We start from the raw sequence: 72,089 nt of genomic DNA, 5'->3' as shown, positions 1-72,089 counted from the left end.
ATTTCCTGAGCTCCCCTTTCCAGAGGCTTCTATTATCAGGGTCTTATGGATCCTGCCAAAGATATTTTTAAAAACAGCTATGTATCTATTTATATTTTCACACAAATGATACCATAGTGTACATGTTCTTTTGCACATTGCTTTTTACAAATTTTAACTTTTTAAATATATTTTGGAAATTATTCTTTATCAGTTTAGAGGACGGCCTTATTAACAGCCTGCCTTATTAAAAGCCTGTGTCTTTTTAACAGCCTCATTTTATGTTATAGATGTCTCATAATTTAACTAGTCTAATACGAATGGGAATTCAGGTTAATTTCTAGCCTTTTGCTATTACATACTGGACAGTAAACATCCTTGAACATACATGGAGTCAGGCAAAGTGCTGGCAATTCCAAAGCACCTGGACAATTTCTGATGATTCTCTCAGGCGCCCTAATATTGGGAAAGGTCACATCTCTCTGGATAAAGGATAAAGTTATCAGGTCTCTAGAAGTATGTGTCTTTTGTGATAAATAACCTAAATCAACTTTCTGGCCCAAATTGGTCTTGGGGATTGCCTGGGATCCCTTAGGGTCCACCCAGGGTCTGGCTCACCCTGAGCAGAGCTGAGAGAGCACACCTGGGCCTGCTCTCGGCCCACCAGGTTCTGCAATGTGCCGGGCCCTGAGAAGACTGGACAAGATAACCCCTACTTTCGGGTTCCCCCATGTTCTAGAGCAATTGAGTGTCTTCTCAGTGCCTAAATACCCACATCCAAACACAATAGGGTTTTCATTTCCAAAGACAGGGCCTTGGGGAGCCGGCCTGACCCACCTGAGTCCCTCCTCTGTGATGTGGGACGATCATGAGATATAAACCAGCCACGGCTCAGTGCATTACCCACTTGGCATTGGTTTAGCTTGGAACTGCCACAGGGTAGTCACACTTGGACCAGCAGCTCCTGTTTCACTTCCTCATTCCTCAGGAGCTTCGGCCCTTGGCTTGGCTCAAACCCCTTTCTCTCTTAGCTTTCTAGAATCTGAGAAAACAAAAGCTCCAACTGTTCCCCAAGTCTACCCCTCGGATAGAACGGTGGGGCCTATCGACCCCACACCGAGACTGTGGCTCCCCTGGATGCTTCCAGAACCGGTTTATCAAACTTCTTTCCCAGGATCCTTTCAGGCTGCCAAGACATACTCCTTTCTGGCACTGCCTCTGATTTTCAGACCTTTTCTGACTGACTTGCTTGGTCACTGGCCGGCGGACTGGTGGGTATAGAATCAGGTAGCTCGCAGGCCATGTGGTTCATGGTAAAGGGCTGATGGCAAAATGAAGGGTGTTGACTCAGTTAGCTATCAGTAGACAGTAAAAGGCAGAAAATGCTTCAGATACCATACCCTTTGTTTCTTTTTCTTAATTTAATGAAATTTATAGGACCTGCTGCTTAATGTTGAGTACAAGTGGTGATAGCAGACACCCCCATTCTCCATCCTAAAGAGAATGCATTTTCTCTCCTTCTCATGTGTGTATGCATATGCATGTCCACACGCGCGCACACACACACATGCGCGTACACGCACACGCAGGGCATTTTATTAATGAATATACTGGAAGATCGAGGGAAGGAGGTGTGGCTGTGTTCGGGGATTATAATTGTCATCAGGCTCCTAGTCTCTGCTTTCTTAGAGTGGCTTCTTTTTTAGACAGGATCTTCTCTCATTTTTAGGAAAATGGCCACAACCACTTCAAGCTTTCAGTCTTCTGACCTGGCTACCTTGCAAAGAAAAAGAACCTCTTTTCTAATATTTCCAGTGAAAATGTGGAGACCGACTCTCCTGCCTGGGTAACATGTCCATTCCTGCACTGAGTGCGAACAGAGCTGTGGTAGTCCCGCTGGTCAGACCTGAGTCACTGGTCTGCCTCTGAGGGAATGTGGGTACTGGGGTCAACCCTACTTAGACCACATGAAGTGATTAAAGGTGTTTATCCAAAGGAAAAGACAGATGGGCGTTGTTACTTAAGAAGGAGTGGGGGTTTGGTTACTCTGACAGCTATCTGCCATAGTGGCGTGTGAGCTGGGTGTGCAAGTTAGGCAGGACTTAGATCTGGAAAGACAAGCCAAAAGGGAATTCTGGGAGGAAGAAATGGTACAAGCCAAAGCCAGGAGGTGTTCTGGAGACAGTTTAACCAGCAGCCTGGTCTCCCTGGGAGGCCCCAGGATGGCAAAGGAGGAGGAGAGCCTCTTGCCTTCTTTGTTTTCTTTTTCAAAATAACATTTGTTGTTGTTACCACCATCATCATTATTGTCTTTTAAGTTATTATTACAGGGAGTTTCTAACAAAGACAAAGAGAGTAGACAATGTACCCACCATGTACCCATGTACCACCCATTACCCACTTTTATAATTATCAATGTTTGACCACTTGTTTTATTTGTCTTATCTCATGGCATATTTTAAATCAAATCCCAGACATCAAATCAGTTCAGCTCTAAATATTTCAAGGTAGGTATCTTGAACATATAGAGGTTTTTTTTTGTTTTTGTGTTTTAAAAGATTTTATGTATTTATTTGAAACAGAGAGAGAGAGAGCACGAGCAGGGGGAGCAGGAAACAAAGGGAGAGGGAGGCTCCCCGCTGAGCAAGGAGACCATGTTGGGCTCAATCATAGGACTCTGGGATCCTGGCCTGAGCTGAAGGCAGATGCTTAACCAACTGAGCCACCCAGGCAACCCCATATGGAGGTGTGTGTGTTTTTTTTTTTTAAGTAATCAGAGTACATTATTACACTTAATAATTTCTTAATATGGTCTAATAACAAATCTGTGTTCAAATTTCCATGATTTTCTCAAAAAAATATCTTTATAAAGCGATTTGTTTGAATTGTTTGAATTAAAATCTAAAGTCCAAACATTGCACTTTGTTGATATATTTAAGTCTCTCTCTTTAATAAACTTTTCCTTGAAGATTAATTTTAAGTTTCTTTTAATCTCAGCATCTCCTCTAGTCTGCTTTTCCCATGCCATTTATTTGTTGAAAAATGAGTCATTCTGGGTTGACAACTCATGATCATGAAGATGGCATTAAGGTGTTTCTTTGGAGCTGCCGTGGACTGGAAGATAGATCTAGAGGCTTGATTACAATTAGGGGTAAATTTCTTTTCTTTTCTTTCTTTGTTTTGGCAAGTCAACTTAATAGGTGGTGCTGTGTACTGTCTATTACATCATATCAGGAGGCATGTGATGTCTGGTTCTCTTAAAGGGAACAGCTTCCATTTTTCACCTTTATGAAGGGTTTTTGCTGTGAACTTTTTAAATTGATACTACATTTTAGGTTTAAAAGTTCCCAGTCTGGGGAGCCTGGGTGGCTCAGTCAGTTAAGCATCTCGGCCGCATGATCTCAGGGTCCTGCAATCGAGCCCTGCATCAGGCTCCCTGCTCAGCGGAGAGCCTGCTTCTCCCATCCCTCTGCCCCTCCCCCTGCTTGTGCTCTCTCTCTCTCTCAAGTAAACGAATAAAAAATCTTTAAAAAAAAAGTTCCATACTTTGATAAGATTTCTTTTTTTTTTTTTAAAGATTTTATTTATTTATTTGACAGACAAAGATCACAAGTAGGCAGAGAAGCAGGCAGAGAGAGAGGGGGAAGCAGGCTCCCTGCCAAGCAGAGAGCCCCATGCGGGGCTCGATCCCAGGACCCTGAGATCATGACCTGAGCCGAACGCAGAGGCTTTAACCCACTGAGCCATCCAGGCACCCCTTTGATAAGATTTCTTAAAAACCATGAGCAGATGCCTTGTTTATGAAATTTTTTCTGCCTCTATTCATCTATTTCCTTTTCTGATTCTGGTAACAAGCTTTTCTATCCTCATGGAATAGGATAAAATAACCCTATTTTATTTGTTCTCTGGAAGAGTTTGTGTTGGATTAGAATTGTCTTTGAATGTTTTGGTAGAACTTGCCTGTAAATCTTTCCCCATGGACCTGGTGTTTTCTTTGTGGGTTTTCTTTCTCACAGATTCAATGTCTCTAATGGCTTCAGAATATTCAGGTTTTCTATTTCCTGAGTCAGTTTTGATGAGTTACATTTTCCTATGAATTTGTTTGGTCCATTTAAGTTTTCAAAGGGACTGGCACTAAATGTTCATAACATTTCCTTTTAATGTTATCTTTTTTATTCTTAGTATCTTTTATTGATGCTTTCTCTCATTTATCTTGATCAGTATTGCCTACAGTTTATCAGTTGTGTTAGTCTTTTAAAAGAACCAAATTTTGGGGTCCCTGGGTGGCTCAATCGGTTGAATGTTCGACTCTTATACTTGGCTCAGGTCATGATCTCAGGGTGGCAAGATCGAGTCTTGTGTGGGGCTTGCACTCAGCCCAGAGTGCTGTTCTTTCACCCTCCCCATCTGCTCCACTGTGTTCTCTCTCTCTAAAAGAAATAAATAAAATCTTTAAGTAAAAATAAAGAACCAACTTTGGCTTGATCAATCCTCTCCATTCAAAACTTATTTTTCCCATTTCATTAATTTCAGGACTTTATTATTTTCTTCTTCCCTCTTGATGTGTGTTCTGGTGTACCTCAGACTTTTCAAGTGGAACATGTAGCTCATTTCTTTTAGCCTTTCTTCTTTTTCTAATATAAGTATTTAAGACCACCAATTTTCTCTTCAAACACTGCCTTGGCTCTATACTCAACTACTGAGATTTAGACATTTCATTATAAAATAGCTTTAAGATATTTTCTGTCTATTTCAACCTAATTTTTATTATAATTTTTTTTTTGTAAGTAGCCTCAACACCCAACATGAAGCTTGAATTCACGACCTCAAGATCAAGAGCTGTGAACTCTACTGACTGAGCCAGCCAGACATCCCTATAATTGACTCATGAATTTCTATTTTTTTTTCAATAATTTTTAAAAAACTCAGTGTTACTTTACATTCCTTCAGTGAAATGCACACCTCATGTGTATATTTTGATGAGTTTCCTCAAATGCATACCTCTCTGTACAAGTCCACAGCTCTCACCACACAGACCGTTTCCGTGACAGCAGAAATTTGTCTTACAGCCTCTTCATCAATCCCTGGGCTTCCCCTGCACACCTTGAGGCTGCAGGTGTTCTGATCTCTAGTATCATAGACTAGCTTTGCCTCTCCTGAAATGTAATAGAAATGGAACCATACCAAATGTACTCTTTTGTGTGTAGCTTTTCTTCAATACAGTGTTTTTGAGTATATTTTTTTATGTTGTTGCTTGAATTTTTTTTTTTCGTTGTTGCTTTCTTTCTTCTTCTTCAACCTCATCCTCCTCCCCTTCTTCTCTTTCTTCTTTTGAATAGTTCATCGTCCACTGCATGAACATACACAACAATTTACCCATTTCTCTGTTGATGGATATTTGGGTTAGTTCCAGTTTGGGACAGTTATGGTGAAAGCTGTTATGAATGTTTTTGTACAAGTCTTTTTGTGGAATATGTTTTTATGTCTCTTGGGTAAATACCTAGGGGTGGAAGTGTTGAGTCATAGGGTAAGTGCATGTTTACCTTTACAAGAAACTGCCAAACTAGTTTTCCAAAGAGGTTCTACCATTCACACTCCACTATTGCTGGATATTTCAGTCTTTTCAACTTTAAAGATTCTAGTGAGTAAAATATGGTATCCTTGTTGTTTTATATAAGTTTTATTGTATAATTTACATGCAATAAAATAACATTTTAAGTGTGTGATTTCTCAAGTCAAGACATAGAACAATTCCCTGGCTCTTTCTAGTCACCTCACTTCTGCCCCAGTAAACACTAATCTTATTTCTGTCATTTTTCATTTGTTTTGCCTGTTCTGGAATTTCATATAAATGGAATCACACACTACATACTCTTTTTTTGCATGGCTCCTTTCATTTAGCATAATTATTTTAGGATTCACTCATATTTTTGTGTCCAACATTAACATTTCCCTTTTCGTTGCTGAGTGACATTCCATTGTATGTCCTTATTATGCATAAATGTATTTTCTTATATGTGTTTTATTTCTTTTGGATAGATCCCTAGGAGTGGAATGGCTGAACCATATGAAAAGTGTATACCTAACTTTTTAGGAAACTACCAAACTATCTTCCAAAGTGGTTGTATTATTTTATATTCCTTCCAGCAGTGTATGAAAGTTTCATCCTCACCACATCCTCACCAACAGCTGGCCTGATCAGTCTTTTTAATGTTAGCTATTCTTATAGGTTTATGGTGGTATCTCATTGTGGTTTTAATTTCTATTTCCCTGATCACTAATGATGTTGACCATCTTTTTATGCAGAAATGTCTTTTGTGATGTCTGCTGAAACACTCCACCCATTTTTCTGGGTTATTTATCTTCTTATTACTGAATTGCAAGAGATATTTATATATTCTATTTGTAAATTATTTGTCAATTATTTTCTTCCAATGTGTAACATATTTGATCATTTACTTAACTGGATCTCTTAATTTGCAGATTTTAATTTTATGAAATTTAATTTATCAATGTTTTCTTTGATGGTTAATGTTTTTCCTTCTAGCCGAGAAATTTTTGTCACCCAGATATAATGAAGGTGTTTTTCTGTATTTTATTCTAGAAGTGCTATAATTTTAATATTTATATTTAGGTCTTCATCTTATCTTGAATTAATTTTTATGTGTAGTATGAGTTAGGGGTCAAGATATATTTTCTCCCTATGAATATCCAATTGTACCAGCACAATTTTTTAAGAATCTTTCTTTTTTTCATTGATTTCTTTTGGCTCCTTTGTAAAAAAAAAAATCAATTGACTAATATTGAGCTAATTTCTGATTTTGTTTTGTTCCATTTGTCTGTTCATCTTTGTGCCGATACCATACTTTCTTGAACACTAAATCTTCATAGTAATCACTGAAATCAGACTATGTAAGTCCTCCAAATTGGTTCTTTTCTCAAGAATTTTTTTTTTGCTATCCTATGTTATTTATATTGCTATATACATTTTATTTTATTATATTAAGATTTTATTTATTTATTTATTTGAGGTGGGGGGAAAGTGTGTACAAGTAAGGGAAGGGGCAGCAGGGAAGGGAGAGAGTCCCAAGTAGACTCTGCATTGAACGTGGAGCCTGATGCTGGGCTCCATCTCACCACCCTGAGATTATGACCTGAGATGAAACCAAGAGTCCAATGCAAGTCCAACCCAAGCATCCCACCATATACATTGTAGATTTGACTTCTCAATTTCTACAAAAAGACATGCAGGAATGTTGTTTGGGATTGCACTGATTATAGACCAATTGTGGAGAATGTTCAATATTAAGTCTTCCGATGTGTGAACATGTATATTTCTCTATTTATTCTGATCTTTTAAAATTTCAATATTTTATAATATTATATGTAGAGATTTAACACAAATTTTGTTAAAGTTATTCCCAATTATTTTATGTTCTTTGATGCATTGTGAAATTTTTAATGTTCATTTTTCAATTTTTTATACTTAGTATATAGAGACATAAGTGATTTCTACATATTGTTTTATATCCTTTGAACTTTATAAGCTGTGTTTTGGTAAAAGTAAGGGTTTGCTTGTTGTTTTTTTTTTTTCAGTAGATTCCTTAGGAATTTCTATATAATTTTTTTTTTGTAAATAGAGACAATTTTACTTCTTTACCGTTCTTTATACTTTCTCTGCTTGTCTTATTTCACTGACTACGACCTCCAGTACAATGCTGAATGCAAATGGTGAGTAAGTACCCTTGCCTTGCTCTTGATTTTAGAGAGAAAGCATTTGGTCTTTCACATTTAAGTATGAGGTTAATTGAAAGATTTTCATAAGACAACTTCATCAAAATTTGTGAATTTCCTTTGATTCCTAGTCTGCTGAGAGTTTTATTAGAAACCACGGAATTTTAACAATTAATTTTTTGCTTCTGTTGAGATGATCAAATGGTTTTTCTCCTTTATTCTGTGTATATGATGAACTATATTAATTGATTTTTAAAGTGTTAAACTAATCTAGCATTACTATGATGGAACCCACTCGGTCATGATGAATTATCTTTTTTTACATATGGTTAGATTTGCTTAGCTAATACTCTAATTCAATTTGCTAAGAATTTTTACATTTATATTAATGAAGATTATTGGTCTATAATTTTATCTTCTTGTACTTTACTGTTTCCCTCCTTATCTTTTTTCCCCCTCCTTATCTTTTGAAAGAGTTTTTGAAGATTGATATTTATTTTCTAGATGTTTAAAATAAATTGTCTTTAGAAAAACTTTTTAATGATGAATTCAATTTTTTAAATGTATATACAGATTGTAGAGATTTTGGCTCAGGTCGTGATCTCCGGGTCCTGGGATCGAGTCCCTGCGGAGCAGAGAGCCTGCTTCCCTCTCTCTCTCTCTGCCTGCTTCTCTGTCTACTTGTGATCTCTCTCTGTCAAAGAACTAAATAAAATCTTTAAAAAAAATAAAAATAAAAAAATAAAAATAAAGAAAGAAAAAAGAATTTTTTTCATTTCATCTAGATTGCTGTATTTCATAGTATAGCCTTGTTCACAATATTACTTTATTATCCTTCACTGTCTGTAGGATCCATAGTGATGTCCTCTCTTTCATTTCTGATATTGTTGATTTATTTCTTCTCCCTTTGTTTTTTCTGATCAATTTAGTTAAGAGTATATTAATTTTATTCATATCTTCAAAAAACTAACTTTTGGCCATGTTCATTTTCTTTATTGTTTGTCTGTTTTTATTGATTTTGGCTTTAATATTTATTCTTCTTCTTCATCTTATTTAGTGTTTACATTTGTTTTCTTTTTCTAGCTTCTCAAAGTAGAAACATAAATCAATGATTAAAAAATTGTTTTTCTTTTCTTAAATAGTCATTTGAAGCTCTAAATTTTTTTCTAAGCACTACTTTATCTGCATCCAACAGATTTTGTATGCTCTATTTACAGTATTGGTTAAAAATATTTTCTAATTGTCATTGTGATTTATTTTTTCTCTGACCTATAGTTTTTTTAGAAGTGTGGGGTTAGAAGTATCTCTTTCAAAGAGTATATCATTAGGTTTTACTTTTTAAAAAATCTAGTCTGACATTCTCTGCCTTTTAAGTGTTTCATTCACTCATAGCTAATGTAATTATTATATATATATTATATATAATATATATATTTTATTTGTCCTATTTTTTCATTAACTCCTCTTTCCCATTTATTTTTAGATTGATTAAGTATTTTTAGTATTTCATTTTACCTCTTCTATTTACTTTCCTGCTGTACCTTGGTTTTATTTTTTAGTGGATGCTATAGAGGTTACAATATACATCCTTACTCATCATAGCCTACCTTGAATTAATTTTTTTTTAAAGATTTTATTTAGTTCTTTGACACAGAGAGATCACAAGTAGACAGAGAAGCAGGCAGAAAGAGAGAGAGGGAAGCAGACTCCCTGCTGAGCAGAGAGCCCGATGCGGGACTTGATCCCAGGACCCTGAGATCATGACCTGAGCCGAAGGCAGCGGCTTAACACACTGAGCCACCCAGGCGCCCTGAATTAATTTTTTTTCACTTGCATATGATGTAAGAACTTTCCACTTATCTACCTCCCTTTCATTATCCCACTAATATCACTCCTTTTACTTCTTTGTTTGTAATAACTTCACAATGCTTTGTGATGATTTTCCCTTTAACAATACATTTTCTTTTAAAGAAATCAAGAAATAAAAAGAAAAAGTATTTTATATAGATAAACTTAGCACTTATGGTATCCTTCATAGTGTAAGGGAGTGTTGTGTGTGAAATTTAAGTTTCTAACTGGCGTAATCTCCTTTCAGCCTAAAGATCTTCCCTTAATATTTCTTTTTTGTGTACATCTACTGGTTATGAAATTGCTCAGCTTTGTTTATATGAAAATGTCTCTTATAGTCCATGTTTGTGTGCTTTTACATGATGACATGTTGATGTGCTTTTAATATCGTATTTAAGAAATTGTTACCTGTTACTAAGATTTTTCCATTTTTAAAAATATTTTGTATTTTTAGCTTTCACATTTAGGTCTATAATCCATTTTGGTCAATTTTTATGTATGTTATGAAATAAGGGTCAAGATTCAAATTTCACATATTATTATATTATTGTTCCAGGAGCATTTGTTGTAAAGATTATCCTTTCTCCATTGAATTGCTCTAATTTTAATTTTAAAATCAATAGGTAATATATAAGTTGATCTATTTCTGAACTCTATATTCTGTCTCACTGATCTATGAGTCTATCTCTATGCAAGTACTATATTATCTTGATTACTGTAGTTTTTCAAGTCTTGAAATCAGGCAGTATGAGTCTTTCAACTTTGTTATTTTAAAAAATAGTTTTGGCTCTTCTAGGTCCTTTGCATTTCTAAACAAATCTTTGAATAATTTTATCAATTTCCTTAAAAATTTATCATGGGTTTTTTTTTAGGATTACATTGATTCTATATAGCAATGTGGAGTAAATTCATATTGTAGCAATATTGAGTCTTCTGATACATGACATTGTATATATCTACATTCCTTTAGATTTTCCTTAAGTTCTCACAGGAATGTTATGCAATCTTCCATTTTCTAAATTTCAGGTCTTACATGTATTTATTACTGATATTTCAGATTTTTTTATACTATTGTGTTATTGTTTTTTATTTCAACTTCTAATTGTGCCTTGCTAGTATATAGAAGTACAATTGACATTTGTATATTGACCTTGTGTTCTGCAATTTTGTTTACTCATAATTGTTATGAATCAGTTTTTTTTTTTTTTTTCGGTAAATCCTTGGCATTCTTTACACAGACAATCAAACTGTCCTCAAATAAAGACAGTTTTATTTTTTCCTTTTCAGCCTGGACATCTTCTTTTTTCTTTTACTTCCTTTATTGCATTTGGGTAGGATAACCAATACATGGTTAACTCAAAGTAGTAAAAGCATATATCCTTGACTTTTTTCAGCTCTTAGGGGAATGTATTAAATCTTTTATCATTAAGTATGATGTTAACTGCAGGTTGTTTGTTTATTTGTTTCTTTGTCTTAGGATTTTTTTAATCAGATTGAGAAAGGGCCATTCAATTCATACTATGGTGTGAGGTTTTTTTTTTAATAAATGAATTTTGGATTTTTTCAAATGCTTTTCTGCATCTATAGAGATGATCATATTGGCTTATTTTCCATTAACATGGTGAATTATCTTAATTTTGAGAGTTAAAACAACTTTGTATTCTTGAGATAAAACATTCATGATATATTATCCTTTTTATATATTGTTGGATTCAATTTGGTAAAATTTTGTTAAGAAATTTTGCTTCCATATTCTAAAGATATTGATCTGCAGTTTTCTTTTCTTAAAATGTTTTCTTTTCCTGTAATATGCATTAGGTTTTGTTATCAAGGTGTTGCTGGATTCATAGAAGGAGTCAGCAAATGTTTCCTCCTCTTCTATTTTCCAAAAGAGTTTGTGCAGAATTTGTATTATTTTTTTCTTCTTTTTTTTTTTTTAAGATTTTATTTATTTACTTGACAGACAGAGATCAGAAGTAGGCAGAGAGGCAGGCAGAGAAAGAGGAACGGAAGCAGGCTCCCTGCCAAGCAGAAAGCCCGATGCGGGGCTCGATCCCAGGACCCTGGGATCATGACCTGAGCCGAAGGCAGAGGCTTTAACCCACTGAGCCACCCAGGCGCCCCAAATGTTTGGCAGAATTCATCATTTGGCCCAGCTGAGTCTAGTGTTTTCTTTGTGGGAATTTTTTTTTAACTAAAATTGTATTTATTTAATAGAGTTGTTCATATATATTATTATCAGTTTCTCCTTGAGTGAGCTGTAGTAGTTTATGAGTTTCAAGAGATTTGTTTATTTCATCTAAGATATTATTGGCTTAAGTTAGTTTAAAATTGTTCACAATATGTCCTTATTATTATTGTAATGTCTTTAGGATCTGTAGTGATGGCCCCACTATTGTTGCTGATATGAGTAACTTGTGTCTTCTCTTAGTTCTGATCCATATGACTAGAGGCTTATCCATTTCTTGATCTTCTTAAAGAAACAGTTTTTTTGTTTTATGAACTTTTCTTTGTATTTTTTCTTTTATTTTTTATCTTTATTATCTCTTTTCTTCTGTTTACTTAATTTTCTTTTCTTTTTCTAGTTTCTTAAGGTCAAAGTTTAGGTCATTGAATTGAGAGCTTGCTTCTTTTTTTTTTTTTTTTTTAATTTATTTATTTGACAGAGAGAAATCACAAGTAGGCAGAGAGGCAGGCAGAGAGAGAGGAGGAAGCAGGCTCCCTGCCAAGCAGAGCGCCCGATATGGGACTCGATCCCAGGACCCTGAGATCATGACCTGGGCCGAAGGCAGAGGCTTTAACCCACTGAGCCACTCAGGTGCCCCGAGAGCTTTCTTCTTTCTTTTCTTTTTTTAAGTAGGCTCCATGCCCAGCGTGGAACTCAACACAGGACCTGAACTGACGATTCTGAGACCAAGACCTGAGCTGAGATCAAGAGCTGAACATTTAAGGGACTGAGCCACCTACGCACCCAGAGAGCGTTCTTCTTTTCTAATGTAAGTATTTAATGCTATGAATTTCCCTAAAGTACTGCTTTCGTTATGTCCCACAAATTCCGTTATTTTATGGTTTCATTTTCATGAAGTTCAAATATTTTCTAATTTCTCTTGTGATATTTTTCTTTGACTCATGGGCAATTAAAAGTGTGTTGTTTAGTTTCCATTTGGAGACTTAGATACCTTTCTGTGTTCTTTTCTAATTGAATCCCATGTGGTCAGAGAATATACTCTGAGTGGTTTCAATTATTTTGACTTTGTTCATACTTGTTTTATGGGTTACGGTACGCTCTGTCCTGGTACATCTTTTATCTGCCTTTGAAAAAAATGGATATTCACCTGTTGTTGGGTGCAATGGTCTCTTATTATTAGGTCAAATTAGTTGGTAGTATTGTTTAAATTTTCTATATCCTTACTGCTTTTCTGTTTATTTAGTCTATCAGCTATTGAGAAAAGCTTTGTTACTGTGCGTCTGAAATCAGTTCCTGGTCAGCTCATAAACCCTGTGACTTTTGCCTTACACATTCAGGTCAACATTCAAGGAAAATCAGTGCACAGCTTCCTCCTGCCCAGTGTCCTGTTTCATACCCAATTCCAGCTACCTTGGCAGCCCCAAAGTCTGACTTCTACGACTTCCAGCGGGTGAGACCACAACTCTCTGTTTGGGCTCCACTTCTGTGTGAGGTGCTTTGGAAAGTGTTCTTGGGCAGGGAGCTAAAATGAATCTGGAGCTCACGGGTTTTTTTTTTGTTTGTTTTTGTTTTTTTTGTTTTGTTTTTTTGGTGGTGTTGTTTTTTAACAAAGCACAGTATATGGCAGTTACTTACAGCTCAAGAACTACTCGTTGAATGAGTGAACAACTTCAGTGGGATCTCCACACCACCTACTACGTTTTTAAAAATGTTTCCATGTCTGGAAGAAGGAGCTCCAGGAAGCTGAAATAAAGACAATGATGGATGATGGGGAGCAGGCAAATTTCAGGTTGAAAACTTAGGAATCAGACTTGTCTAGGGCACTTAGAAGTTCTTGAAGTTAAGAAGAAGGAACCGTCGGACTACAGATCCAAAATCATCACGTGGAGATTCTCTCTAAGTCAAGAGCTCAGCTTTATCACGAGGGAGAATGTCAGAAGCAACAGAGCTGACTTAGGGCAGTTGGGTTCAAATATTTTTATCACATCCCCTTTAGTGAAAAAAGTTTTTGAATTTTTGAAAATGTCCCAATATCTGTAAATATATTTATTTGTAAACTATTTTTTGTGTTTTATTCTTGGCTAATGTCTCAAGGCATAATTGCACTGAGAGCACTGTTTATTATTCAAGATAGTGAATATAAATTCATTTTCAGGTCATATTCTTGGTTATTCCAAACTTCCTGGCTGACTTCATGTCAGATCGGATTACACGGAAAAAAAGTGTGACTTAGAATGGATGAAACACAATTAGTAGACATTTTAATATTTAATAGTTTTTTCCTCACCCCAGAGGATTTAGTTGGGTTCCCATTTTGGACAACTTGGGCTTAGGGAAAAGGCCACAGGGAGGCTGGTGGCCTGGCTGAGGATGGGCACCTGGCTTCCTTAGCAAAGCTTCCACCTTTCATAGCAGAAAGCATGCGTCCATCTCTAATTCCTGCCCTGCTCTTCCTAATCCCTAGATGTGTTTAGTGACAAGGCAGCTGGGCCAGAGAGGCCTGGCAGCCCTGAGTTCTGGGGCCTTGTTACAGCTTTGTCAATAGCTTGCTCTGGGTCCTTGAACAAGTCTGTTTCTGCGGATCTCAGCTTTCTCAACTGCAAAGCACAGGCCCGACTAAATTCCCAATCCTACCATTCTGTAAGCATTCTGTAAGTAGCTCACTATAGCTGGCTTCTGTAAATTCTGGGTTCAAATCCATATAACGTCTGCATGGCCTTGAGTGAATGATTTGACTTTTCTGAGCCTTGTTTTCGGATGTATAAAATGAAAAATACTTTTGATTTGTGAGACTTAGATGAGATGTTATACATAAATCAAAAAAAAACAAACAAACCCATAGTTCACTTTCTGTATCTCTTACAGCCGTGGCTCTCAAATTTTATTTGGGGCATCGGAACTCCCTGGGGATTTCTTCCCATCATCCCTCATATGTCACCCCATCTGCGATTCTGAAGCGGGGGCGGAGGCCAGCAGTCTGCACTTTGGTGGCCTTCTGCGTGATGGCCCTTTCTAAGAGTGCTGCCCGAAACTTTGGGCATCTCCTACCACATCAAACACAGAGCCTTGCACTTTGAAGCATTCGAAAGAAAACAGAGGGACCGGACAGGTGATGGCAAGGGAAACAAACAAACAAACTGTGTTTCTGCAAGTCAAGCCATCCCTGGGAGGCTGCAGGTGGAGTGGCCTGCCTGTGTGTCCCACTCGTCCCTCCCCAGACTAGCCCAGTCCAGCCCTGCTGGAAAGCATGGCGGGGTCAGACGGTGTTTGTCAGCTCCCTGCTCGCCTCGCCTCCGGCTCTGTTTTGACAGGTGTGTCTGAAGCTGGCACAGCACACGTTGCCAGGGGAGAGGAGCCAGAGGAAAGTCTGGAAGCTCGGCCCAGGGCCATGTCCTACCCCAGCTGGAGGGGCAGTGAGGTGGCCCTCACTGGGGAATGGTGGGCAGGCCTGGGGGTTTAGACCTATCCCAGTCCTGTGGCCTCCAGGAAGCCCCTTAGAAGGGAGCCCAGGAGCCTTCCAGGCTTTGCAAATCCGATGGGGATTAAAACAACTGATGATGAAGGCCAGGTTTCTAACCCGGTGACTGAAACCTCGCAGGCTATCACCTCTCAGTCTGGCTTTAGACTTTAACGCCTTAGCCCTGGCAAGTTCTAGAAAAGCAACCAAGCAGGGCAAGAGGAACAATACTCGGTTAGAATGCAGGATGAAGGAATCGGGCACATTCTAGGAGCCTCCCTGATGGAGTCAAGACTGGGCCCCTCTCTTTGTTTCCCAGCAGAGAACCCGGAAGCCAGAGAGGGCCTTTGTCAGCCTGCGGTCACTCGGGAGGTGCTCAGTGGTCGTGACCAACAGCAAAGGGGCCCAAGAAGTAGAGCTGTAGCCCAACAGGAGAGGTGAGAAGTTGGGGGGCCAGGGCCCAAGAGACCTGAGTTCTGGTCCCAGCTGGTGACAAACTCCTCACCTCTTGCAGACTTGGCTTTCTGTCCCAGAAAGAAGAGAAGCTGGGCTTGGTGAGGCGCCGGCTCACTCTTGGGTCTAACGATGCAGAGAATGTGGGAGTGGGGCTTGCAGGGGTTGGAGTTCTGGCCCATGGCCTGCAGAGGACGGTGGGGAGTGCCACTGCCACTCAGAGGCTCTGGCTCTGTGTAATGACCCTCATGATAACGGCTGCTAATAGCATGGTCACCACTGCCACGTACTATGGACTGGATTGTGTCTACACAAAATCCATATGCTGCAGCCCTAACCCCAGTGCGACCGTTTTGTAGACAGGCTACTAGGGGGTAACTGACTTAAATGAGACCATAAGGGTGGGGCCCTAATCTGTTAGGGCTGTTGCTTTATAAGAGGAAAAGGAGGCTCTCTCTCACTCTCTTTCTCTCCTCCCAGACACTTCTCTTCCCACCCCCGACCCCGAAACCAGGTGAGGACACAGCAAGCCAGGAAGAGCTGACATCTTGCCCTTGGACTTCCTAACCTCCAGAGCCCTGGGAAAATTAATTTGTATTGGTTAAGCCACCTGGCCTGTGGTACTTTGTTATGGCAGCCTGAGCTGACTAATGTACCAGGCAATTCGCCAAGTGCATTGTTAAAAAGAAAACCACGGGTCCCAAACGGCAGTGCTTGGGCCAGGTCAGTCATGAAACCTGGGCTTAATACCCAACCTAACTGCAGTTTCTTTTCTTTTCTTTTCTTTTTTTTTAAAAGATTTTATGTAATTTATTTATTTGACAGACAGAGATCACAAGTAGGCGGAGAGGCAGGCAGAGAGAGAGGGGTAAGCAGGCTCCCTGCGGAGCAGAGAGCCCTATGCAGGACTCGATCCCAGGAGCCTGAGATCATGACCTGAGCCAAAGGCAGACGCTTAACTTACCACTGAGCCACTCAGGCGCCCCCTTACTGCAGTTTCAATCCCCCCCAGAAATGTATTTCTCAAGCTGTCAATCAGGAATTTTCTGATAAGCCCCAATGAAGTCATCTGCAGACAGGGACCTTCTTCCTTCCCCCAAGGAAGACGAGGTAACCTGCATAGTAAAACCCCTTGCCCTTCCCACCACGGGAAGGTGATTTTGCTTGAAATAATTCTTTCTTTTCTTTTGCTTATAATTTTTTGCCCCACACTCCTTCCTATAAAAACTCCCCATTTGGTACAACCCCTCTGGTTGCCCCTCTCTTTGCCAGGCGGGGTGCTGCCTGATTCTTGAATCATTTAATTAAGCCGATTAGATCTTCAAATTTAGTCAACTGAATTGTGTGTGTGTGTGTTTGTATGTTTGTTTGTTTGTTTACAGTATCCTCTTACTTGACCCCCTCATTGAACTCAGGTGGTGGGTACAATTATAACCAGCATTTTATGGGAAGGGAACAGAAGCACAGAGAAACTGCTTCTTGCCCAAGGCTGAGTTTCAATAGAGGTACATCTAAAAACTCATTATCTGTGTGACTTCGGGAAGTTAATCTCTCCAGACCTCAGTTTCCCCATCTGTAAAGTGGGAATAATAATGTTCATACAGACATAATAGCTACTTTATAAGCTGTGGTGAGGATCAGATGTGTTCTTATATGTAAAGTCCTTAGAATGGTCTTCTGTTGCATAGTAAATGCTCCACGGGTGTCTGCTCTGACTCTTGTCGTTATGAGTCTCTTATTCTGTTATTGCCAACCACAAAGTTCACGGCCAGCTTTGCTCAGAGTCAGTCTTGCTCTTGTGCCTCTAATTTTACCACATGACTCCCTCCCTGTGGGTCCTAGCCCAATGGATCTGGGTAGATCCTCCTCCTACACTGAACATAGCCCCCCCTCCCCCGGGATTAGCAATTCGATTGCTCTCCTAGGGCTGGGAATTAGAATTTGAAGGATAGTCCTTTGGTGGAGAGCAATAGCCCAGTTAAGCTGTGCTTTATGCAAGTGGAAGATGCTGACAGAAGGAAGGAGACAAAGGGGAGCAGAGAGGGGGTGTCAGTGGCCAGGGAGACAAAGTAAGAGACAGGTCACCCTCTGCAGTGAAGACGAAATATGGGATGCGGGCAGCTTCCCATGGGTAGTAAGCCTGAGGCCAGGCTCGTTTTGCCCTGATACAGGCCTGATTCAGCCCCAATTTTGCCTGCTGTGCCCATATCATAAATCCCTTCTCCTTTGCATCCTTGCTAGGGTTGAGAGGACTTCCGTGACCAGGGAAAAGTGCAGGTGTGGACCTGGGGGAGGGGATGCTGTGTGACTGCGCAGGTGGGCTCCAGGTGTCTGCCTCGCCCTTGCCTGTAAATCAAACTGGCCCCCCTCCAAACCACATGGCCAGGGATGCTGGTGGCAACTGTCCAGGACATGTGTTTTTCTTACGTGTTTGCTTCTGTGTTCTCGAATCGCTCGGTTTTTGATCCTTGCAGCCTCGTCTCTTGTTCTGGATCCCAATTCATCTCTTGGAATTGACTGCAGATCTAACCGGGATTTTGACTCCAGGACATTGTCTTGCCCCCAGGCTTGGACTCCTCCAGCTACCTGGGCCCCTGGCTTATGCTGGGGAGCATGGTTACCGCCAGCCATGCTGTCAGCCCCACCCCAGACAGCGATTGGCTGGAATTTCCCGGAGGCATTCCTGGGGACCCAGGCTGTAAAATGATACCACTGGATCGTCCCCACTGTCTCCTTCAAGGCCCACCATCTCTGTGCCATGGCCTGGGTAATGCCTTCCCTGGCCTACTCAGTTTCACCTGTCACACTTGCCCCCAGGGCCCCGTCCTCTCCCACCCTTGGCCTGCCTCACATGCTGCTTGAGGTGGAGAGCTGTCTGTTCACTCTGAGTCCCCCTCCCCTCCTAGAGGTGAGACCCACAGCACAAGGCCTCGGTGCTAAACATTATTTCTAGGTGTGCCTGTGAGGATGTTTCCAGAAGAGATTCGCATTCGAATGGGTCGATTGAGTAAAGATCACCTTCAGTAAAGTGGGTTGGTATCATCCCATCCGTTGAGGGTGAGAGAGTAGAACAAAAAGGTGAAGAAAGGGAAAATTCTATCTCTGCTTAACTGTGTGAGCTAAGTCGTCCCTTAGCTAAGTTAAGACAGGGTCTTCCCCTGCCTTGGACAGGAATTTACACTACAGACTCTCCTGGCTCCCTGGTCTTTGGACTCAGACTAGAACTACACCACTGATGTTCCCGCATCTACAGCCTGCAGACAGAAGATCATGGGACTTCTCTGTCTCTGCATCTGTCTCTGTGCCCCCCCCAATATGTACACACACGCGTGTATAATAGTCCGCCCTTATCTGCAATTTTGCTTCCCAAGGTTATAGTTACCGCTGTCAACCACAACCTAGAAGCTGATGATCCTCCTTCCGGTCAATAGTAGCCCAACACGTAGTTCATGATGCCTAGGTCCCTCACTTCATCCCATCACATGGGCATTTTACCATCTCACATCCCCACAAGAAGGGTGAGTACAGTATAATGGGATATTTCGAGAGAGAGAGAAAGAGATCACATTCATAGAACTTTTATTATAGCATATTGTTATAATTGTTCTATTTATTATTGTTGTTGTGAACCTCTTAACTGTGCCCAATTTATAAATTAAACTTTATCATAGGTATGTATATTTGGGGGGAAAAAAGCAAAATATATATAGGGTCTAGGACTATCTGTGTTTTTAGGCACCCACTGCGGGTCTGGGAACATATCCTTCACAGATAACAGGGGACTACTGGGTAGTCTATTGGTTTTGTTTCTCTGGAGAAAATACAAAAATACAAAAACGCAAAATACAAAAGCAAAACAGGGCATAGGACTTACACTAGGCCATGTTTCACTAGCAAATGAATACATTGTGTTACCTGCCACAGACAATTGTATCTCCCCAAAATTTATCTATTGAGGCCCTAACCTCCAGTACGGAGGTATTAGGAGGTGGAGCTTTTAGAAAGTGTCTGGGTCTTGAGGGTGTAGCCCTCGTGAATGGAATTAGTGACTCCAGAGAGCTCCCTCCCCCTTCCTGCCCTGTGAGGGCCCAGTGAGCATGTGGCCAGCTATGAGCCAGGAAGCAGGGCCTCACCAGACTCTAAGCCTGCCAGCACCTTGATGGTGAACTTTTAGCCTCCAGAACCGTGAGAAATAGATGTCAGTTGTTTGTAAGCCAGCAGTCTGTGGTTTTCTGTGGTAGCAGCCCAGATGGACTTAGACTTATGCTTTCCAAGCCAGCCCCCGAGGGCCGAGCTCCCCTCACACACTCCAGCCTCCTGGGGCAGGCATGGCTGATTCACGGGGTACCCCGCTGTCTTCTGTTTCCTGGGGATCCTGGAGAGCCAGGCCTTTGGGGGAAGATCTAGCCTGGTCTCTTCCTCCTTTCCTCTTTTATCTGCCAGTCTTAGGGGCAGGAGAGGGAAGCCTTGGGAAGGTATCCCTCAGATATCCAGGACCCATTTTGGCCTGCTCCATTTCAGCCCACTGGGCTCCTGCTCGTTGTGGGGAATTCCCCCACATCCTCTTGGGCCCTGGCCCCAATGGGAGAACCGTGAGCTCCTGGCAGAACTCAGTATTTCTAGATGGAGAGGCAGAGGGGGAGACCCAAACTCCACGCTGAGTATCTAGGGGAACCCCTCGTCCACTGGTTCTCCTTCCAGGGCAGGTGAGGCAGAGCTCCTGAAGGCATTAATGCCCCTTTTGGGGCAGAGAGGACCAGAAGACGCCTCCCTTCTGGAAAGAGCTCTTTACTGAGTCAGTAATACTATGTCTCATGATATCATAGGTGGACAGGATTACACGGCAGTGGGGGCAGGCGGGAGTGCAAGCCAGTTGCACGCCTATGACGAGAAGGGAGGTGGCATTGTGAGGCTTTCGGAAGGAAGGAAGGGGCTGGAATCTGAGTCGGGGCCGGGGAGGAGACAGCTCCATGCCCCCAGCCCAGGAGTGGTGGGAATCTGTCAAACCCAAAGGAGGGCAGCTTGACAACCAGTTTAGCCTGGGGACCGCCTTCACCTTGCTGGGGGGATGTCCCAGAGCTCCTTTCTGCACCTGTGCACAGGAAGGGGGTGAGGGGTGATGTCAAAGTGAGCCCCCTGTGGACGTTCAGGCCCTCTGTCTTTGAGTCCAGTCCTGCTGCTCAAGCAGAGAGGCCTCGGCCGTTGTGAGTCATGGTCGGGGGAGATTAGAGGGCGTCTGTGGGCAGAAGAGCCAGGCGCAGGAGGGGAGAGCTGCCGGGGTTGGCCCTCCGTCAGCCCCACAGAGGGGAATGGAGCAGGCCAGCCTGGCTGGGAGCAAGGGAGCCAGCCCCACACACAGCCCCGTGACCCGGGCCTCTTCACACTTGCTCCTGCCCGCCACCCCCACATTCCTTCACGATCTCAGCTGCAGGGCACCACTCTGGGAGAATGTTCCAGGGCCTAGAGAGCCTTCCCATGCAGATGAGACTCCTGCTTGCATTCTTCTGGGATACTCCTGGGAGAAGGAGGGCAAGGATGATGTGGAAGAATTTTCTGGAGACATGAAAAAATTGCACAACTCTGGGAGCACGGTGCCCAGAGCCTGAGGACAGCAGCACAGGTGGGGACCCTCTGGTCTTTGTAAGGCAGGGGCAGCTCCTGGGACTCTGTTCCCATGCTTAGGAGGAGACTGTTTGGGTGGCCAAATCCCCCTTGTCCCTAGAGTCTGAACTACATCTTCTGCAAAGGTTTTCCTGAGTCTTCCCAGCCTGGAAGCCACAGGGAACTGCTAGCTAGGTTGGTTCTGAAGATGCTGGAAAGCTGAGTTGGTCAGCAATTCAGAAATAGTAGACCTTCTTCTCAAGGTAGTCACCTCCCTGGCAGGCTCAGTCACAGGACAGGGGGTATCTCCTCCCGCCCTCTCCTCCTGCCCAGCCTGGGACACCCGGTTGGCCCCCCTGGCCAGCAGAGAAAGGTGTGTGCGTGTACATATGCGCGTGTGCATGTGTGCGTGTGTGTGTGAGGGGCTGCTTTCTATGGTACAGTCAGTACTGGGAGCCCACAGGTGCAGAGGCAGGACAGGGGGAAGCCCCTTTGGGATCAAAGGACCACCGCTGTCTGTAGGTGTGGCTTTCTGGGCCGCTCACTGCCCTGAGGCCCTTCCTGCCATTCTGCATAGCAGTGTCTGGGACTGGGGCTCTTAGTATGGGCTCTGGCTTCCTGGTGGGCCTGGGGGCCCTGGGAGTCCTGGAGGCCCCTGAATCCCTGGTTCACCCTTAAGCCCTATGGGCCCCCGCTGGCCTGGCGACCCTGTCTTCCCAGCAATCCCTGGTTTTCCCTGAGGCCCGGGGGGCCCTGGAGACCCTGGGGGCCCCTCTGACCCTGGGGGTCCCACATCCCCCTTGGGGCCTGGCTGTCCTCTTGGGCCTCCACTTCCAAAGCTTCCCTTTGAGCCTTTGAGGCCTGGGAAACCTCGAAGGCCAACTGGACCCCTTTCTCCCACAGGTCCTGTGTCTCCAGGGTGTCCCTGAGGACCCTGAGGTCCTGGTGGGCCCAAGCTTCCAGGGTCTCCTTTGGGTCCTCTGCTGCCAATGGGTCCTTTCATGCCCATGTCTCCTTTGAGTCCTCTTGGTCCTGGAGGGCCAGGGGCACCTAGGGTCAGAGAAAAGAGGGGAGAAGTCAGTACACGAGGGCAGGTCATGAGGCTTTCTCACGATGTAGGTGTGGTGCACGAGCAATAGCAACGAGCTGAGTGGGCCAGAAACCAAGGCCAGGTCGGCCATCTGCAGGCTCTGGGAGCTCTGGCTGATTCCATGACTTCTCTATGTCTGTCATATCACCTGTGAAGGGGGACAGGAAGACTCACCTGCAGGCAAGCAGGGATTCAGAGACAAGGTGTGTAAGTCTGAGTCCCGGTGCACAGTGAGAATTCATTGCTCTGACTTCAGGGCTCAGGATGGGAACTGAGAGAGCTGGATGGGTCTGGGAAATGGCCAAGACTGTCCAGGACTGTCTGTCCAGGTCTGGAGGCTGGCCTGGCCTTTTATATCTTCTCAAGGTCTTGGATACAAGCCCCTGCCCCACGGACATCACACCCTAGGCTCTGCGCATGACGGTCAGGGGACCAGAGATGCAGGCAGGTGACATGGGTCAGAAAACCAAAAATTGAGGTGTGAGAGGAAGACCCCACCCAGGATGAGTGCATGGGTGCAACAGCCCAGAAAAAGGACGGCTCCTCCAGGAGCCCCACCCTGACCACCCCAGCCTGTTCTCTGAGTTCCCGAGGTACTACTTGCTGAATCTTCCAGGTGATGTGTAGAAAAAGAAGTCGCAGTACAGAGGAGACAAGATGGGGGAGAAGTAACAGGCTGAGCTGACATGAGGTAGCAGGAGATCAGCTAGATAGTTATCAAACCATTCCGAACACCTACAAATCCAAACAGAAGATCAAAGAGAAGAGCAGCAATTCTAGAAACAGAAAATCGACCACTTTCTGAAAGGTAGGACCTGCGGAGAAGCCAATCCAAAGTGACAGGAAGATAGACCACAGAGGGAGGGGCCGGCTCCCAGCAAGAGGCGGAGCAACGGAGCACAAAATCAGAACTTTTAAAAGTCTGCTCTACTGAGGGACATCGCTCCAGAGGCTAAGCAGGGGTGGAGCCCACACAAGGTCACAGAAAGATTGGGGGTGTCTGAGTGTTGCAGACCACACAGGTATTAGAGCAGGGAAGCCGGCTACAGAGACGGAGCCGAGGAGTGAGCTCTCAACTCAGGGATACCTTAAACTGTGATCCGTGGCACAGTCAGGACACTGCTTTTTGAGTAGGGAACCCACAAGATCCGGGGAGACCCCCACTGGGAGCACAGGGATCTGCTGGGTTTAGAGACTCCAGGCAGGGCTGTGTGCCAGAGACAGAGACGCTCAGTCACAGGCTGGGTGAACTTGGAGCGCTGTCAGAGGCCAGGGAGATGGGAGTGATTGAGCGCTTCTTTCTGAGGGCGCACTGAGGAGTGGGACCCCGAGCTCTTGGTTCCTCCAGGCCAGAGATAGGGAGGCCGCCATTTTCATTCCCGTCCTCCGGAACTCTACGGAAAGTGTTCAGGGAACAAAAGCTCCCAAAAGTGAACCAAGCAGATTACTTAGCCGAGCAGCCGAGCCCCTGGTAAGGGCGTTGCAATTCTGCGTGGGGCAAAGACATTGAGAATCACTACAACAGGCCTCTCCCCCAGAAGATCATGAAGAAATCCAGCCAAGACCAAGTTCACTTATCAAGAACAGTGGAATTCCAGAGGAAGAGAAAGTAAAGCATGGAATTCATGGCTTTCTCCCCATGATTTTTGAGTCTTGCAAAGTTAATTAATTTTTTTAATTTTATTTTTTTCTTATTCTAATTTTTTCTAACTTTTACTCTTTCTTCTTTTAACGTTTTTTAACTAGTTTATCTTAACAATACCTTTCATAAAAAATATTTTTGAACCTTCATTATTATAGTCATATTTTATCCTTCATTGTATCTAACTTTATTTTTTTTGTATACACATAGGGTTTTTTCTTCTAAAAAATTTTGGGATACAACTTCTTCTAATTGATCAAAATATACCCTAAATCTATCACAGGGCTTTGTTCTAGTCTCCAGCCTGAGCAAATTCTCTCCACTTTCTTTTTCTTTCTTTTCCCAACCAACTTATCTTATCAACTCCTTTCTTAGAAATTTTTCTAAGTTTTCATCTTTAGTCATATTCAATCCCTTCATCATGTTTACCCTTATTTTGTGTGTGTGTGTGTACATATATATGTATGTGTGTGTATGTATGTGTATATATATATGTATATATATATATATATATATAAAAGTTTTTCTTTCTTTAAAATTTTGGGAGGTAGTTTCTTCTAAGAGACCAAAATACTTCCAAAATTAAGGAGGTGGCTCTGTTCCATTCACCAGTCTAATATATATTTTTTCTTTTTTCTAAAAAATATTTTTTTAAAGTTTTTTTAGAAAAAAATTTAAAAAAATTTTTTAAATTAAAAAAATTTTTTTTTTACCCCATTTCTTCCCCCCACGATCTGGGGTCTCTTCTGATTTGGTTAATGCATATTTTCCAGGGGTCTTTGCCACCCTTTTAGTATTTTATTCTCTCCTTCATATATTCTTATCTGGATGAAATGACAAGGCAGAAAAACACAACACACACACACACACACACACACACACACACACACACACACACAAAAGAGGCAGTACCGAAAGGCTAGGGACCTAATCAGTGCAGACATTGGTAATATGTCAGATCTAGAGTTCAGAATAACGATTCTCAAGGTGCTAGCTGGACTTGAAAAAGGCATGGAAGATATTACAGAAACCCTGTCTGGAGAAATAAAAGCCCTTTTGGGAGAAATAAAAGAAGTAAAATCTAACCAAGCTGAAATCAAAAAAGGTATTAATGAGATGCAATAAAAAATGGAGGCTCTTACTGCTAGGATAAATGAGGCAGAAGAAAGAATTAGTGATACAGAAGACCAAATGACAGAGAATAAAGAAGTTGAGCAAAAGAGAGACAAACAACTACCGGACCATGAGGTAAGAATTCGAGAGATGAGTGATACCATAAGACGAAACAACATTAGAGTAATTGGGATTCCAGAAGAAGAAGAAAGAGAGAGGGGAGAAGAAGGCCTATTGGAGAGAATTATTGTAGAGAATTTCCCTAATATGGCAAAGGGAACAAGCATCAAAATCCAGGAGGTGCAGAGAACCCCCCTCAAAATCAACAGGAATAGGTTCATACCCCATCACATAATAGTAAAATATACAAGTCTTAGCAACAAAGATAAAATCCTGAAAGCAGCCCTGGAAAAGAAGTCTGTAACATACAATGGTAAAAATATTAGATTGGCAGCAGACTTACCCACAGAGACCTGGCAGGCCAGAAAGAACTTGCATGATATATTCAGAGCACTAAATGAGAAAAACATGTAGCCAAGAATACTATATCCAGCTAGGCTATCATTGAAAATAGAAGGAGAGATAAAAAGCTTCCAGGACAAACAAAAACTAAAAGAATTTGTAAACACCAAACCAGCTCTACAGGAAATATTGAAAGGGGTCCTTTAAGCAAAGAGAGAGCCTAAAAGCAGTAGACCAGAAAGGAACGGAGACAATATACAGTAACAGTCACCTTACAGGCAATACAATGGCACTAAATTCATATCTCTCAATAGTTGCCCTGAATGTAAATGGGCTAAATGCTCCAATCAAAAGCCACAGGGTATCAGAATGGATAAAAAACCAAAATACATCAATATGCTGTCTACAAGAAACTTATTTTAAACCCAAAGACACCTCCAGATTTAAAGTGAGGGGTGGAAAACAATTTACCATGCTAATGGACATCAAAAGAAAACTGGGGGGCGCCTGGGGGGCTCAGTGGTTTAAGTCTCTGCCTTCGGCTCAAGTCATGATCTCAGGGTCCTGGGATCGAGCCCCGCATTGGGCTCTCTGCTCAGTGAGGAGCCTGTTTCTCCTTCTCTCTCTGCCTGCCTCTCTGCCTATTGTGACCTCTCTCTCTGTCAAATAAATAAATAAAATACTTAAAAAAAAAAAAGAAAACTGGAGTGCCAATGCTTATATCAGATCAATTGGATTTTAAGCCAAAGGTTATAATAAGAGATGAGGAAGGACACTATATCATACTCAAAGGTTCTGTCCAACAAGAAGATCTAACAATTTTAAATATCTATGCCCCTAACATGGAAGCAGCCAACTATATAAACCAATTAATAACAAAATCAAAGAAACACATAAACAATAATACAATAATAGTAGCAGACTTTAACACCTCCTTCAATGAAAAGGACAGATCATCCAAGCAAAAGATCAACAAGGAAATAAAGGCCTTAAATGATACACTGGAACAGATGGACATCACAGATATATTCAGAACATCCCATCCCAAAGCAACGGAATACACATTCTTTTCTGGTGCACATGGAACATTCTCCAGAATAGATCACATCCTGGGTCATAAATCAGGTCTCAACTGGTACCAAAAGATTGGGATCATTCCCTGCATATTTTCAGACCACAATGCTCTGAAGCTAGAACTCAATCATAAGAGGAAATTTGGAAAGAACCCAAATACATGGAGACTAAAGAACATCCTTCTCAAGAATGAATGGGTCAACCAGGAAATTAAAGAAGAATTGAAAAAATTCATGGAAACAAACGAAAATGAAAACACAACAGTTCAAAATCTGTGGGACACAGCAAAGGCAGTCCAGGGAGGAAAATATCTAGCGATACAAGCCTTTCTCAAGAAACGAGAAAGGTCTCAAATACACAACCTAACCCTACACCTAAAGAAGCTGAAGAAAGAACAACAAAGAAACCCTAAACCCAGCAGGAGAAGAGAAATCATAAAGATTAGAGCAGAAATCAATGAAATAGAAACCAAAAGAAAACCCAATAGAACAAATCAACGAAACTAGGAGCTGTTCTTTGAAAGAATTAATAAGATTGATAAACCCCTGACCAGACTTATCAAAAGAGAGAAAGGACCCAAATAAATAAAGTCATGAATGAAAGAGGAGTCTGGAACTGAACCAACACCAAACAAATACAAACCAACACCAAACAAATACAAACAATTATAAGAACATATTATGAGCAATTATATGCCAGTAAATTTGACAATCTGGAAGAAATGGATGCATTCCTAGAGACATATAAACTACCACAACTGAACCAGGAAGAAATAGAAAACCTGAACAGACCCATTACCAGTAAGGAGAATGAAGCAGTCATCAAAAATCTCCCAACAAACAAAAGCCCAGTGCCAGACGGCTTCCTAAGGGAATTCTACCAAACATTTAAAGAAGAATTAATTCCTATTCTCCTGAAACTGTTCCAAAAAATAGAAATGGAAGGAAAACTTCCAAACTCATTTTATGAGTCCAGCATTACCTTGATTCCAAAATAAGACAAAGATCCCACCAAAAAAGAGAACTACAGACCAATATCCTTGATGAACACAGATGCAAAAATTCTCACCAAAATACTAGCCAATAGGATCCAATAGTACATTAAAAGGATTATTCACCATGACCAAGTGGGATTTATTCCAGGGCTGCAAGGTTGGTTCAACATCTGCAAATCAGTCAATGTGATACAATACATTAATAAAAGAAAGAACAAGAACCATATGATACCTCAACAGATGCTGAAAAATCATTTGACAAAGTACAGCATCCTTTCTTGATCAAAACTCTTCAAAGTGTAGAGATAGAGGATGTGTACCTCAATATCATCAAAGCCATCTCTGAAAAATCCACCGCAAATATCATTCTCAATGGAGAAAAATGAAGAGCTTTTCCACTATGGTCAGAAACATGGCAGGGATGTCCACTAACACCACTGCTATTCAACATAGTACTAGAAATCCTAGCCTCAGCAATCAGACAACAAAAAGAAATTAAAGGCATCCAAATCAGCAAAGAAGTCACACTATCACTCTTTGCAGATGACATGATACTTTATGTGGATACCCCAAAAGCCTCCACTCCAAATCTGTTAGAACTTGTACAGGAATTCAGTAAAGTGTCAGGATATAAAATCAATGCACAGAAATCAGAGCATTTCTCTACACCAACAACAAGACAGAAGAAAGAGAAATTAAGGAGTCAATCACATTTACAATTGCACCAAAACCATAAGATACCTAGGAATAAACCTAACCAAAGAGGCAAAGAATCTCAGAAAACTATAAAGCACTTATGAAAGAAATTGAGAAAGACACCAAGAAATGGAAAAATGTTCCATGCTCATGGATTGGAAGAATAAATATCGTGAAAATGTCTATGCTACCTAAAGCAATCTACACATTTAATGCAATCCCTATCAAAATACCATCCCTTTTTTTCAAAGAAATGGAACATATAATCCTAAAATTTATATGGAACCAGAAAAGACCTCGAATAGCCAAAGGAATATTGAAAAAGAAAGCCAAAGTTGGTGGCATCACAATTCCGGACTTCAAGCTCTATTACAAAGCTGTCATCATCAAGACAGCATGGTACTGGCACAAATACAGACACATAGATCAATGGAACAGAATAGAGAGCCCAGAAATAGACCCTCAACTCTATGGTCAACTAATCTTCGACAAAGCAGGAAAGAATGTCCAATGGAAAAAAGACACCCTCTTCAATAAATGGTGCTGGGAAAATTGGACAGCCACATGCAGAAAAATGAAACTGGACCACTTCCTTACACCACACATGAAAATAGACTCAAAATGGATGAAGGACCTCAATGTGAGAAAGGAATCCATCAAAATCCTTGAGGAGAACACAGGCAGCAACCTCTTCGACCTCAGCCGCAGCAACATCTTCTTAGGAATATCACCAAAGGCAAGGGAAGCAAAGGCAAAAATGAACTATTGGGATTTCATCAAGATCAAAAGCTTTTTTTTTTTAAAGATTTTATTTATTTATTTGACAGAGAGAGAGAGAGAGATCACAAGTAGGCAGAGAGGCAGGCAGAGAGAGAGGAGGAAGCAGGCCCCCTGTGGAGCAGAGAGCCCCATGCGGGGCTTGATCCCAGGACCCTGAGATCATGACCTGAGCGGGAGGCAGCGGCTTAATCCACTGAGCCGCCCAGGCGTCCCAAGATCAAAAGCTTTTGCACAGCAAAGGAAACAGTTAACAAAACCAAAAGACAACTGACAGAATTGGAGAAGATATTTGCAAAGGACATATCAGATAAAGGGCTAGTGTCCAAAATCTATAAGGAACTTAGCAAACTCAACACCCAAAGAACAAATAATCCAATCAAGAAACGGGCAGAAGACATGAACAGACATTTCTACAAAGAAGACATCCAGAAGGCCAACAGACACATGAAAAAGTGCTCCACATCATTTGGCATCAGGGAAATAGAAATCAAAACCACAACGAGATATCACCTCATACCAGTCAGAATGGCTAAAATTAACAAGTCAGGAAATGACAGATGCTGCCGAGGATGCGGAGAAAGGGGAACCCTCCTACACTGTGGGTGGGAATGCAAGCTGGTGCAACCACTCTGGAAAACAGCATGGAGTTTCCTCAAAATGTTGAAAATAAAACTACCCTATGACCCAGCAATCACACTACTGGGTATTTACCCTAAAGATACAAACGTAGTGATCCGAAGGGGCATGTGCACCTGAATGTTTATAGCAGCAATGTCCACAGTAGCCAAACTATGGAAAGAACCTAGATGTCCATCAACAGATGAATGGATAAAGAAGATGTGGTATATATACACAGTGGAATACTATACAGCCATCAAAAGAAATGAAATCTTGCCATTTGCGACGACGTGGATGGAACTAGAGGGTATTATGCTTATTGAAATAAATGAATCAGAGAAAGACAATTATCATATGATCTCCCTGATGTGAGGAAGTTGAGAGGCAACATGGAGGGTTTGGGAGGTAGGAAAGGAATAAATGAAACAACATGGGATCGGGAGGGAGACAAACCATAAGAGACTCTTAATCTCACAAATTGAGGGTTGCCGTGGGGAGGGGGATGGGGAGAGGGTGGTTGGCCTGTGGATGTTGGGGAAGGTATGTGCTATGGTGAGTGCTGTGAAGTGTGTAAACCTGGCGATTCACAGACCTGTATCCCTGGGGCTAATAATACATTATATGTTAATTTAAAAAATTAAAAATTAAAATTAAAAAAAAGATGTCACAGTACAGTGAAAGCAAACCCTTGGTGCCTGGGAACTGTGGACTGTGGAAGCCCAGCAAGAGAGTGAAGGCCACAGCTCACCTCTCCCGCCCTGGGCAGGGAGACTGGCACGACAGGGAAAGCTCCCACCAACAGCTGAGGGCCCCCTGCTCCCGCATGGCTCTGGCCCAGCACCTGGGGGAAATGCCAAGATGAAGATGTGGTCTGTCCTTAAAGAGACCAGGTTAGCTGCCAACCCAGGGGTCAGAGGACCGTAATATCCCTCTGAAAAGGTGGGTCTGAAAGTCACCACCTCCTGGAGTTGTACCAACCCTGAGGACACAAAGCACAGCGTGGCCATCACTCTGCCCAAGGCATCTCTCAATGCCCAGAGCGTGGAGGAAAGAGGACCCTTCAGCCTTGTGAAGACCATAGAGCAAAGGCCCAGCACAGACCCGCTTTCTTCAGTGGTCTCTGCAAAGGGACAATGGGTAGGGGCAGTGGGAGCAGTGGGCCCCAGGGCTGGCCTGGGGGCTGAATTCTTATGCCCGGACTCAGCTCTCCCTGAGAATGCAGTGGCTGCATCAGTCCTCTTGCGAAAGTCTTCCAGCATTTCTGAGCCAGTGGGAGCCAGTCCAATTCCATTTCACAGAGGAGGCAATGAAAAAGCCCAGAGAGGTGAAGCAGTATTCTCAGCCGCCCCTGAGCGGAAACCAGAACCCAGGTGGGCCTCTCAGGGAGGAGGGATCCTGCAGCTGGGAGCTAGGAGCCCTGCCCGTGGCTGTGACCCAGGTCTGTGGCGCCAGGGCCTCCTCCCCAGCTGATGAAGACGCCATGGCTATAAATCCTGGCTGATGCTACCTGCTGCCCAAACTCCCCCCACCCCACTCCCTTTGTGTCTGCTTCCCTGAGGGTTTCTGGGGGAACAGAGTGTCAGTGACACCACCCTCTTTCAGATCTAAACTGGGATGTAAACTGGAAACTGGAGCCCAGACAGAGTCAGCGCCATGAAGGCCAATAAAAACCTTCTAGCCATTCTCTGCCCCCGCCTGCCCATGCCCACTTTCCCCCACACAGGGGATGTGCCCTGTGTGGGCTCGGCTCATGTGGCCTGCCAGCTGCACAGGCCGGGATTCTGTCACCCAGCTGGCAGGGACCTGGGTGAGGCTGGCTGGCTCTGGAGGGGGCACCTGGCCTGGAAGCAGCCAGGAGGCAGGTTTGCAGAGGCCCTCCCCTGCCACCCAGCCCCTCTCCCTGTCCTGCAGCCCATAGTGAGGCGGCCCTAACCACCTGGGACAGGGAGGGGCCCATGTTGGGGACCCCCCGCCCCGCCTGGCAGGACTTGCTAGGAGCTGTCAAAATCATGGCGCTGGTCAGTCTTCACCCCGGTTCTGGCCTCAGCATGTGAGCCCGTTGAGGTTGGAACAGCAGAGCCCTTCGGAGGTGGAGAGGTCCCTGGAGGCTGGGTGGGCGGCTGGGAGTCAGAGGGCCCTGGAGCTACACTGGGCAAGTTATACCCACTCGGGAGCTCAGCTCTCATCTAGAAAATCGAGAGTCACCCTTGACAGTTCCGAAAGGCCCCTGGAGCTCCGCCACGACCCCTCTTCCTGCCTCTGTCCCTGTTCCCCGGCCTGGTTCTTTGGGTTCAGAGTCTGCCTGCTCTGGGAACACAGCTTCCTGGTTCCTCACCCTCTCACCTTCCAACCATGGCTGTGCCTTCCTCTCTTGTTCCTGGATGGAGGGCTCCACACTCCGTTCCCAGCCCTGAGCCAGGAAAAGCACGAGCAGTCTCCTCTTGACAAGGTCGCCCTGCTTTGAGCAGTCTCCAGGTCCAGCAGGAACCCCCTCGCTCTCTCCAGGGACCCCATCCTTGCCTCCCCACTGTCTTCATCAGGTACCCCTCCTCTCTTGCTCAAGGTTGGGAGCAGCTGGCTGCGAGGACTTCCCAGGGTCTCTATGCCAGTAGTGTGGGAGAGAATGCAGAGGGTAAAGGCCCTCTCTTCTGCTCATCCTCACCAACCCCCGCAGCCTCCTTTTCCGGGGGGAGCTCCTGGCGCCTTTCCTGGATGGAGTAGGTTGGGCGTCCACGAGCCTGGGGAGAAGGTGTGTTGTGTGCCCACCTCGCTGCCCCAGGAGGCGGCAGTCCCCAGCCTGAGTGGAAGGAGGTCTTCGGGGGAAAGAGCCACCTCCCTCTCCACACCCCCAGTCGTGGCTGCACCCACTGACCCTGTCTCTGAGAACACAGAAGGATGCCCTAGACAGTCCCCTTGAGGACACCAGGCAGGGTGGCCTCATCTGGGACTACTTCCCAGGCCTCCTTCGCTGCCCTCATCAGAGGCCAGTGGATGGAGCCAGCCCTGTGTCGGTGTGCCCATGACACCCAGCCCCGGGCTCACTCTAACTTGTCCGTGACCTGCCTTCTCTTGGAAAAGAGAAGGGCCATGCGAGGAGCGAAGGTGTGTCTACCAAGCCTCTCCTATGTCAGGGCCACACACTGAGCTTGCTGTCCCATTCTAGAGATGAGGAACAGGGGTGCAGAGGCTGGCTGTTTGCCTAAGGTCATGAGCTGGAAGGGGGTAGAGATAGGATTCAAAGCCAGACCTGAAACCCTGAAACTCATGCTCCCTCCCCCAACCCTGCTGCATCTGGTCCTCATCACACTGTGGCTGGGGGCTCCTGGCCCTTTCCCCAGCCCCCAGCTCCCCCTGGCCTCCTCCTGTTGGGGCCTCCTGCCTGGTGCTGCCCAGAGGAGAGGGAGGATCCCCACGGAGTGGGGAAGGGGAACCTGAAGGTGAGCCGAGCCCCTGCGGGTCCCTCCGGGGCCAGCCATGAATCATGCAGTCAGCGGGGAGGGCCGGCGGCCCTGGGTCTAGCCGGGAGGAAGTAAACAACCATAGCTTGGTGGTGAGCTTAGGAGCCAGGAATGTGGACAGAGGCTGACCGAGGCACTCTGCAGGACAGGGTGCCCCTGACACAGCCTATAATCAGATCCTAGAGTGAGTAGGGCTAAGGGCAGAGGAGTGGGGGGCTGGATCCTGCTCTGGGCAGTGGAGGGACATTTAAAGCAAAGGACGAAACCGAGTGGCAGTGGCTGAGGTGCGGAGTTGGGGGGAGAGGCATGGGGCACCCTGGAGTTCGGGGGAGGCCCATAATTACCTAGGAAGCCAGAGACTATAATTAGGCCATCCCGGCCCATTAGGATAGAGCCACAACTGACTGCATGTCTGGGACAAGTAGGTGGTCTGCTCCTGGTCTGCAACGGGAACCCGGAGGAGAAGGAGGGGTGTGTGTGAGTGTGTGAGTGTGTGTGTGTGTGCATGCGTGCAGAAGCAGCAAGTCTGTCAGTGCTCAACACGGCCCACCCATGGGTGGGGTAGCGCGTAGGCAGGAAGGGCCCACAGTACCTCTCATGGTCCAAAGCCACAGGCCAGCCTACAAGGACAGAAAGAAGAAGAAACGGGAGGGGCGCCTCTTGGAAGTCTGGTGCCGTGGAAGGCGCACTGGCTTCGCCTTTGGGGGACCTGGGTTTGGGCCCCAGGTCTGATGTTAACAAATCGGATGACTGGGTAAGTGTCTGTCCCTGCTTGCACCTCAGGCTTCCCTCCATTCAGTGACTTTGTTAGCTTGGGTCAGGGGCTGTCAATGTTGGCTGCTGTCACCTGAGGAACACGGGAAAAACGACCAATGACAATGGACTTCTACTTCGGTGATGCAGTAGATGGCAGCAGACTGCACTTCTCCCCTGGAGAACAATCTGAGTCATCAGATCATCAGATCAAGTAGCAAGACATCCTTCTGATGTCTTCGGAGAGAGACCAAAGGCCAAAATCACAGGGAGAAGGGAGACCCCTGAAAGCCTGGCCTTCTTGGCCACGTGGCTTCTCAAGGCATTTGTTGATTAGTGATTAGTGTGGGCAGAGCCCCTGAGAAGCCAGACAGAAGGCTGCAGCTGTCAGGCTGAGAAGCTAAGCTGGGTTTTCAACAGCCTCTTTGGGGCTGGAGTTCAGGGCTGCCAAGGTTCAGGAGGAAAGGAGGCTGTGCGTGCAATTACTGTAAGGAGTTGAGAAGGGGCAGAGAAGGCAAACAGAACATTTAGCTTCATTCAGTGGTGCTGAGGAGACAATAAATAGAGTTTAAGACCAATAAGGTGGTAGGGACCTAGTAAACAGTCCTCCAGGACCATGCATGGTAAGCACGAGTATGTCAGAAATAGGCCAAGTGTCAGAGCAGCTGGGTGGCGCAGTTGGTTAGGTGTCTGACTCTTGATTTCAGCTCAGGCCCTGATCTCAGGGTGGTGACACTGAGCCCCGTGTTGGGCTCTGTGCTGGGCATGGAATCTGCTTAAGATTCACTCCCTCTGCCCCTCCCCACTTGAGTGCATTCATTCTCTCTCTCTCTCTCTCTCTAAAAAAAAGAAAAAAATAGGCCAAGTATCAGCTTCCTTGCCCACCCTTAGCTTCTAGCCTTGTTTATGCTTTCATTATGCATTCACTGAGCAAATGTTTCCTGAATGCCTTCCAAGGGCAGGCACTCTGCTGGGTTTTTGGTCATTGAGACAAGGAGCCCATCAACAAGCAAATTAGATTCAGAATCATCCTGAAATTAGGACACATTTTTATAGTTTACAAAAACTTGTTCATACCCATTGCTGGCAATGATACTCATGGCTACCCCACCGCATATAAGTAAGGCAGGTATTAATGTTCCTATTTGTAGATGAGGGAAACTGAATTGAAAGTAGCCAAGAACCTTGTCCAAGGTCATTCAGCTAATAAGCAACGATGGTTTCCTGTCTCCAGCTCCCTAGCGACAGTCCCAGTACAGACACTGTCTATCACAGACACAGAAATCATCCTACAGAATAGGAAGAGGGAACTATCTTATGGGAGGGACAAAGACTACGGAAGTATCACAGGCTTTCTGTTGAGCAAATGGAGCTAAAAGGGGTCTCAAAGATCAGCTGGTCTTATACTTTCCCTTACAGATGAAAAACAAAAACAAAAAACAGAGGCTTGGGATGATGAAGTGATTCTGTCTACGGACTCAGAGCAAATTAGAAGTCAGACTCCTCTCCCAGGTTGTTTAAGAGATCAGCCCTTCAGTCTGCACTCGGCACCTCCCCACTGGCTGTGGTCGCTGCTGTCCCACCCCGGTGTTCTAGAGAGCAGCTGAGCTCCAGCCAGGGGGAGACCTCACTGCCAGTTCCAACATGAGAGGCTGGCAGCACCTGTCTGTGCAGGAAAGAATGAGAAACAAGTTCCTTTAGGAAGGGATGTACATTTTGTACCTGAAATTCTCTTGCTGATGAGAAACTATTTACATGTGCTGCTTTAACAAACCAAGAGGAATGTGGACAGACGTGCAAGAACAAGAGTTGGAAGCGGCTGAAACAAATGTCCCACCTTGCTCGCCCACTAAGATGAGGTCCTTGCATGAGAACGCTGCCATTATCAGCACACGAGCAGATATCAATTCCCATGACTCTAACTGGGTAATACATACAATGAAGCTCCCCTCCAACACTTTGAGTATCATCTTCCCCTTCCTCACTCTCCACCCCGCACCTCTACACCTAGGCAGGACCTGAGTGGAAAGTCCTTTTTGGTATCCGCAAGCTCATGCTCTCAGTGTCTCCTGTTCAGGATGGACAGTGGACATGTGCATCTCAGAGCCACGACAAGGGGTCAGTTTTTAAAATCATAGTGTGCCTTTGAGTTCGTGCCTTCACCTTCCCCAGTCTCAGGTCACCCTTCTGTAAAATAAAGACACCAGCTCCTTGATGTTGCCTTGTCTACTATACAAAGGTGGTTCTGAGGCTAAAATGAAACAAAGTGTGTGAATGCACTTTGACTCTGGGAAAGCTTTGTATTCCATTTGTTCTTGGGCTCAGTGCAATGAAAATATAAAATGACCAGAGAATGAACCACAAGAACTACCTAGTAAGGCCTTTGCTGGAAAAACGCATCCTAGAGGTTGTATCCTAACATATTTTAGGTGAAATGCTGAGGGAAGATTTCAGTTACCCAAGAAACACTCAGTGCCTGGCTTTGTTGCAAAAATTTGACAGCAGGCAAATAAGACCTACCCTCACCCAACACCACCAATCTAGAGTAAGTTAAAAACAAACAAACAAACAAAAACACACAAAAAACCCTAGTGGCAGTAGAAATGCTCACTGATATAAAATAAGGGCAATATATGTTTGAGATTAAATGGTTAAAGCAAAATAGAGAATCAAAGAGGCTGGTTTCAAGTCTGTGCTCTGCAGAGAGAACAGAGCTGTCTAGGATCATGGGACCCTCCCTTCTTTATCCTTAGAGCTCTCTAGGTTATCAGGCCCAGATGTTTGGCTCCCCAACTGCAAACCATAAATTCTGGAGCTGCCATATCTCAGTAGCGAACTAATTCTTTTATCTAGAGCCAAGACTAGTTATATTTTCAGGTTAAACATTCTTCCCACCAAGACACATGTTTCCTCAGGAAGGGTTCAGGGAACATGGGTATAGCCATCCAGATTCCTAGTGTAAAAGAATCCCAATTAGGAGTTCTTTTGGACTCTTTTGCAAGACAAAAACTGTTGGGTCTACTGCTGTGAAGGAGTAGAATGAAAAAGTAATAGTATTTGTTAGGGATTGAATTGGGTCCCCTCAAAATTCATAATCTGAAGTCCTAACCCCCAGTACCTTGGAATATGACCTTCCTTGAAGACAGAGTCTTCACAGAATCAATTTTAAATGTGGCCACTAGGTAACCCCAAATCCAGTATGACTGGTATCTTTATGAAAAGGGGAAACTGGACACAGAGACAGACATGCACAGAGAGAAGATGAAGAGACCCAGGGAGAAACTGGCCACCTACAAGACAAGGCCTGGACCAGAGCCTTATAGCCCTCAGAAGGGACCAACCTTGGTCTCAGACTCTGGCCTCCAGAGCTGTGAGACAATATATTTCTGTTCTTCAAACCTTCTAGTCAGTAGTACTTTGCATCAGCAGCCTGAGCAGATGAATACAATGATCATTTCACAATCAACTTCTCATAAGCAGAAGCCATAGAGCATTTCAAGCGAACTGAAGGAGTGGGGCCAGGGAATCCCCCTTTGAGATGGAATCTAGGGATAAGGTGGAGATGGAGGTATCCCGAGGGGAAGATGAGGTCAGCCCCTTGCTGGGGAAACTGATGGGGAGTAGAAAGGAAAAGCCCACAGCAATGACACAGAGCAGCCTGGGGACAAGGAAAGGAAAAGGCCATTCAAGACATCTTGCAACTTTGGATCTCAACTGCCTTGAATTTGAATCCTGTTTCCATTCCTTGATAGCTGTGTGAGCCTGGCTAGACCTCATGTGGCATCCAGTTCTTCACTGCAGGCTTTTTGGGTTCACAGTTTCAGAGATCCTGGGAATGAAAGAAAATAATGTATATGCCCTATGCTTTCCCCAGGACCTTTGCATGTATTGCTCCCTCCACCTGGAACTCTTCACCTCATCCATGCTGACTCTGTTATACCTGACTTATTCCTCCTTCTTTCTCAGGTCTGATTGTTAATTTCATATGTCAAATTGACTGGGCCATGCGGTGCCCAGATATTTGGTCAAACATTATTCTGGGTATGCCTGTGAGGGTGTCTTTGGATGAGATTAATATTTGAATCAGTAGACTGAATAAATCCCCAGTGTGGGTGGGTCTCATTCAATCAGTTGAAGGCCTTAATGGAACAGAAAGGCTAAAAGGGAGCTCCACCTGTCTGACTACTTCAAACTGGGACATCAGCTCTTTCCTGCCTTTGGGTCTGAACTGAAACACTGGCTCTTCCTGGGTCTTGACCCTGCCAGCCTTCAAGACTGCAATGACACCATCAGCTCTCCTGGGTCTCAGACTTTTGGACTCAGAATATAATGCAACCATTGGCTCTTCAGGTGTCCTGTTTGCTGACTCACACTGCAGATCTTGGGCTTTCCTTGCTTCTATAATGTGTGAGCCAACTCCTTCAATTCCTTATAGTAAATCAATATCTCTTTTCAGAGATCTTAATGGACACAGGATATATATATCCTGTTGGTTGGTACTGTTTCTCCAGAGAACTCTGACCAATACAGATTTTGGCACCAAGAGTGATTCTAAAGGAACACAATATTAAACATGAGTTTTCTAAGTTGACCTGGGATTTCTGGAATTGACGCTCTAATCTAAGATTTAAAGATGCTAATGACTTTATTTCTAAGTAGTAAAGGCAGGCTAATGGTCTAAGACATATGTGATAATAGAGAAATGAGAAGTACTGGGGACTCCTCATGAACCACTTATGACACTCAAGGATCTGGATGACCATGTGTATGATACTTTCAAACACTTTTTGTCAAAATAATGAGTATAATGAGGATTGGTTGCTCCTAGTGTTACTAGACAAAGTGGGGAAAGAAAAGGTTGGGCTTGGGATTCAAATTCCCAGCTCAAGTGTCACATAAATGACATGCAATCTTCTATGTCTTCCCTTCTGTCCTGTAGCTACATGGATGAAATTGTCGAAAATCTAACATACCTTTATCCTGTGACTGGCTGAATTGCAATGCAGATCGAATTCCCAGCTTCCCAGGGAGTCTACTGTTAAAATAAAGGCTTTGACTGGGAAGGAATGAGATCCTGAAAGTTGGATTGCGGGTATATGGGAAGACCCTGATGGATCTGGGGACACTGGACCCCTAAGTTATGATGAGTCATCTTTGACAGTGGAAGCAGTTTCTCCACCCCCAGTATAAGTGACTTCCTGAGGCACCTGGGCTACTCACTTAAGCATCTGACTCTTGATTTTGACTCAGATCATGATCTCAGGATTGTGGGACTGAGCCCCTCACTGGGCTCCATACTCAGCAGGGAGTCTGCTTGAGATTCTCCCTCTCCCTCTGCCTCTCCCTCTGCCTCTCCCCACTGCATTCTCTCTCTCTCTCTCTAAAATAATAAACAAATAAATCTTTTTAAAAATGACCTCTCAACCTGTGTCTGAACCCTGCCTTGCCTGAGGAGAGGACAGTGCCCCCCCACGCCAAGCCAGACAATGCTGATTCTCCTGAGGACCCACCTCCCCATCCCTCTTTGCTTCTAGACCTATAACTAGACTCAGTTCTCAGCAGGACCCTAACAGTGAGGTAAAGTATGACCCACAGGGAGGTGTGCTACTCTCCAAAAAATTACCCGAGTTTTCTAATTTGTACAGATAGATGTCTGGGGACTAATTGTGGTAGTGGATACTAAAGGTGTGGGATAATGGTGGAAGAAACATACTGTTGGATCAGGCAAAATTCATTCATAGGGGCTGACTAAGCAGAGATTTTCTAGGTAATGTTGCATCTTGGGGAGTTAGAAAGGGTCTAACAGTTTGTTTGTTTTGTTGGCTGAAGCATGGGCAAAAAGACCCGCAGAGAGTGAGTGAAAAATACTGGGTCTGCCTTGATTTCATGTAAAGAAAGGGATCCAAAGACAGGGAGGGCGGGATGTTGGAGTGGGTTTATCCTCTGAGACCCACTCACCCACCCTGGGAAGGTCCAGAAGACATGAATTTCACCATGACTGTGAGAAATAAACCTGTGAGGAGAGTCTTAGAATCCTTGAAGAGCTCTACGATCATTCTTTGTGGGCCAGAACTTGCAGGGAGAACTGCAGTCTCTGAATTGGGAAACCTAACCACAATGACAATAATTGGGTCCGGGGGTGGTAAATATCTAATTGTGGCCCTCAACTACCTAAGGCAAGGAGAGCCTGCGTACCATAATAGATAGAAGAGTCAGTACAGTGATGGGGATAGGCAGACATGCACAGACCCATGGTGTTGGCCAGTTGGTCACAGTGTGCCTAGAGGTGAAATAGGTAGGAAGCCTATGAAATTCTTACTTGTTCTGGATAAGCAGAGAAGTTCTAGGTCAAGTGAACAAAAGTCTAATTTGAATTATAAAAACAGTCATGGCTTCTCCTCAGACTTGAGGCAGTTTACAAACCCAAAATGACTTAGATGAAAGGGAAGCTGGGTACCCTTGAGGAAGGACCCCAGTACACACCAAATATTTATATTGTTAATTTTCCCAGCCTTTCCCAAAAGGACCTACAGTTTTTTACCAAGATAACTATGCACTAGGGAAAAGGAAATAATCAGCCTTTTGGGGGACTACCACACACTGGCTCTGAATGGACACTGATTCTGGGAGACCCCAACCCCCCTGTGGTCCTCCAGTCTGAGCTGGGGGCTTATGGAGGTCAGGTGATCAATGGGGTTTTAACTGAGGTCCATCTCACAGGAAGCCCAGTGGGCCCCTGAATCCACCCTGTGGTTGTTTCCGTGGTTCTGCATTGCATAACTGGAACAGACATGCTGAGAATCTGGCAGAACCTCACATTGGTTCCTTGATCCATGGAGTAAGGGATATTATGGTGGGAAAGCCAAGAGGCACTGCCTCTACCTAGGAAAATAGTCAAACCAATGAAATCCTGCATTCCTGCAGGGACTGCAGAGGTGAGTGCCCCCACCAAGAACTTGAAATGTGCTGACTTGGCCAGTGCAGAGGAAAGGTGGACCTTGGTGAATGACAGTGGCTTTTCATAAGCTGAACAATGTTGATTCCAACTGGTGGCTGCTATACCAGATGCAGTTTCATGGCCTGAGAAAATTAACACATCCCTGCGGTGCAGCTATTGATTTGGGGATTGTTGTTTGTTTGTTTGTTTTTCCATACCTGTTCATAAGACCCTCCAGAAGTTGTCCGCTTCCAGCTGACAAGACCAGCAATACACCTTCACTGTCCTGCCTCAGGGGATCTCACTGCTCCAGTTCTATGTCATACTTCAGTTCACAGGAACTTGATCTCCTTTCCACGACATCAATGATATCACACCATTTGAACCTAGTGAGCGAGTAAGTAGTAGCTTGCTCTTTGCAAGACATTTATGTGTCAGGGGGGAATAAATATGACAAAAATTCAAGCGTCTTTGGGGCACCTGAATGGCTCAGTCGGTTTAGTGTCTGCCTTGCACTCACGTCATGATTTCAGGGTCCTGGGCTCGAACCCTGCATTGGGCTCCCTGCTCAGTGGAGAGTCTGCTTCTCCCTCTCTCTGCTCATGCTTCCTCTGTCTCTCTCAAATACATTTTTAAAAAAATTTCAAGGGCCTTCTACCTCAGTGAAATTCTTAGTGGTCCAGTGATGTGGGCATGTTGAGATATCCCTTCTAAGGTGAAGATTAAACTGTTCCATTTGGCCCCTCCTACAATGAAAAAAGAGGCATGCCTAGTGGGGGCAATGTACACATCTTCCTCACTTGGATGTGTTACTCCAGCCCACTTACTGAGTGATCTGAAGAGGTGCTGGTTTTGCGTGGCACCCAGGACAAGAGAAGGCTCCTGCAACAGGAGAAGGCTATGGGGCAAGCTGCTTTGTCCCTTGGGCCATATGATCCAGCAGACCCAATAGTGTTTAACATGGCAGTGATGGTAGGGATGCTGTATGGGGCCTTTGGGAGACCTCTATAAATGAACTACACTATAGATCCTTCGGATTTTGGAGCAAAGCCATGCTATCCTCTGTGGGTCACACTACTCTCCTGTTGAGAAACAGCTCTTGGGCTGTGATAGGACTTGGGTAGAGACAAGATGCTAGCCATGGCCCACCAAGTTACCATGACACCCGAGTTGCCCATCTTGAACTGGGTACTTCCTGACCCACTGAGTTACAAAGCTGGGCATACAGAGCCACATTCCGTCATCCAATGGAAGTGGTATATATGTAATCAGGCCTAAGCAGGTCCTGAATGCACAAGTTAAGTTACAGGATAAAGTGGCCCAAATAGCCATGGTCCCTACTTCTACAATACTACTTTTCTCTCCCAGCCTGCACCTATGGAATTATGGGGAGTTTCCTATGACCAGCTGATGGAGGAAGGGAAGATTCTGGCCTAGTTTACAACTGGTTCTCTATGATATGCAGGCATCGCTTGAAAGTGGACAGTTGCAGGGCCACCTGGGTGGCTCAGTGGATTAAGCCACTGCCTTCAGCTCAGGTCATGATCTCAGGGTCCTGGGATCAAGCCCCACATCAGGCTCTCTGCTCAGCGGGGAGCCTGCTTCCTCCTCTCTCTCTGCCTGCCTCTCTGCTTACTCGTGATCTCTCTCTGTCAAATAAATAAATAAATCTTAAAAAAAAAAAAAAAGAAAAGAAAGTGGACAGTTGCAACATCACAGCCTCTCTTTGAGACTTCCCTGAAGGACAGTGGTGACCAAACATCTTCCCAGTGGGCAGAACTTCTGGCAATCTACTTGGCTGCCATGCTTTCTTGGAAGAAGAAATGGTCAGACGTGTGATTATAACCTGCTTCACAGGCTGTGGCCAATGGTTTGGCTGGACGATCAGGGACTTAGAAGAAACACAACTGGAAAACTGGTGGCAAGAAAATTTGGGGAAGAATTATGTGAATAATCCTCTCTGAAGGATGAAGACATTTGTGTCCTCCGTGAATATTCTCCAAAGGGTGAGCTCAGCAGAGGAGGATTCTAACAGTCAAGTGGATATAGCATGACCTATACTGTGAGTGACTAGTAAGCCTTCTTCTCCAGTCACCCCTGTCATCCCCCAATGGACTCATGAACAAAGTGGTGTCAGCTACCAGCTGACAGGTTAATTACACTGGACCGCTTTCCATCATGGCAGGGGCAATGTTTTTTTCCTGCTGGAATAGGAACTTACTCTGGGTATGCATTTGCCCTCTCTGCATGAAGTGCTTGTGCCAAAAAATGCCATACAGAATGCATTATCCGCCACCATGGTATTCTGTGATATTCCAATGAAGCATTGCTTCTGATCAAGGAAATCACTTTACAGCAAATGAAGTACAACAGTGGACCCATGATCATGGAATTCACTGGTGTTACTGTGGTCCTCACCATCCTGAAACAGCTGGCTTGACAGAAGATTGAATTGTCCTTTGAAAACTTAGTTCCTGAGCTAGCTAGGTGGCAAAATCTTGCAGGGCTGTATACGGTCTGAATTAGTGTCCAATATATATGGTGCTATTTCTCTGATAGCCAGGATTCACTGAAACTGGGATCAAGGGGTGGAGATGGGAAAGACATCACCCTAGTGACCTACCAGCAAAATGTTTGCTCTGCTGGCTTAGAGATCTTAGCTCAAAAGGAAGGAATGTTTCTGCCAGGGGATACAACAATGACTCCATTGAACTGGAAGTTAAGACTGCTGCCTGGTTACTTTGGGCTTCTCGGGCTTCTGAATTAGTAGGCAAGGAAGAAGATATTGTGCTGACTGGGGTGGCTGATCCTAACTACCAAGGAGAAAGTGGACAACTACTCTACAATGGAGGTAAGGGGGAGCATGTCTGGAATTCAGAAGATCCCACAGAAGGTCCTGAAATAAATTCAGTGGAAAACTACAACAGCCCAGTTCAATCTAGGAAGGACCCTAGATCAGGAATGAAGGTTTGGATCACCTTACCAGGTAAAGAATAACCAGCTGAGGTGCTTGCTGAGGACAGAGAAAATACACATGGTTCGTAGAAGGAGGAAGTTATAAATACCAGTCATGACCATGTACTCCTTGTCAAGAGTATTTCCTCCTTGGTGTGTTATAAATATATAAATATAAATGTATATAGCAAGTATTTTTGCTTTCTTCCCTTTCTTATCCTCTTATCATGTAACATAAAACATAAAATATATTGACTTTATATCACAGTATTTAAATATTGTTAACTTTATGTCATAGTATTTAAATTATGAGATATCAAAGGGAAAAGTAAGTATCTCTCAAGGACTTTAACTTCTCTTCTGAGGAAGGGGTTAGTGTGGTTTTGGTTGTACACAGGATACTCACATCATGAATATTAGGCAGAATTGCAGTCTTGTTAGTATCCCTACTTGGAGATTTAAGTATGATTTAAGAAGATGTGCATGCGTGCCAAGTTGATCTGTGGAGGTTAATTTTATGTGTCAACAGGACTGGACCACGGAGTGGCCAGACATTTGGCCAAACATTATTCTGGTTTTGTCTGTAGGGGTGTTTATGGATGAGACTAACATTTTAAACTGGTACTGAGTAAAGTAGATTGCTCTCCTAATGTGGTGGGCCTCATCTAAGCAGTTGAAGACCTGAATAAAACCAAAGACTGACCCTTCTGTAAGTAACAGAGAATTCTCCTGCCTGGTAGCCTTCACACTGACCCCATCACTTCCTCCTATCCTACAGCAGCTTCTGGCCTTCCGACTCAAACTGGGACATCAGCTTGAGCAGATTTTGGACTTGCCGGCCTCCTTCATTACATGATCCAATTTTTAAAATAATTCCTCTCTCTCTCATAGGTTCTGTTTTTCTGGAGAACTCTGGCTAATTCAGAGGTGAGATGAGAGTAAAAGAGAGCATCAGAGTGATGGGCATCCCCAGGGGCAGGTGGCTGTACGCCCCTGCAATCAGGTGGGGAGGGAGAAAATGTGAAAGCAGAGTTTCCAAGACGAGGGCTGCCTATTTCTCTGTGTGGACCAGATCAAACAAATCCACATATGAAAATCCAGTTTTGTATGGCAGACAAAGTTAGGAGCCACAGCACCTTTACAAAAGAGGTTTGTAAGTATAGTAGTCCTCCCTTATCTGCGATGGCTATGTTCCAAAACCCCCCTACACAGCCTGCTTTTTCCTATATATACTTCCCTATGATAAAGTTTAATACATAAATTAGGCATTACATGAATATTGTATCCTCTCAAAATATCTACGGTACTGCATTTGCCCTTCTTGTGATGCCCTGAGGTGATAAAATGCCTAAGTGATGAGAAGAAGCACGGTGAAGGACGCAGCCATTGTGATGTAGCATTAGGCTACCACTGACCTTCTGAGGATACCTCATTAGGAGAAAATTGAAACCACAGATAAGGGGGGTGGGGTGGGGACTTATTGTGCTTTTTAAAGCTTCCAGTTGCCCTAGGCATTTGCTACAGGATTGTATGAGCCTACCAGGATTTTTGCTGGAAACTTCTGCATCAGGCAAGATCACCACGGCCCTCTGGGAGCTCCGTAGCAGATGTGACCGAGGTCTGGCTCTTACCTCTTACGATGGTAACGTTGCGAAGGATTTCTCCATGCTGCGTATCCACAGCCTTCATCTCCTCCACGATCATGGAGAGGTTGCGAACATTGAAGTCCAGCCGCGCACTGAGCAGGCTGAAACGCTCCCGGAGCAGGTCCGTGGTGCCCAGCATGAGAGAGACAGACTTGTTCAGGTAGTAGAGCTCCTCGGCGTGCGTGTGGAAGCCCAGCGTGCAGGAGAGCCGCACGTCGTCCAGGTACTTGAGCATGCTGTGCACGTGGTTGTCGGTGGCATTGATGTTGGTGAAGATGGTGCCGATCTCGATCTCATGTGAAGCCATGCGTCCTTCCAGCGTCTCAAACCTCTCCACGGTGCGGTTCTGGGCATAGCGGGTGTGGTACTGCAGATCGTGCATGTTCTCCTCGTGGTCGTCCAGGAAGGATGAGATGTTATCCAGCTGCAGCTGCAGGCCCATGACCTGCAGCACCAAGTCATGCATGCTCTCGGCATTCTGGCTGATGCGCTGCGAGGAGACCCCCAGGGTGGCCTGGATGTTCTTGACCGCTTCTCCCGTCTTGGCTGAGATGGTGCGCAGGCCGCCGAAGAGCCGGGTGTAGTTTTGCCAGTCGGTGACCATCTTCTGGAGGGTCAGGGTCTCCTCGTCAGTCTTGCGCTGGATCCCATGGATCCACTCCGAGGTCTGCCCCACAGTGAAGTTGATCTGGTGGACTGTAGCCTTGACATCATAGCAGTCCTCGGTGAGGTCCTTCAGAGAGAGGTCCAGGCCAGCCGTGGTGGCCTGCCAGCCTCTCACCTGGGCAAGAAAGAGCCCCAGAGACTGGTTGACCTGGTGGATGGAGAAGGAACAGCTGCCCATCTCCTGGGAGATCTGACTGCTGGTGGTGGAGAGCAGCTCGTGGGTCTGAGAGGTCTGGTCCAGCTGTACCTCCTGGGCCAGAAGCATCTTCTGAATTCCCTCCAGCTCCTCCTGCAGTTTTCTGATCTCTTGCTCCAACTGCCCAGCCTCGTGGCAGAAAGAACAGTTGTTTGGGGCTTTCAGATCTTCAGAGGAAAGGGATAACATTTTGAGTTGCTGAAGGATCATGGGACAAAAGTTGCTTCTTTACATATTTCAGAGCATAATGGATTGTCAAGTGGCTTCCTGATCCCTCTTCCTATCCTAAGCCTGCTATGAAATCCTTTTGAAAAAGTCTTACCATTTCTATGAAATATTATTTTACCAAATGTCTTTACTATGACAAAATGTAGAACTGGGGACATTTTTTCCATCTCGCCACTGAATTCTCGAGAATATAGCTTCATAACTTTTCTAAGGTTGCCAAGAACCACCCATTTACATTTTGTCTTAAAATTTCTCCAAATATTTTTGTACTTATTATTGATAAACTTATGGAGGAAAGATGGTATGGGGATTATTTCTGCCTGTGACAGACGAGAAATGAGGCACAGAGAAGAGGTTTGCCAAATTTATCACTCAGCTACTACTTTCTCTTTCTGTCATGGCTGACCTCCTCTACCCTTTCTATTGTGGCTCCTTCTGTCTCAGTCTTGGAACGAGAAGATCCCTGGTTAAAGCAGGAGATAGCATCATGACTTGGTAGCGTAGGGTAGGGTAGACTTGTCAAGAGGCTTTGGAAGATTTTAAAAATAATTTCAGGGTGGCTGTGTGGCTCAGTTGGTTAAGCATATGACTCTTGATTTTGGCTCAGGGTCCTGGGATGCAGCCCTGCATCGGGCTCCCTGCTCAGCAGGGAGTCTGCTTCTCTCTCTCTCTCTCTCTCTCTCTCTCTGTGCCCCTCGCCTGCGTGCACTAGTGCTTTCTTTCTTTCTCAAATAAATACATAAATCTTTTTAAGATAATCGTAATCTCAGATACATGAGAATGACTGAGGAAAGGACTTTCTTTGGGTTCCTTCTCTACTTGTAGGCTCGGGCTAGATCTGTGCCACATAGAACACTTGGCCCCAGTCCTGGATGAATCCCAGGGTAGCAGCCCTCTTTGAATGGACAGGGAGGCAGGGAGTCATAGCTGTCTTTTCCCTTGTGTCTCAAACGTTGGTGAAGGATGTCCTATTCCAGGCCACCATGGCCTGAGGGAGCACTCAGCCCTCTCCCATCATACTCATGTGCATATCTGGGGATGGGACACTTACCCAGTCCTTGGAGGTTTTCCTGCATAGACAAAAGTTTCTTGTCATAAATGGCCTGGGCCAGGGAGATGTCTTCTGAGAGAGAGTCCACTTTCCTGAAAACTGTATGGGAAATACAGATGAGAAGCTGGGGCAGGGTCTTAGCTCAGAGAAACAGCAGTCATTTGTTGAGAAGGTATTTTTATCAGCCTCTCTGCCACCAAAACCATTCACCCTTCCATGGGGCTTTTCAGGGGTGGGAAGGGAAGATGCTTCTTATGGCCAGAGTTTGTCATGCATTCCTTAAAAACACAGATCTACATCTATATATCTCCCTTAAGTGTTTCTGTGTATGGATATATATACTCGTGTGTATATATGTATGTGTGTGTGTGTGTGTGTGTGTGTACCCCCCTGCACATTTAAAACTAGGTCTGACCACAGGATAGAATAGAATAAGGAAAATTAAGAAAAAAATACAAAAAATACAAAAAGAATATAAAAGTTATTCTTAATCCTATGACTAAGAGACAATAGCCATCAATATCTTCTTGTATCTGTTGGACTCTTATCTCCATAACCATTCTGTAGCTATATAGATATATGTATACTTTTTTAGAAAACAACAACAGGAACCTGGAATATTTGGACTATTTCATCTATTTTCTTCCAATTTGCTTCGCTGGTATAATGTCATGGACATTTTCCTATTGAGGTTTAAATCACTTTAAGATCATTACTTTTAATGTCTGTATCATACTCTGTATAAATGACTCGGCAATTGTATAAAAGTCCCCTGTGTTTGGGAGACACTTCTGAGTCTACAAATAAAACTTGTTGGGTAGATATGAGTAACAGTTATTCCTAGAAATAATCCTTATATTTGATGGTTTTATGTATATGGTTATTCTCATAGGATAAATTGCTTGAAGCAGAATTAATGGGTTAAGGAGTTGAACACATGTTGCCAAAGTGACCCCTAAGAAAGGCTTTACCAGTTTATACCAGCTTCTCAGGGGTCAGTGCTGGCCAGGGTTTAGAGCATATCTGAGCATCAATAGGATCCCTGGCTTTCTCTAGCAAGTGCCTGGCTAGACAGGGAGGTAAGAGGAGAGGACGGAGTAGATGGATGTTTCCCACAGAGCCTGTGAAGGTAAGTGTGGGGGTGGAAAGAGATCCACCAAGAAAGCTGGGGAATGTAACTTCTGGTCCACATTTGCCTCAGATCTTTTGGGTCTCTTCAGGCAAGGCAGTTAATCTTTCTGCAGCTCAACTGAATCATCTGTAAAAGGAAAGTATGAAGCTAGATGACTTCCAATGTTCTTCTCAGCTCCAAAATTCCACGATTCCATTTTGTTTTGAATCTCTGGGCTTTCATTAACATTGTATATCTCAGAGCTGCTGAGATTTAATTAGCAGCAGTGACATGGTGAGAGACCCTAGGAACAATTCTATGCCCTTCTATTCCACTAGCACTTAGAGTTTATAGTATTTATTATTCCATTTGAGTCTCCCCCAAATTAAAATTTCTTATATAGATGGCAGGGAACGGAGGTGTCGAGACTCTGAATGACTTTGATTCCTATCCTAATGCTTTGTGAAGTCTACCCCCAAGCCAATAGCCAAGGGTTCATTCATATAATTCACCCTGTTCACTTCTTCACTGAGCATTTCATGATCTGTAATTACATATTAATTTATTTACCATTTTCCTTATTTTTTAGATCTTATTTTTTTCTTATCTTTTCAAAATTGTGTCTTATAACGTATACTATAAAGAGGACATATGTGTAATTTATAAATAAATAGGCATATTTCACAAGTGTAAGATGATTGTTTTTTTCTTTTCAAATATTTAAGTATAAACATTTTCAAACAGAGTAATCAAGGCTTGGACAGTGACTGTCTTACTTGTACAACTGGCAGTCGTGTGTCTATTGTCTACATTCTATAATTAACATTTTACTTGTATTCACTCATTGTACATCTGTCCATTGTACCTTTTTATCTGTTCATCAACCCATCTACTTTTTTGATACATTTTAAATCAAACTTTTTACCAATGGGTGCACAGTCAAAAAAGGTTCATAGATTATTGGTTTAGGCTAAGGGCTGGTAAAGCAGGATCTACATGTCAAATCTGACCCAAGGTCACTTTGTTGGAACAAAGCCATCTCCATTTAAGTATATATTGTCTCTGGCTGCTTTTGCTTTACAACGGCAGAGTGGTTTTGACAAAGACCATGTGTGGCCCGTAAATCCTAAAATATTTACTACCGAGCCCTTTACAGGAAGTCTGCCAAACCTTGCTCTAGATTATGAGCTCCATAAACAGGGCCTATGTTTTATGAAGCAGTATAAGCCCCATGCCTAATGCAGTTTTCAGCTTATAGTATGCATGCAACAGGTACCCAGTTAAAGGAGTGAGTGGAATTCCAAGTCCCTATGAGGAAGACTGATTCTACTCAACCTCTGAACTTTATCCTCAGTCCTGACCATAATACCTTGACTACGACTGTCCACATATATACTCCCAAATCTCTAGTCTTTCATCTGACGAGTATTACTGAGCACCTGCCAACCAGGTCAGGACGGTGTCAGTTCTGCTCTAGGGACTTGGGACAATCAGGCTGGAGGCAAAAACAAAAAGGAAGCCTAATGTTCTCCGTGGATTCCACAAATGCTCTCCTTACCCCCCATTTATTATGATCTTCTGCTCATTCATTCTGGGTCTTAGGGCAAATCCTTTCACTTTCCCAGATACATGGAATGAGACCGGCCTCCCGTTTCAGGGCTCGTTGAGATGATTTGTAGATGTCATGTAGGCGACAGTGCCTGGCACCTGGTGTGCACCCCATCACTGCCCATATCCACTGAAGGGGGTCGGTGCCTGTGTTTCTCTCTGGGCTCAAGCCTGTGGCTGCTGGAGATTTATTCATGGTCCTGCAGGTGCGGAGAGCTGAGGCCCTCTAAGGCCTGGCCAGGAACAGACTGGGGAATTTCCCTGATGTCCAGTTTGCTACCTCAGAATGGTGGACAGCAAATTTGTTTCCCTCCATTTAGCATAATCTGTTAGCATCCAGAAGGCAGAGGCTGACTGAACCTGGCCATGAGCTATCATCTGGGTTGGCTCCCATAGTCGTATAAGCTGTGGCGTGTATGACAGCCACCACACTCCAGGTCCCTGGCCTTCACTGGCAGGACTCTGTTCGAACAAGTGAGGTCCGAGTGAGACTCAGGGATTTGCATTTTAACAAATACTGGGGGTGATCTTGATGTAGGCAGGCATCCAACCTCACTTTGAGACATGCTCATAAAGACCATGGAAGGGGCTTCAAAAATGCCCGATGCAAGGATCTCAGCCCTGGATATACTTACCCACACACCGATATTTTTTTCAAAACTCGCGGGTGATTCTAACATGCAGCTGAAACTGGGAACTGCTGGGCTGGTCCTGTCCTCTCATTTCACCAGAAGGAAAACAGAGGTCTCAACAGGGGAATGCCTTGCTCAAATCCACACAGCTACTTACTGACCAGAAATCAGAGGCAGATCTTTGAAGTCTGAAGCAAGTATGAAGATTCCCCTGTCAGAAGGATGCTGGACCACCCCGGGGCTGCCGGGCGCCTGCACTCACCCAGAGAGGCCAGCACAGCCACGGCCACCAGGAGCAGGGCCAGGAAGAGGTAAAGAATCCGCACTGATGTGTGCAAAGACAGGTTCTTCTGGCAGCGGCTGCAGCGTGGCCCCGGCCGGCCTGTTGGGGGACAAAGGAAACCAGTGACTGAGGCTGCCGGTCGAGGGTCAGGTTCATGTCCCTGCTCTGAACTGTCTCATCCCATCTCAAATCAGCCTCAGAAAGGGAGATGTTCTCCATCCTCATGCCTGCCCATCTCACCATGTTCTCTCTAGGTTTTAGCAATAGAAAAGACCAGATTCGGGGTCTTCAAAGAACGCCGCCCTGCCACCATTCTCTCTGAGGGCAACATTCGTGAGCCCAGGGTGTAGGGAAACGCCTCTTCCTGACACATTGGCCTTATTGTGGTCCACAACACGGGGCAGCCAGCCTTGTTTCACCCTTGGGTGACCAATGTGTCCCAGTGTGTGTAGGGTTTTCTGGGCTTTAGCCTCGGAAAACCTCCTCTTGTGGGAATTCCTCAGTATAGGGCCAACCAGTCACACACCCTGGGAAACCCTTCAGTCCCCAGACTTGTCAGGTGACAAGCAGTTCTCCTGGAAATGGAACGAATGGTTGCAGTCCACCAGCTGGGACCCCTGATATGGAAGAAGAAGGAAGCCAGATGTTCCTGACTACTCCATGGAGTAGTGGGGAAAGGTTGATCATGATTCTGAAGCCATGTGGATAGATGAGTCACCAGCCTGGGGGTGGGAACAAAGAGGTCGTGGGCAGTCCCCAGGGCCCTTACCTTCTTGTGTGCATGGGAAGGTCGGCATGTCCTCATCGTCACCGGCCAGCTCCTCTTCTGTAACACACAACGCATCTCCATCGCCAGTGGCCGACCTCACTGTGATGGAGCCAGGGCTGTCAGACCCGGTGTGGGAACCTGGAGTCACACCCACCCCTCTCCAGCTGCTGCAATCCCCACACCCGGGGCCCATTTCCGCCTTTGAATCCAAGTCAGCCCACTGGAGCTCCAGGTGACCAGACAGTAAGCAGAGGAGAAGGGAAAGGAGATAAGAACAAGAGACTGAGAACCTGAGATGTCCCAACGCTTGTGGGTAAGGAGATTTTATGATCTCACACAAGCGGTAAAGATACAGAGGCCAGCTCAACTGCTTAGTCTCTGCACCTTGCTCAAACCCTCGGGATGGATTGAGAAAGAATAAGAGCTGGTTGTTTAATCCAGCCCAGCATCCTTCTGTTCGCTGGCTCCTGGTAACGCAAGCAGAATTCCTTTGCTGCAGGGTCAAGGGTGAATCTGCAAGACCCTGCATCCAGCCCAGCTGGGAGCTGCTGAGAGGAGGGAGCAGGAGAGAAGACGGTAGGAGCCGGTCCCAGACCTCCGCCTCACACACTGCCTCATCTAGGACGTGATGGTGTGGAAGGGACCATGGGAGGAGGTCTCATGGGTTCCCTGGGATCATGTGTTCCCTGAATAAGACCTAGTGATGGAATCCCTCATTCAGAAGTGTGCTCTTGGACACCTCATTACTCCTCCTCCTTACAAGACCTGGTCTTTTGTAAATGATGAGAGGGATGCCCAAAATAGACAGAGGGAGCCAAATTTCCAAGTGGGTGCTTAAGAATTGTGCTATTTTTGTCCTGGAAGTGTGTGTGGGGTGGGGGTATGTGCAAGCTGATCATGACAACCAAATTCCTGGGAGATGTCTGTCAAGGGGATTTTTTTTTTACAAGTATGCCTCAGGATGCCTGGGTGGCTCAGTGGGTTAAGAGTCTGCCTTTGGCTCAAGTCGTGATCTTGGCGTCTTGGGATTGAGCCCCACATTGGTGGGGAGGGGGGTGTCCCTGCTCAGCGGGGAGCCTGCTTCTCCCTCTACCTCAGCCTCTTCCCCTACTTGTGCTCTCTCTCTCAAATAAATAAATAAAATTTTTAAAAAACCAAAAAAAATTATGCCTCAAAATCCAGAGGCAATAAAGAAAAAAAAAAGATTCATTTGACTCCATGATAATAAAATGAAAATGCTTTTGCATGACCAAAAAAAAAAAATCATTGACAAACTGAGAGAAAATACTGACAGTATATATTATAGATAAAGCGCTAATATACCAAGTTTTTAAACAGCTTTAAAAAATTCAAGAAATGGAACGAATTCAGTAGTCACAGGTTACAAAATCAATGTATAGAAATCTACTGCATTTTTTTTTTTAATGTAGGCTCCACACAGACTGGAACTTGAACTCATGACCCTGAGATTGAAACCTGAGTTGAGATCATGAGCCACCCAAGCACCCCTGCTGCATTTCTGTACACTAATAATGAAGCAGCAGAAAGAGATATTAAGGAATCAATCCCATTTACAATTGTGCCCAAACCAATAAGATACCTGGGAATGAACCTAACCAAAGAGGTGAAAGGCCGATACTCTGAAAACCCTAAAACCCTGTTGGAAGAAATTGAGGAGGACACAAAGAAATGGAAAGACCTTCCATGTTCATGGATTGGAAGAACAAATATTGTTAAAATGTCTATACCACCCAAAGCAATCTACACTTTTAATGCAATCCTTATCAAAATACCAAGAGCATTTTTCACAGAACTAGAATTAACAATCCTAAAATTTGTATGGAACCACAAAAGACCTCGAATAGTCAAAGCAATCTTGAAAAGAAAAACAAAACTGGGATTATCACAAAGCTATAGTAATCAAGACAGTATGGTACTGGCACAAAAACAGACACATAGATCAAAGGAACAGAACAGAAAACCCAGAAATAAACCTATAATTATATGGTCAATTAATTTTTGACAAAGGAGGAAAGAATATGCAATGGGAAAAAGAGTCACATCAACAAATGGTGCTGGGAAAACTGGACAACTCTTGTAAAAGAATGAAACTGGACCACTTTCTTACCATACACAAAAATACATTCAAAACGGATTAAAGACTTAACTATGAGATCTGAAACCATAAAAATCCTAGAAGAGAGCCCAGGCAATAATTTCTCTGACATCAGCCATAACACATCTTCCTAGATTTGTCTCCTGAGGCAAGGAAAACAACAGCAAAAATAAATTATTGGGACTACATCGAAATAAAAAGCTTCTGCATGACAAAGGAAACAATCAACAAAAGTAGAAAACAACCTACAGAATGGGAGAAGATATTTGCAAATGACACATCAGATAAAGGGTTAGTATCCAAAATGCATAAATAATGTATCAAGTATATACTTATAATGTATAAGTATGTAATGTATAATGTATAAAGAATGTACTCAATACCCAAAATATGAATAATGCGATTAAGAATGGGCAAAAAACATGGACAGACATTTCTCCAAAGGAGACATCCAGACGGACAGTAGACAGAAGAGAAGATGCTCTACCTCACTCATCATCAGGGAAATGCAAGTCAAAACCACAACGAAATATCACCTCATACCTGTTGGAATGGCTACTATCAAGAAGACAAGAGGTAACAAGTGTTGGGGAAGATGTGGAGAAAAGGGAACACTTGTGCACTGTTGATGGGAATGCAAACTGGTGCAGCCACTGTGGAAAAGAGTATAGAAGTTCCTCAAAAATCGCCCAACTGTGGAAAGGGCCAAGATGCCCTTCAACTGATGAATGGGTAAAGAAGATATGGTCCATATATGCTATGGAGTATGATGCCTCCATCAGAAAGGATGAATACCCAACTTTCGTAGCAACATGGACGGGACTGGAAGAGATTATGCTGAGTGAAATAAGTCAAGCAGAGAGAGTCAAGTATCATATGGTCTCACTTACTTGTGGAGCATAAGGAATAACACGGAGGACACTGGGAGATGGAGAGGAGAAGGGAGTTGGGGGAAATCGGAGGGGAAGACAAACCATGAGAGACTGTGGACTCTGAGAAACAAACTAAGGGTTTTGGAGGGAAGGGAGTGCGGGGTTGGGTGAACCTGGTGGTGGGTATTGTGGAGGGCACGTATTGCATGGAGCACTGGGTGTGGTGCATAAACAATGAATCTTTGAACACTAAAAAAAAAAAAAAAATTAAATTAAGATGTTAAAAAAAGAGAAAAATACAACTATGCCATGACCTTATGCTCCAGTAACCATATTACTGGGTATTTACTCCCAAAATAAACACTAACTCAAAGGGATACATGCATCCTGATATTTATTACAGCATTATTTACAATAGCCAAATTATGGAAACAGCCCAAGCATCCATTGAGAGATGAATGAATAAAGGAGATGTGATATACATATCATGGAATATTATTCAACCATAAAAAGAATGAAACCCTGCCATTTGTAGCAACATGGATAGAACCAGAGAGTATAATGCTAAGAGAAATAAGTCTACCAGAGAAAGACAAAGCCATAAGTTTTCATTTGTATGTGGAACTTAAGAAACAAAACAAATGAGGGGTGCTGGATGGCTCAGTTAGTTAAGCATCTGACTTTGACTCAGGTCATGATTTCAGGGTCCTGGGAATGAGCCCCATGTTGGGCTCCCCGCTCAGAGAGGAGCCTGCTCCTCTCTCCCCTTCTCCCTCTGTCCCCCAACTCATGTGCTCTCTCTCAAATAAATAAACAAGATCTTTTTTTAAAAAAAGAAAGAGGTTCCCTAAACAAATGAAAAGATGTTCAACTTTATTCACAAGATAAATGAGATTTTTGATTTTTAAAGAACTTTTATTTATTTTTTTTTAGAGGTGGGGGAGGGACAGAGGGAGAGGGAGTGAGAGAATCTTAAGGAGGCTCCATGATGAGCACAGAGCCTGACGTGGGGGCTCAGTCTCACAACCCTGAGATCATGATCTGAGCCAAAATCAAGAGTCAGACACTTAAGTGACTGAGCCACCCAGGCGCTCCACAGTAAATGCAATTTAAAACTACGGTGTGAAATCATTTCTCACCCGTCAGATTGTCAATAATGCAGAGGTTGACAATATACTCCACTAGCCAGGCTACGGGGAGTTGGGGTGGGGATGCATATGGTCCAGACCTGGCAGAGGGGAATTTAACATATACATTTGCCCTTAGACCCCACAATCACATTTCCATGAATTTATCCATAATATACACCTTCAACAATCTGAAAACGTATATGACAAAGCTATTCACAGCGGGATTATTTGTAATTGCAACAACTGTCTTGTATTGCAAGAACTACCTAAATGTTCAACTATGGGGAATTGGTTAATATACTATAGTTATACACACACAGCGGGACTCTTTGCAGCTATACAAATGAATAAGGAAATCTCTATTCACTGACATGGAGTCATTTCGAGGGCATATTAAATAAAAACAGCACATGCAGAGGAGCATATGTAATATGCTACCTTTTTTTAAGAAAGAAGAGAAAATAAGACAACGTGCATATATCTGCTTATCACGAATTTGCTTTTATACTTTATCTAACCTACAGTGTTACCGTCCGCCAACACCCGCCCCTGCAGATTTCCTTTATTCTCTGGCACAGGAGCCAGTCTAAAGTCAAGGGTTGCACTTTGTTGTCTTGTCTCTTTCACCTTTATTGACTTTTATGGCTGATATTTTTGGAAAGGACAGCCCCCTCCCACATACTTTTAAGGTGATGATCCTCACTTTGTGTTCTTCTCATGCTTGGTCCTGCTTGGATTGGGGTTATGCATTCTTGGCCAATAAACTGCACACACAATGGTGTGTCCTGCTCTGGCTGTCACATCTGGAGGCACACAGTGTCCATCTGTCCCTCAGAGGTGATGTTCATTTTGATCACCTGCCTGAGGCGTTGCCTGATTTCTCCACAAAGTAATTACTAGGGTTTTCCTCCTCCCTCAGACTAATAAGTCATCTGTAAGGAGACACGTGTGTACTGCTCTTCATAAAAATTTTCCCTAAAGGTAGTATCTGTTGATGATTCTTTGCTGTGATGGCTGCAAAGTGCTGATTTTCCAACCCCAGGACTACTACAAGAAATATCCCTTCCCTTTTCCCTCCCCGGCTGCTTAAGACTCAGCCACCATCATGAACAACACAGTAACTATCCAGACTAGGAAGTTCATGACCAGCTGACTATTTCAGCGGAAACAAATGGCCACTGATATTCTTCATCAGGAAAGGCAATGGTATCTAAGACAGAAATTCAGGGAAAATGTAGCCAAAATGTACAAGACCACAGCATACATCTTCTTGGTATTTGATTCAGAACCCATTTTGCTGGTGGTACGACAGAGGGGGATTTCCTTGACTTTTGCCAGGTGCCAGTCTGGGACCACAGTAGTTTGAGTGATTAAATTGGGTTGCCCAAGTATGCACAAGGAATATAAACTGGACTCCGGGCCCATGTGAGGGCAAGCCTGCATTTACCTGGCACAGTCCTTTCCATTCTCTGGACTCTCTGGAGACATGCAGTTTTCTAGTCGCTCTCTGGCATCCCCCCTCCTCCAACCTCTTGCCCCTCCCCTTCCCTTTTTTCCAAGAAGCAGACTAGATGTGGGGGAGCTTCAAAAGCTTTAGCCAGAGGTATGGGCATTGACCCATCAGAAAAGACTGGGGGAAAACACACAAACAAACACAATAATGGCTATTCCAGAGTTTCACAGGGTGACACAATGTGGCAGGCTTTCTTGTGGGGGTCTTCAGGTCCACTGTCCCCCTTTTTGTGCCATTCGCAGCCTTGTTCCTCCTACTCCCAAGACTCTAGGTTCCTGACACCCAGATTCTGTCTTTGTTGACCCGCGGATTTCTGCTCCTGATTGAAATTTTTTTTCTTGGTCTTCAGAAACTTCCTCAGTTTTCTTTCAACTTTAGCTATGCATTTGGCCATTCACTTGGTGTTTACTACATAAACTTCATAACCCAAGCATGTTTTAAGCTGGGGACCCTAAGGGTAAAAGCATGAAGTTCTGTTTTTCTTTCTTCCTTTTAATGTGTTAAAATTTGGGTCCTGTCTTGGGGCAATCTTCGCAACAACCCTATATACTTTACAGTCTAAGGGGTGCCTCGGTGGCTCAGTCATTAAGCATCTGCCTTTGGCTCACTCATGTTATGATTCCAGGGCCCTGGGATCAAGCCCCACGTGGGGCCTTGGGCTCCCTGCTCAGCAGGAAGCCTGATTCTCCCTCTCCCACTCCCCCTGCTTGTGTTCCCTCTTCCACTATCTCTCCATCTCTATCTAACAAATAAGTATCACTTCTATGGACAAAAATACTGAAATTTAGAAAAGTTAAGAATGTTGCTTAACAGCACACAGAATGTGTGGTGAAGCTGAGATCTGAATTTGGAAATCTTTCCTGCCGTGCCTACTGCCTCCTCAGAGAAAAGAGCAAAGGTCCCACAGATGCCAAGAAACCTGGCTTCTGTAACAAGGGAGTGGCTAGAAGTGCAGGGGAGGTGCTAACTAAGCATGCGATGGGGGCTCATGGGCTCTGGCCATGACCTTGAAGCAGTCCGAGTGGCCCCGAGACCTCATTTTCCAAACGCTGTGCAGTTGTGACCACCGATCAAGACGGGAGCCAAGAGGCAAAGTGGGCAAGGACCCTCGGTAAGTGAAGGAGCTGCAAATGGGCTCAGGAGGGGAGGGATGGAGATAAACCCAAGTTAAAGATGCCACCATCATTGCCAAGAATGCCTTCTGCTTGTCCTCTAGGTCACAGCTTAGACGTCACTTCCTCAGTGGCCTTCCTTGAGCTTCCCAACTGGACCCGTCCCTTGTTAGAGATAACGTGGGAGTGGTCTGTGTCCTCCTGCTGCAGAAGGCGATCTATCTCTTATTATTTCTTTGGCAGCTCTTTCCCCCAGTGTTTAAACCTGAGGGCAGGGAATGTGCCTGTCTTGTTCTCTGCTTTACCCAGACCTGAGGGCAGTGGATGGCACTGAGAAATTGCTCAACAAACACAATTGTAAAAGAATCAATGATTTTACATTATGCTTCCCAGTCCTAAACTGGTCTGTGCTTGATGTGGGATCCACGGGAAGCTTGGTCAAGAGACCAAGGTTAGTGTCCCACTTTCAAAGACGGAGTCAATCTAGGGGACAGGGCGGAGAGCTGGGTTCATACCCATTTTTGCCTTTGGTTCTTATGGCTAGCCTGAGAGAGAAATAGGGTGGGAAGTCATTCTTCCCATTTTATAGGTGAGGAAACTGAGTTGGGGGCAGGGGGTTATGTTTTCATGCCTGGCTAGTCACAGAGCCAGCCACTGGCAAAACCTCCTGAATTCTGGCTGTTTTCCTCTCCACAATAATGGACTTCAGGTAACCGCTCTCTGATGGAGCTAGTGGGCTCTCATGAGTGTGTGTGTGTGGTCTGGGGTCTTGGGAGTGGGAGAAGGAGGTCTATATGGCAGGTACCACGATGAGATCCCCTCATCAATAACCTGAGAAATCAATCTTTCCAGCCCCTCGCTGTGTCTCAGGCTGCCATCCTGTCGTCAATCTGCCAATAGTTTATGAGGGTGACTGTGCCTGGGGGGTTATCAGTGTTCCCATCCCTTTCCCATAAACGTATGCCTCTATGAGACAGGCTCAGATCCCTTGGTGCCTTCCATGCTCTCCCGTCTGACCAACACCTCACCCTAAGCAGCCTCCCAGCCCCAGATGATCTCAGCCGGAACCGAGCCGCGCGCTGTCGGATGTACCGCAGCCGTGGTCCCCGGGGGAAGTATTCCTTCCATCTGTTGGAGCAGAAATGCCTTCTAGGCCTTCCTGCCCCTGTTTCTCATTTCTCCCCACCCCTTGATGGTGCTTCTCTGCACTCCCTCGGGACTCGGCCTCCTCCTTGCTCTGGCTCCAAGGCCAATTTCATCACTTCACTCTTTATAGCCTTTGCAAGGGAGCTGGGAGGACTTAAATCAAGCGAGGCTGACACCGACCTTGAGCAAACACCTCCCCCACAACAAAAGCACACAGCTTTGTCATCACTCTGCTCTCCCACTGAGGGCCCCCCAAATTGGCAATCGTTACCGAGTGGGAATTAAGAAAGACCCCGTTCCAGTACTTTGCAGCCCACAGGCAGGGAAATGACAGTTGCCAGCCCAGAACTTGGCTCTCTGTAGATGAGGGGTTCACAAGCATTTGGCACTGTTCCTTCTGTTGACCTCTCAGCTCCGTAGCTCACACCCTCCATGATCCCCAAAGGGGTCTCCTCCTTTTTCTAATCCTTTGGACTTCCTGTTCACCGGCCCTGAGCCATGGGCCTTGGGGACCCCTAATTTACCTATGTCTGGAGTGCTCTAGCAACTCTCCACTTTACCCCTGTTCATGTTAATGGGAACATAATCCAAAGCATTTGGGAGGCTTTTATAAGCCAAACGCTTTGCGAGTACAGGCTCATTATATTCACATTACACCAAGATTGTTCCGGTCGGAGACAGAAGAAGAAACAGACAGAAAGCACTAAGAAAATCTTGGCTTCAGGATCCAGAGGCTGTGATTGATCAGAGGATGATTGATTAGACAGGAGTCTGTACTCCCTCCTCGAGCAGGGCCAAGTGGAGTGGATAGAGACAGGAAACGACTTTCCTCCCCCTCTCCGTCTCCCACGCCTTATGCTGAGATCTGACTTAGTGTTGGGTATACCAGCTTTCCAAACAGTTTTCAGAGATAGGGAGTGTGGGAAGGAGCTGACAAGCCGCAGAGCCCATCTGTCATGGTACAAAGGCTTGGAGAAGGAAAGTGACCTGCCCCCTAGTTTGTGGTTCCTGAAAGTCCGAGGATCTGAAGGCAGATCCAAGCGCACGTACAGACAGCTCGCAGGGCCGCACACAGCCTTCTCCATCCAGACCTGACATCTCTCTACATCTCCTTAAGGTCTGAAATCTTCCTCCAGCCTTGGTCAGCCCCAGGCTGATCATGGAGTGGGTGTTCAAGAAAGATGGGTTTGCTGACTCTATGAGAAGGTCTGCATCCCTAGTTAATTCTTAACTTCCGCTGTCTCAATTAAGAGCTCATTTTTATTAAAAAATAAAGATTAAAAAAAAAGATTAATGACTTCAAATATGGTTTAAATTTGGTCTATTCTTAGTTCTCTATGACTAGGGAGTGCTGGGAGTGTTAATGCATTGAGGATGCAAAGGCTTAAAGCAGCAGACGGAACCTTGTGTTTGAATTGAAAAGGAATGAAGCCGGAATGCACAGGAGAATGTCAGGTCTGCTTCCCCTGCCTTTCTCAGAACTAGAACAAGGGATAGGATATTCCTCTCCTAAAGCTAAAAGGCCTCTCTAGAGGGGCATGGGTATTTTTTCCCAGTAGTGTCTTAATTAAAAGCCTTAGAATACCAGCAGCATCTTACAGCCCTCTAAAATAAGGCTGCGACTCTTCCCTTTGCCATACATGTTATGCCTGACACAGAGTATGTCTGGTAATACCGAAAACTGAGGGGACCTGAATGTCAGACGTCGTGGGCTGCCAGCTGTCTGCAGTGGCTGAAGGAGAGGCCGTATTGCAAGCCATGGGCACCTGAAGGGAGACTGCATTTCCAGAAAGGGAAATAGGCTCCATTGTGTTCTTTTTTTCCTTCCTTTTCCCGTATTACTGACTCCAGGATAAATTGTGACAAGAGGGGTAGGCTTGGCAAAGGACAATGGAGAAGCGATGATAATGCCTGGACGGTAAGTCTTTGGGAAGGCCCCTCTCTCACAGCGGTCCAGAGGTCCCAAGGGTTTACCGCTGTCACAAGGGAATACGCCGGTCACGGTGCTAAAGAAGTCAGGCCTGTGAAAGACATACCAAAGGCACCACCAGGCTTCATCTAGTGCTCTCTATTCAAAGTCCAGGCAGTATGCTTAAAACAAACAAACAAACAAACAAAAAATCCAACAGCCTTCGAAGGCCAGTGTTGCAAGCTCAGACTCACTAAAGATTGGAAAGAGCGTTTGTTCTTTTCATTCCTAAGGTCATAATAGTCGACTCAAATATCAGAAGGACAGCCACAAGAGAAACCACTTTTTTTTTTTTTAAGCCTCTGCTCCCACATAGCCACGTAGAAAGTGTAATCGAAGGTGCGTGTCTTGGCACATTGTTAGGCGTGACTGCTGACTCTGTTGGGGTGGAACTCAGTTCCCTTCCCGGGGGGCGGGGGCGGGTAGAAAACAGCTCGGACCTGTGAACCAACAGCTAACTGGCCTGTGGTTGCCAACGCCGTCTTTCTCTCGGTTGACCAAAAATATGGAGTTAATTCACTCCGCAGCCTTTCTGGGACTGCAATCTTCCGTCAGAGTCAGCAAGGGGGAGAGATTCGAGGAACTGAATAAAAGGGCTTTCTTTGGGAACTTCAAGGAACATATTTTGATGATTATCTTCTACGGAGTTCACAGAGTGGGTTTTCAAAACAGCCAATTGGGTCGGCAAAAATAAAGATTTCAGAGTCTTCTCAGGAGCCAATGCTATATTTAAAGTTACAAAATAGCTATAGTTTAAGTTTCCAGAATGCTATAATTAAGGTTGCAAAATTGTTTTCATCAGAACCCTCCTGCCATTTCCCCCTCCCCACGGGCTTCCTTTGTGGACACATCTACAGTCCGGGGGGATCAGTCTACCCCTCTCTGCTCTAATTGACCTGGTCCTTCCCTTTCAGATTCTCCTGCTCTTCCAGTTGTCATGATCTGCTTCCCTGTAACAATCACCTCCTTTCTGCTCCTTTGCTCCTAAAATCCCATTCGATGCTCTGGGACAGGTTTTCTCTCTCCTCCTGCCACCTCTGTCTGAATCCTCTGAGCCAGCCCACAGCCTGCCTTCCATTGCGCTCCTGGTCACCACACAGGCTGAGGGGAAACGGCCCTTTCTCCTAAACCCTCTCTGTTCCCAGTGACTTTCCTCCCCTTTCTCACCCTCTGTGTTTCCGGGGGGAGCACTCAACCTCTGGGTGGCGCAATTCTTCGTTAGACGGCATTTACCCACGCTGTGCAGACTTTGGCATCCTAAATGTCAGCGGCCATCCCTGGTCATTGTGGTAATTCCAAATGCCCACTCCGTTTCTAGACACCGCGTCAAGAGGTGTTGTAGCCTCCAGGCGAGAAGACAACCCTCGTTATTCACTCCATGCAAGAGACCCAGCTCTCCCCCACCATCACGTACACATGGGTCCTCCTTTGTGCAGACAGCAGCTCCTCCCCTGAACCCCAAAATCCCATGGGAATGGGGGAGACGCATGGGAAAAACCAGTTCCTTTGTCTCTGTTGACATTTCTGGATCTTTGAACCCCTCTCCTCGTGTTTCACTGTTTGAAGTCCCTGTTCTCTTTCTCATGGGGACCCTCTTCCCTCTCTCAGCTTCATGTGCAAACTAGATTCACAGAGATGCTGTGGAAGCCCAACGAGGTGACAGATGATAAGTACCTGGCACACGGTAAATACTGATAAATGGCAGTAGCTGTCATTTTTATTGCGATTCTTTTTCAGTCCTACTGGAATTGTTACTGTCATTTATTGTCCATTCTCCGTGCCACTTATGCTCAGGACCGATTTCCAACTTTCATGAAATCCATTTTTCAGGGTGTCTGGGTGGCTCGGTCAGTTAAGCATCAAACTCTTGATTTCGGCTTAGGTCACGATCTGAGGGTTATGAAATCAAGCCCATTGCTGAGCTCTGCACTGGGTGTGGGAGCCTGCTTGGGATTCTCTCTCTCTTGCCCTCTGTCCGTTCCCCCAACACACAAAAGAAAGAAAAAGAAAGAAAGAAAGAAAGAAAGAAACCTATTTTTCAAACTATGTCCTGTGAAACACTTCAGAATTCTAAATTACTCTTTGTGAAAAAAAGTTCTTTGATCAAGTAAGTCTAGAAAATACTGCATACCCTATCTACCATCTTAGAAACTCACACTAACACAGTGAAGATTTTGACAAGTCCCACACACACAAAAAAAGCTCACTTCAATCTGTGTTTATTTTTATGTTTCTCAAACACTTGATTGTAGAACTTCCTGACATTCTTGAAAAAAAAGAAAAAGATGCATTAAATCCCATGGTATTCAGTTATTGAGAACTGGTATTCAGGCATTGAGTCGGCTATTATGACTTTAGGAATGAAATGCACCAGCTTCAGGGAACACTGTTCTGGATAAGCCCATCGCCTGGGCTGGATTACTTTTTTTATCCTATCTCCTGCCATCAACTTTAATGGAGAAAACATTTGTTGAATGTCCCTTGGTTCTCTGGACCTCTGGGCTCCTAGACCCAGGATCTATGGTTCTCCTCTGTGCCACAACCACAGCTTAGCCGCTGTGCGCTCTGCAGCAGAAAGCTCCCTGCCGATCCATCCGCAGGATCTCCAGGGCCATTCCCACTACTCTTCCCACTCCCCACCGCACTAAGTCTTTTTACTCCTTACTCCATCCTGCCATGAGTCGAGCCTCCCGGGAAAAGCTTCAGCTTGCTGGAGCCGTTACCTTTCTCTTCTGGCCCTTGTGCCTTCAGCCCCTCAGCTTGTTTTCTCTGCACTGCTCAGGGGAAACCCAGCGCGATTGGGGAGGAGCCCTTCTGGGAGCTGAGAGCCCTGTGGAGTTGCCTTCATCCAAGTCCTGGCCCCTGGATCGTCGCCATCACTCCTCCTCTTCTCAGCCCGCTATTCTCCAAAGATGAAGAACTCACTTCCTCCTTTCCTGAAAAGATCAAAATTCTCCACCTTCCTCAAACTTGCTCCAGGTGTTACACCTCAAACCCCGTGGGAATGAAGTGTCTGCTTGTGCCCGTGGGACAGTGTGGCACTCTGTTTCCAAACTTCATATGAGTGTGCCTTTGGACTCCCCAAACCCCCTTCTAGGAGTTTCTTCCTCAGGAGATACTTACACCATGAGGCAAAGATGGATGTGTAAAAATTATCACTGCGTGCTATGGTAAAACCGAGGAAAAATGTAAATGACTCAAAGGCCCATCAAGAAGGGGTTGGTTAAATAAATGATCGAAAGGTGTATATGGAATATTATGCAACCATTTTAAAAATAGTGCAGATCTCTATTTTTGGCCCAGGGGAAATATCTATGTTCTATTGTTGAATTTTTTTAAATACATATAAAGAGGGATGCTTGGGAGGCTCAGTCAATTGGACATCTGATGACTTCAGCTTGGGTCATGATCCCGGGGTCCTGGGATTGAGTCCCACATCTGGCTCCTTGCGCAGAGGGGAGCCTGCTTCTCCCTCTGCCTGCTGCTCCCCTTGTTTGTGCTTGCTCTCTCTCTCTCTCTGATAAATGGGCAAAATCTTTAAAAAAATAAAAATAAAAATACATATACTGAATAACATGGAAAATATAGTCTTATCCATACAAAAAAAAAAAAAATATCTGTGTGCAAACACACCCGGAAAGATTTCTGGAAGAATGCTCCTCCAAATCTTGTCAATTTTTTTTGAGGGGTAGGAGTTCACATAAGTACTTTTTCTTTCCCCCGTTACTAAATTTTTCAAAAATTTTCCTAATGCCTATGTACTATAAAAAGATTAAATGCAACAAGTCTATGTCTACCCTTCAATTCTTCCTGAAAGCCTCTCCAAGGTGCCCCCAACTTGTAATGCTCTTTCTCCCCAGGATTCCTACCGAATCCACTGTATAGACCAGTCATCTGATCAGTTATTTCTTCTCCCTTCATTTTCTGGTTTTCCTCTTAAGTGTGTCTGTCTTGTCTGCGTGAGGGCAGAAACCACCGGAGTGTGGGGCAACATCCCAGAATAAAGAATAGCTTAGCTTAGGGTTCAGGTGGACGTGAAGGTATCTCATCCGAGCCTTGAAGGAGGTCTCTGCAGGTCTTTAGCGAGAGGTGTTACCCTCTTTGTAATAGGTGTCCAGAGCCCAGCGTTGTAAACCTGGCTGCACCAGCCTATCCCCATGTGTCAGATCCACACAGCTGGGTAAGACTGTTCAAGAATGGGTGCACCCTAAGAACCAGAGGCTCCACAGCTGCTGCCAGGGTCATCCAGAAGAGGAGCAGCGAAGGCGGGGCACAGGGAAAAGAACCAGTTCTAGCAAAGGGTAAGCTCCTTGAGAGAAAGGATGTGGAGCCCTTCTTTGCATCTTCCTTGGCCCTTAGGTACAGATAGACATACAAGCTCTGACATACGGCAGATAGTCAGTAAATGTGCAATAGAAGCACAAGTCTTTATTGGAGACTGACATTAGGTTCTGGGAATCCCATGATGTTCCTCTTGCCTTTAAGGATTTCAGCGTAATTGGGGACTCAGATTTACGCACTGGGGGATGTAGTGGATACCTCCTAAGTGACAGCCACTGGGAGACAGTGAGGTGAGAAGAAGGCAGCCAGGGTCACCATATTCATGCACCTCTCGTTCTAACACTACTCTGTGGGTTCCACAGTCTTATTTGGAGAAAAAAATAGATACAGATCAATAGATGTATGGATAAATAGAAATGTATATATACCTGGTATATATATATAGAGAGAGAGTGGTGTATCTATATAGAGTGGAATATTACATGGCCACGAAAAAGGATGCAACCTTGCCACTTGCAGCAACATGGATGGAACCAGAGAATATTATGCTAAGTGAAGGAAGACAGACTGAGAAAGACAAATACCATATGATTTCACTTATACATGGAATCTGGGGGAAAAGAACAACCAAATGAATAAACAAAGAGCAGAATCAGATCTATAAATACAGAGAAGAGACAGATGGTTGCCAGAAGGGAGGTTGGGGGGGGCTGGCAAAATGGGTGAAGGGGAGTAGGAGATACGGGCTTTCAGTTGCAAAGTGAGTAAGTCCTGAGCATAAAAGACACAGCACAAGGAACAGAGTTGATGATATTGTAACAGTGCTGCGGGGTGACAGATGGCTGTTATGCTTTTTGGTGAGCACAGCTCTGTCCTAACCCTAAACTAAGTTAACGTTGCGTGTCAACATGACTCAAATAAAATAAATAAATAAGCGCGCCCTCTCAGAAGGAGAAATCACAGAGGAGGATGTTAGAGCTGGAACGAATATTAAAGACGATCCAGTGTACTTGCCGAGGAGGTGGCCGGAGAGCATCAATGACTCCATCATGGCTACTAGCTTATAAAGCTGGTGGGTGAGAGGGCTCCCTCTAACCTTGGTTCAGTGCTCACAACACATGCACACATACATGCACCTGCTAACCGAAACATAAGCAAACACGGGCAGCATATATGCGAGTGATGAGGGGCCTGGTCCGTCCCACTGCTGGACTCGCAGGCCTCACACCTAGCACAGCTCCCTGTCCTCCAGGAAACCTGCTAAGCTATTCCAGCAAACACCTGCTGAGAAGCAGAATTCTTTTTTCTCTCAAATTAGCTTTGGGATGAGAGTCTTCGGGTATCAAAATGACCCCAGCTGGAGGGCAAGGTGAGCAGTGCACGTGTGTGTGTGTGTGTGTGTGTGTGTGTATGTCCGAGGGTTTGGAACTAATCTCCATCATCCGAGCCCTCAGGTCCCCCCCAAAAACTGAGCTGTTCAATGACTCTTTACACCCTGCCACATCAGCTCCTTTTCTTCTAGAATCAGGTTCCTTCCAGCGCCCACGGTCTGAGGATGGGGGTCAGGCTTTCAAAGTGGGCACAGTCTACCCACTTGTGATTGGATACAATCTCCTCTGCTAAGCCACATGTGGTAGATTTTCCTGGGATCACACGGCTGTACTCTGCAGCCCTTTCTCTGCCTGTCCACACTTTTGTCCATGGAGTGTGAGCACTGGTCTCTGATTCTGTAGGGAGGGGCTATTCCTCCTTTGCTGGGGGAACAGCAGGGTGTGACTCTGCCCTGTCCATGGCAGCTGAGGACAAGTCTCCCAGGGGCAAAGAGCTGCTCGTGCAGTGGGCCTGCTTCCAACCATCTCTCCACCAAGTTACTTCCGCTCCCCAAATGGTCCTCAGGCTCAGAGTTCCTGGGCTGGGTCACATTACGTCAGGGCACGAGGGGCCTCAGGGACCACCCAGGAGGAGAATGGGGCCCCGAGAGGGAAACACTTTGACCAGAGCCTCACGTGGGGCCAGGAATAGGGCCCAGGTCTTTGACTCTCCAGTCCCAGGGGACCAGGCTGTTCCTATAGCATGGGGGGGGGGGGGTGCGGCTGACAGAGCTGGGAGGGCTCTCACCACAGGTGTGCACAGCATCCCACAGGTGGCTGTTAAGGTCTCAGACAAGCCAGTGGGAAGCTCCAAGATGGGCTGGTGGCAGCTCTATGCCCCTCGGGTGCGAGAAGGGACACCTGGGGCCAGGTACCGGCCCACATGGAAAAATGCTGCTGCCTGGGAGGCCTGGCCAGAGGCAGGCAGGCAGGCAAGCAAGCAGGCAGGAGGGGCCCTCGGGTGGAAACAGCTTGGCTGGCAGAGGAGGCCTGGCTCTTGGCCACTGGTGGCCGTGTTTCTCAGCACACGCGTTTCCTTAAGTGCCGTCCCCACCAACACCCCTCTCCCTGACAAAGCATAACATCACCGTGTTTGGCTTTGAGGGGGGAGGTGAATGTTGGCCAACAGATGTATTTCTCCGATTGGTGGGCCTTTGGAGGAGGCTTGGAAGCCAGTTCCCCTTGGGGAAGGGCCAGTCTGGAAGGGCCGCCCTGCTTTGCTGGGCACTTTACTTTTTCCGTGTGGGTGAAATCTAGTCCTGCTTCTTCCAACTCCACAGATCCAAAGGCCAAATATTTGCTGTCTGCCCTGCTTTTTCCATCTCAGGTAGAGGTGGTCGCTCCTCCTGGCTCCTAGGGAGGACGAGGGAAGACCCCGTAGAGATACTGGAAATTAAGCCTTGTCTTCCCGAACTGCAGCCTATGCCCCTGGGGTGTTACAAGAGATCACGGAAGGTTTCCCGGAGGCTGGAGGAAAAATACATGAGAGCTGCCCCAAAGGCCTCAGTGAACAGGAATTTAGCCCCACCTGGTTGGTGAGGCTGTTGGTTGAGAATTGGGGAAAAGGAGGTGAGAGGAGCAGACCTTAGGAATGCCAGGAGGGAGCCCACAGACTTCCAGCCAGCCCTTTCTCCTCCAAATAGTCATCCACACCAGCTTGTTCCTCTTCCACTCAGAGGACTGGAATTGCCTTGCTGAGTTTCAGAAAGCAGGTCATGTGCTCCTAACTCCCTCCTCAATGGGAGCAGGATGTCTCCACCATTTCAGAGGACTTCTGTCCTGTCTTTCCCTCACTAGATTTTCTCTTACAGTGTTTGTCAAGAATGTTGGTGAAGCCAAACCACTCCGAGTACGTGTAGCATCTTACCATCGTCATTAAGGTCCAGAGCAGAGTGGGCCCCGAGCCTGTGGTGAGATGTGGTCTAAGACCCTTCCAGAGACTTTTGGGTAATGACCTGCCCCAGGCCAGCTAACGGGGGTGGGTGCAGTTCTGTAAGATGTGGTAGCTGAGAGCAGGAGCTTTGTGGGCGAGGCTGCTCTCTGCAGCCAAGGGAACTCCCTGGGGTTGCTTATAAATTGCTTGCCTCATCCCAGACAGCCCAAGACATGGTGAGGCCATCCGGAAGCACAGAGGGGCCAGAGGCCAGAGGGAAGGAAGCGACAGAGAGGCAGGGGTATGTTAGCCAGTGCTCTGGTCTGGAAGTCGGGCCCCTGAGCTCTGGTCCCCCTGACTAGCTGTGACTCTTAAGCAAGTTCCTTCTCCTAGCCATAGGACCAGAAACATAACTTGTAGAGCCCAGTGCAAAACAGAAGCATGAGAGGACCCTGTTTAAAAGTTTTTACGAATTTCAAGACATTAAACCTAGTACAAGGCCTTCCGAGTGCGGGGACCTGTTGGGGGGCACAGGTTTGCATACCCATGAAGCCGCTTCTACCTGTTTGGTCTGTTTCTTCAACTATACAACATGTTGGCTGTACTCTGTCAGAGGTTTGCCTGTGAGACCTCTTTCTTCATTCCCTTCTATGTAAAGGACACCAACAGAGCTGCTTCTTCAACAACACTCCAGAGTAGAGTTTAAAGCCCTTTAGAAGATCTCCAAGGTCTTTTTCAGTCCCCACATTCAACAAGTCAAAGGAGTGGGGAGGTTCTTACTGCCAGGAGCTCAGCACCTGCCTGAGCGAGGCGCTAGGGAGGGATTATTAATAAGCACAGAACAGAGCATTCAAAACATAAATCATCCTGTCCCATGGGATGATTCCAATGCCTGCTGCTTCCCTAGCTTGAAAATGATGTTAAGACGAAGTGTGCTTTTTCCCGGGCCTCCAGAAAGCCAGGCCCAGGTATGAGCACCTGGGATCGAGTCCTGTTCTCGTGTCCATCCCAGGATCTGGCTGCAAGAGCTATGGTGGAGATGACCCAGTGCCCTCAGGAAAGCTCAGGCCTGAACCAGGGGCCCTTCCCAGCTGCTGTGTCCCTGGGAGGTTGGCGGGTGGGTTAGCCGGGGTTCAGGGGTCTGGTAGGGCAGGGTCTGGGCTGAAGGACTTGAACACAAAGGTCTCTCCTGAGGAAGGGGCTGAAGCTCCTGGAGGAGAGTCCTAGGCCTGACCTCCGGCCCAGAAGTCTAGGTAGAGGCTGCAGGAGCCTCTGAAATGGGTCCCTGGATGGGGCTTTAACAGGGCCAGAAAGTTGGGCTGGTGGCATCTTTTTGCACTGACCCGGTTAAAGGGATCAGAAACTTCTCTGGAATTTACAACTATTTTGGGGATAAAGCAATGCAGAGTGAGAAGAGGACTGTGAAGGGGGCTGCGTGTGAACTCTCCCCCTCCTCTAGACATCAGGGCTCCCTCGGTCCTGTTCATCAATGCCTTCCGCGGGAGGTTCAGAAGGGCGGGAGAGCCCAGAGCTCGCCCCGGGAGCGTCGTCCCCTCCGCAGCCCCGCCGGCGGGGTGGGATGGGGGTGCGGGGGGCCAGCGGGGGTTCTCCTCGGCCCTCCCGCGCGCGCGGCTTACCTTTCATGGTCCCTCCTGCGGGGCCTCGGGAGCGCCCCGGGGCGGCGGCTCGAGCTGCGGAGTGGCCAGGGGTGGGGTGAAGCCGGCGGCTCCTCTGCCGGCGCCCGCTCGCCGCCCTACGCGCCGCCCGCTCGAGCGCCCGGCTGCGGAGGCGGCGCGCCGAGGGGAGGGTCCGCGGGGTCGCAGCCGAGGGGCCCCGGGCCGCCCATCCCGCTGCCGCCGCCGCCCGCGCGCGCGCTTCCCGCTGGAGGCCGGCGAGGTCTGCGGCCGCCCCGCGCCCCGCGCTCCCCGCCTCCCGCCTCCTGCCTCCCCCTCGCTCGCGGGCGCGCTCCCGTCCTCCCCGTCACGCCCTGGGCCCCGGCCCAGATCCACTTCCTCGGGAGGTTCAAAACTGCCGCGGCCGGGCCTCTTTGTGCCGCCGCGGGTCTCCGCCCGGGGCCCGCCGGGGCGGTGGAGGGCGCAGGGACCCCTCCCCCAGTTCCCTGGCCAGCCGCCGCCCGCCCTGGGGGCCGCCTCGTGGCTGGGAGCGAGTCTCAGCCCCGGACGGTCTCCTCACCCGCCTGAGGGGCAGACGGACTGGGGGAACGCAAGGTCCCCGGCTTCCAGCCCCGGGTTGCCGGGGACTGTCCCCGCCTTAGCCCTGAAATTCCGCATCCCCGCCAGCCCCTCCGTCCCGGGGAGGCCAGCAAGGTTGGTCAGCCATGCGCTGGGTGAGTGACTTGGGGCGGCCACTCCAGGTCTCCAACCCTTGGTTTTCTGCAAGGAGAGAGTTGGGCCCCAGGCGCTCCCAAATTCTGTGATTCTGTACAGTGACATCGGAGGGAGAGTGACCTCGAGTCGAGTTGTAACTCTTGTCTGAGGCTGTCCTGTCTGGGGGTCCTCACATATCATTCTTCGTTAATGGAACATTCCCTGACCACCTTCTGTGTACCAGCTTCTGCCCCCAGCTCTGGGAGGGTGAGGGATACTCTGTGAGGTTGCCTCTGGTGAGGAAAGCCAGCAATGAAACAAGTCAGGGTGCTGAGGTGTGATGAATGCGACAACAGCG

General features: G+C 45.5%; 1 protein-coding gene across 1 annotated transcript; it reads right to left on the bottom strand.

The window, feature by feature from the left end:
• Window positions 1–20,431: 20,431 nt before the first annotated feature.
• On the bottom strand, window positions 20,432–71,306 carry SCARA3 (scavenger receptor class A member 3). The gene is made up of 6 exons (XM_045997998.1): window positions 71,042–71,306; window positions 52,023–52,121; window positions 51,233–51,352; window positions 47,620–47,718; window positions 45,464–46,507; window positions 20,432–22,310 (listed from the first exon to the last, which is right to left on the bottom strand). The coding sequence occupies exons 1-6, from the start codon at window positions 71,046–71,048 to the stop codon at window positions 21,859–21,861; spliced, it is 1,821 nt and encodes a 606-aa protein (XP_045853954.1). The 5' UTR covers window positions 71,049–71,306; the 3' UTR covers window positions 20,432–21,858.
• Between the last annotated feature and the right edge of the window lie 783 nt (window positions 71,307–72,089).

Source organism: Meles meles, chromosome 2 (assembly GCF_922984935.1).
Source record: "Meles meles chromosome 2, mMelMel3.1 paternal haplotype, whole genome shotgun sequence".
Classification (NCBI taxonomy): domain Eukaryota; kingdom Metazoa; phylum Chordata; class Mammalia; order Carnivora; family Mustelidae; genus Meles; species Meles meles.
Note: the sequence above shows the minus strand (reverse complement) of the source record. Positions and strands in the feature narration are given on the sequence as shown.

Excerpts from the sequence above, each read along its gene's own strand:
- SCARA3 (XM_045997998.1), bottom strand. Across the intron at positions 51,353-52,022 it reads CTTCCCATGCACACAAGAAG|GCCGGCCGGGGCCACGCTGC; the intron begins GTAAGGGCCCTG and ends GTCCCCCAACAG. Across the intron at positions 46,508-47,619 it reads GGAAAACCTCCAAGGACTGG|ATCTGAAAGCCCCAAACAAC; the intron begins GTAAGTGTCCCA and ends TTTCCTCTGAAG.